General features: G+C 34.1%; 1 protein-coding gene across 1 annotated transcript; it reads left to right on the forward strand.

The window, feature by feature from the left end:
• Positions 1-3,251: 3,251 nt before the first annotated feature.
• Positions 3,252-34,672, forward strand: LOC110656881 (protein MOR1). The gene is made up of 54 exons (XM_021813860.2): positions 3,252-3,602; positions 3,784-3,889; positions 4,001-4,124; positions 7,531-7,610; positions 7,695-7,872; positions 7,955-8,019; positions 8,698-8,780; positions 8,895-8,980; positions 9,151-9,264; positions 10,721-10,840; positions 12,742-12,844; positions 13,298-13,434; positions 14,283-14,348; positions 14,444-14,561; positions 14,671-14,711; positions 15,733-15,804; positions 15,904-16,011; positions 16,119-16,224; positions 17,551-17,663; positions 17,758-17,845; positions 18,027-18,127; positions 19,620-19,727; positions 19,849-19,954; positions 20,040-20,119; positions 20,213-20,362; positions 20,490-20,565; positions 20,721-20,845; positions 20,935-21,045; positions 21,127-21,276; positions 21,639-21,713; positions 21,799-21,880; positions 21,966-22,081; positions 22,173-22,274; positions 22,361-22,435; positions 22,535-22,630; positions 22,716-22,817; positions 22,898-22,999; positions 23,216-23,398; positions 23,512-23,623; positions 23,889-23,965; positions 24,032-24,111; positions 24,377-24,439; positions 24,563-24,689; positions 26,262-26,384; positions 26,491-26,568; positions 26,794-26,952; positions 27,039-27,197; positions 27,440-27,537; positions 27,699-27,855; positions 28,907-29,023; positions 29,143-29,238; positions 33,123-33,194; positions 33,677-33,962; positions 34,045-34,672. Exons 1-54 carry the CDS (start codon positions 3,443-3,445, stop codon positions 34,314-34,316), a joined length of 6,084 nt encoding a protein of 2,027 aa, XP_021669552.2. The 5' UTR covers positions 3,252-3,442; the 3' UTR covers positions 34,317-34,672.
• Positions 34,673-72,089: the final 37,417 nt, after the last annotated feature.

Genomic DNA, 72,089 nt, shown 5'->3' on the forward strand with positions numbered 1-72,089 from the left:
AGCGCAGACACTGCGGCACATCAAGAGGTTAGTGTAATCGTTCTTGATTTAATCTAGGGTTCTAAAATTAATCTGATTAATTTTAAAATCTTAAATGGCAAATACAGATCCAAAAACATATTAAAAGAGTTTTAATATGTTGTTTATCATTGAAATCAAATAGATAAAAATAAATCTTGCATGGTGCTTGTGACCCTAGGTGAAAATTTTTGAATTCAATGGTATAATCTTGTGTTTTTCACGCTTCCGTTCCTTCAATAATATTAATAAAATATTTTGTAAAATCTTATAAGTATTTGATGTGATTTTCACCCTATCAATAGACTTCAGAGGACTTATACCAACCTAAGTCTTAGTATTAGTCAATGACCCAATGGGTTGAATTATGACAAAAATATAATTAAAATAGTAGCTTTATTCATCAAATAAAAAACAAATAAAATAATATTATGCAAAAAGAATAAAATCATTAAAAAAACATTCAGCTAGGGTATACACTAAGGTTTTGGACTCCGTCAAGAGTCGTAAGCCTTAAACTGATCGTAAAACTAAGCTAAGGGCATAAAAACACTTCAAAATACCTATTGGAAATTCATAAAAATACTCAAGAAGTTCATGAAATTTAAATAAATATGTAAAGTAAATCAACAACAACCAAAAGAAGTCAAAAGCAAACAACTCCTAAACCATAGAGATATGATCAACTGAAGTCATTTGACCACTTAAGATCAGGATCTCTCTCTATTAAAGAAATTTGGGATAAATTAGAAATAATTTTGGTATAAGAGCTCGATCCTTGCTTTAACATTTTGGTTGATCCCCAACGACAATTTTTTTGAGATAAGAATCTAAACCTCATTTTGACTTTATGGTTGATCATCTTAGGAATCTTTTTGGGATAAAATCTTGAACATTATTTTGACTTTTGTGGATAGTCAATGTGAAAATCTTCCTGGGATAAAAGCCTAAACCTAACTTTAATTCTTGTAGTAGGTGATTGAAACAACTTCTTGGGATAAGAACTTAAGCCTCACTTTGACTCTCATTGCCATTTTAGATAATCGGCTTGGTTTTAGATGTAAATCGACAATTAACCATAAGAATAATATCTTTCTCTTAAATGTAAGTCAACAATTAACCATAAGAATAATATCGTTCTCTTAGAGATATGCATCTGATTTTAGTGTAAATTAACAATCATCCATAGTTAAGGATTCTAATTTCACCTTGACCCTTGGCATTGATCTACGTGATTGACTCATATTATATACTTTTTAGTTCTTAATCATATATGAATCTTTTGGTTAAAGACTATATAATTAATAAATATTTTGGATGAAAATATAATATTCTTACTAAGGAATATATAATTTTTTTATATTAATATTATTATTTTAATGCTAGTATTAATATTTATATTTTGTTTTGATATTAGAAATTTAATGTTGTTGAATACATTAATGATGTAGTCTTATGTTTAAAAATCGATGTTCAAACTTAAATTAAAATTGAAATAAAACAGGAATTAGAAACGAAACCATATTGAAATTACTTAGAATTGAAACCGAATTGAAATTAAAGTTTGTTTCAAAGTCTAGTTCTTAAAAATCAAATGTAAAATAGAACATTCCTAGCAACAAGCACTTTAAGGGACTTGACTGACTACTTGCAATTGACTTGAGCTTACGCAAGTTGGGAATGGCCCTTGTGAGAAAGCTAATGTTTATGAACAAATATTTTTCCTTATTTTCTACTAAGTTCTCTCATACTACCTTCCTTGAGGCTAATCATAGAATTTCACTTTTTGTAATTCATTTGTCTGTGCCCTTAATTGGAAGGGTATCAATCAAGGAGTTGTATGTGCCTTACTTGGTATTGAGTCATCAAGGCCTAGAGTTGTCTCTACATCGAATCTTGCACTGTCTATATGTGGCAAATACATTTATAAAGGCTAAAAATTTTGTTTTTCTTCTAAATGGAGTGATAGGGAGTTGCATAGTCAATTTCACAATTCTTTAGTGGGTTGAGAATTATTATTATTATTATTTTACCTTAGCAATAAGCTTGTCAACTTACTAGTAGGAAGGAAATTACACTTATGTTTCCTAAATATAACACCAAGTAAAGTTGCAAATAAGTAGGTTTTAGGTAAATGTCACATACTTATTACAAGACGGAGGAGTTTATAATGAGGATGGAGGATTCCTTGTTAGTGAACTTTTGATGATTAAGTTAGTCAGTGACTAAAACGATTGAAGATGAAAGAGATGCTAAGGGAAGGGTTTTAGATGTCAAATTGTGGATCATTATCATTACTTGAATCTTTGTTTCTTATACCTATAACTAGCTTTGTATTGTATAGTGAGTGAGATAGGTGTCACTTTCTTGTGGATAGGCATTACTAGCCAAGTATATATAATGTGAATCCTTATTTATAGTAGAAGATACAAAAGCAATGCAATATTATACAACTTCACATCATATATATTAAATTATGATTTAAATTAAATTAAAATATCAGTATGCAGTTTGAAATTTTTATAATTAAAATATATTAAATTTAAATTATAATTAAAATTTAATAAATAATAAAGTGTTAATAAATATTTTTAAATAATTTTTTAATAGTAGTTTAAATAAAAATATTAAATAAATCGCAGTAATAATATTTTTTAAGCAGCCATAGAAATAATTTTTAAAAGAACTGTAGCAAAAAAATATGAAAACTGCTGGCTAAGTAACAAGGATTTAAATTTAAAAAATTAAAATACGAGTTGACTATAAAGTCTTTGATTAAAATAAAAAAAAGATCCCAACTCTTTTCAGGCGCGGCTAAAAGTTATTTCAATATCAACCGGCAGATCACCATCTTGATTCAAACCAGTTGATCCGAAATTTTTGATACCCAAATGATTGGATCCGACGGCTGTAAGATCGCAATGCTAAACCTTCCTGTAGTTTCTCTCACAGAGAACATTTAGATCTGCTTAACGGGTGCCAAGCTACTCTCCGCTCCCAGGTGGGGCCCACTTAGGGTCCTACAGAAATGACACTGCCCAACTACAGTCATGTGTAAACAAATTAGTGAACCCGCCGCAAAATCGGGTGATTCCACGCGCTGGTTTCATTGGTGAAAATGGCCTCGAATCTCTGGAGCTTGTTATACAAACCAAGCAAAACGCGCGGGGAATTCACTCATTCGAAACGTACAACCCAAAATACCACCCTCCTTTTCTCTCTCTTCTGGTTTTTTTGATTTTGAGTGGGATAAAACATATCGTCATCTCCTGGTTTTGTCATTTCCTCTCTAGCACCGCCCGCTCTCTATATCTCGCCGGCAATCGGCAGAGAAAAAAAAAAAAACAAAGGAAAGCAGAATAAAGGAAAGATAATCTGCATTACGGAGATCGATAAGGTGTAGGTGTAGATTGTGAGGGAAACAATGTCGGAAGAAGAGAAATTGTTAAAGGAGGCGAAGAAGTTGCCGTGGGAAGATCGATTATTGCACAAGAACTGGAAGGTGAGGAACGAGGCTAACATTGATTTGGCTAGTTTATGCGATTCAATCACCGATCCAAAGGACTCACGCCTTCGCGAATTAGGTGAGTTGTTTTTTTTTTAATATTTTTTCTCTTAGGGTTTTCATTTTCATTTTAATTTCTGTGGCTCAGATCTGATTTTTTTTGTTGAGTGATCGATCTGTTTGTATTTCAATTTTATGTGGGTAATGTACATTTATATGGACGTGGTTCTTAACTTTTCCTTTGTAATTTGGGGAATTAGGTCCCTTTTTTAAGAAGACCGTGGCAGATTCGAATGCGCCTGTGCAAGAGAAGGCTCTTGATGCGCTGATAGCTTACTTGCGAGCTGCGGATGCTGATGCTGGAAGGTGAAGAACCATTTTGATGTTTATCTTTACTATTCTTTCATTCATTTATTTGCTTTAGTGTTTTATTTTTGTACCATTATGGATTTGTAATTTAGGATAGTTAATGTGCAGGTATGCAAAAGAAGTTTGTGATGCTATTGTGGCAAAATGCTTAACTGGTCGACCAAAAACAGTGGAGAAGGCTCAGGCAGCATTCATGCTTTGGGTGGAGCTGGAGGCTGTTGAAGTTTTTTTGGTAGGCTCAGTAATGCTTTACATATGAACAAATAAAATGCTGATTTTGATTGACAATGTTGTAATTAACTAATTATCGCTTGACAATATATTTTTAAGACAAATACTTTTCTTGTGGGATGCATGCGTCAATTAACATATTGGAGCATTTTATTTCTTCAAAATGCTGGCTACATGTTATTTTGGTAATTCAACCTTTTCTTCTGTTCTGGATTCTAGTGTGTATCTGAGACGTCCATTATAGTTTTTAATTTGGTTGGTGCTTACTTCTCCTATCCAAGGGACATACTGCTTTGGAGGTTTTTGTTAATCACAGCAATGAAGGAGAACTTTGTTGGCTGTTTCACTCATCTGTAGTGGTCAGCAAAACCATCCATTATTAATATGATGACACTAGGAATTTTAGTAGTATAGGATTTTCATTTTAATCCTCTCTCTTCTATCCTTTTCTTAATCAGGTTTATTTGGCACTAACTTTTCAGTACAGCAGGTTCATTAATTACTGATAAATGTATTGAACTAACCTAAAATTGAAGCACACGACAAGATGTGCATTGAGAACTGGATAGAGAAATGTATTTTAATTCTTAAATGGTGGTGTTTCAGCTATACAAAAATTGAATAGATAACCTTACAGAAGTTGAATTTTGATTTTCTCGACATGAGTCTGAAAGCTAAAGGAGTTTAGAATTTGGGTTTAACAAGTTTAGGTTACATTGGCATTTTTTCTGGTCAAATTCGATGATCTTATAAAGATCTAATTTGCCCTTCTTTTTTCAAATAATGGAATGTTGCATTTCAGTTAGGGTATGTATTGTCACCTGTGAAGTTTTTTATGTATTCGTATCAATTGAATATTGTGCACCATATTAATTTTATGATTTGGCAGTTCCCTGTAGCTCCAAAGCCAAAATCATTCTCGTTAGATGCAGTGGTTAGAGGCCTAACACAGAATGCCAAGAGAAAATGGTTGCCTATTTGGATTAAATTGCAAATTTTTTAAGTATAATGTGAAATTACTTACAGGATAAATTTGCATAAAATGTAAGAGTAAAAATTTAAATGAGACAAAATTTGAAATATTAGAATTGTTCATTGCACAAAGCTTGAAGTTTCAAGTTCTAAATTGGAATAGTAAAAATTTAAATGAATCAAAAAATTTGAAATAGTAGAGGAGTTTGTTGCACAAAGCTTGAAGTTCCAAGTCCTAGTTGATTGTATTAAGTATTGGATCATTAGAGGTGAACTGTTGATTTGAGATTTTCATTGTGATTCTAGTTAAGGAGAAAAGCAGTAATTGAAAGGATAGGTTTCTGTAGATGAAAATATGAATGGGGGAACTTGTGGCTATCAAGTTAGTTACTTCATATTGATTTGCACTAGGCGGCTATGGGATTGGCTTGCTTAGCTTGTGCAGGCCGCAGGTCTTAGTAAGTTGGTAAGGAATAGTTAATAAATAACTTAAAAGGGTTTATAATCTGTTAAAGGGAGGAAAGCACTAATATTTTCATATCATCTACTGTTTCTTGGTTTGTTTGGAGGGAAAGCAATGGGGTGTGCCTTTCAAGTGAGATGATTCTTTTGCCGCTCCATTCTCAAGCATATTTGGACGAATACTGTTTACTACCGGCATAGTGGTTGCTGTTTTTTGATGGTGCAGGAAGTTTTCTATTTTGTTTAGTTCTCTTTATTTATAAAACAAAAAAGAGAAGAAAAAAATGGCAACATAAATATGTAATGAGTGTGAACAGCATGAATATATTCATTATTTGACAAATTAAGATTAGGCAGCTTGATCTTCGACTTGTCAATTCAAAAGCAAAATATTTAAGCAGTTCTTTACTTCAATGACTAATTATTGCCCAAACTGAGTCGTTATACTCTTGTGGGCCCATCATGGTTCTTGATGGTTTGGAAGGCCTTACCAGAAAAAAAGTTTATGGATATTTTAGGAGTGCAATAGCATGAACATATTTTGCAAAAGCTGTGCTTTTAGAAATGCTCAGAGTTTGCTCTTTCATGCATTAAGAATCGTTAGAGGCACAATGTGGAGTTTATTCTTTTTGCACTCATGAATGACAAGGGCAGACTTAGTGTATGTGGGCCAAAATGGTTAATTTACTGCCATACATAGGGGGCGTATGAGAATTGATTGGTAACTGAAACATCTCCACTTACTATTTCATGCGATTGAATACGTAAAGGCCATTGTGAGTTTATAATTTGGGTGGAAGGATAATGTGCAGAGGTGAATTATATGATATGATTCATGGTTAGGTTAAATTTGTCTCAAGAAATTTGAGAGTGGCTGTTGTTATGACCAGGTTTAATTGGAATTGTCTCTTATCTAGAGGTTGGAGAAATGGAAAGTGAAATACTCTTGAAGATAGTGAAAACTGATCGAGTATTATTTCATGTCTATGTTTTTGCTGGTTGAGTTTTCTTGTACTTACATGAGAGGGATAGGCTCCTAATGTATTCGAAAGGTCTGAAATTAATTCAGTTGAAGTTTGAATCAATGACTTTTGATACCGTAGGGATTCAATAAAATGCAATGGGAGTTATTGTTTCAACAGTTGAATACTATATTTGGTTCCTGATTAAATTACTGAGTAATGGCAAGTAGAGAGATTGAAGCTCATTGCAAATAGTATTAGATTTCACTGATACTATTAGGGGTCCTGTTCTAAGTTTTTTTATTGGGCACTTGGTGCTTCTTAAGGATGTTAGTGCCAAAGTTTTATACATATATTTTCTAAAATTTTGTGCATATGCTTTGATGTAAGTACCAAACAATGATATATAGATGGCTAATTCTCTTCCTCCTTTCCCTTTTACTTATTGTTTCTAAAGACTTTTATCTTCTCATTCCTTTCTTACCATATTCCTATTGTTGGAATTGATGAGATTTTCCCTTAATTTTCCTTAATTCATGGGATAAGTCTCATATTGAAGAATCTCATGATTGCGAGAAAATTATATATTTGATTAGCAAAATAATGGCTTAGAAGTGATTTATGGTTTTTTGATGTCATGCCATGTATATCCTTTATCTTCCACTATAAATATGGTCTCTCATGTATTATATAAAACATAAGTGAATAAAATGTAACTCTTTGAAGTTTTATGTCTCTGGATGTAGGCTGTCAATAGCCGAACCACGCCAATCCTTCATTTGTTATTTTCTCTAGTCTTTTCTATCATTGCAAATTTCAACACCTCTTTACTTTGGCTTCCACGTATTGTCATCCAGGGTTTCGTGGGTGCTGCCTATTATTGATTCTTTGATGGCTATTTTCTTGGAAATTTTTGGTTGTGTTGTAGCGGGCAATGTTGTTTCATTTATTTCAATTTTTTTTTTTAATTTTTAATTCTTTTATGAGATCATTGTTGCATGATGATTGTAGGATGCTATGGAGAAAGCAATTAAGAACAAAGTTGCAAAAGCTGTTGTGCCTGCAATTGATGTTATGTTTCAAGCGTTGAGGTTTGTGCATTAGATTTTATTTTGCATTGCATTGGATCTTTTATATGTTTGTTAAGTGTTGGTTGTCATTCTGTTTGAAATTAGTGAATTTGGAGCGAAAGTTGTTCCTCCAAAGAGGATTCTGAAGATGCTTCCAGAACTGTTTGACCATCAGGATCAGAATGTTCGTGCATCCTCTAAAGGACTAACACTAGAGCTTTGTCGTTGGATTGGGAAAGACCCAGTGAAATCATTATTGTTTGAGAAGATGAGGGATACAATGGTATGGCAAATGACTTTTTATTTCTATAACATTTCTTTTTGCCTCTACATTTTAATTAATCAATTGGTTTTCTGGTTTGAAGAAAAAAGAGCTGGAGGCTGAGCTTGTTAATGTTGTGGGGGCTGCTAAGCCATCTCGTAAGATCAGGTGAATGCTGTCAAAACGACATGTGCTTACTTTTGAAATATTTTCCTTTTTTGTTTTCTCCTCCTAGCAACCATTGGTGTGTTGTAAGTGTACAGCATCCTGGTTGATGGTCTGATCATTTCTTGTGCTCTTGGCTCATTTAAATTACTTCTTGTCTTTCTTTTTCTGATTATTCCAGTAGAATTAGGATGAACCTCAACTCTCTTTGTGCATCTGTAAGCTTTGGGCTGATGTTTTGCCATGTTTGCTTTGTTTTAACATGAAATTTCATACGCCCATGGTGACCCTCTAGTGTGCATGTTGGCTTTTGTACTGCCCTGCTCTGCTTTTTCTTTTCTTTGGAGGGGTTGTGTAGTTCCTCTGCACACTGTCCATTAAAATATTATGTTATTATTGTTTATTAGTAGTATGCTAACTATTTTAACTTTCTCAGTGCTTAACTTGTTATTCGGTTGTGTCTTTGTTCAGTTCTTGTGTTGATTTTTTTCAGTTTCAAGTAATAACTGCTAGAACTTAGCTTTCAAGTTTGGGGTTGCCAATTTCTGATGGCCATCCAGCATCCAGTTTTTCTTTTGGTTATTAGATGGTTAAAACTGAAACTATGTGCCTCCTGGAAGTTAGTTTTATTATCATTGCTTAAATTATCATTGCTTAAATTAATGTATATGTATTAATTAGATCTGAGCAAGACAAGGAGCCGGAGCCAGAAGCTGTATCTGAAGTCGTGGGTATTGGCCATTCAGAAGAAGCTGTAGCTGATGGTATGTGAATAACAACTTGCAATGCTGTATATATTCTCTCTCTCTCTCTCTCTCTGCATGTCACTTGTGACTAATCACTGATGTGTTAATGTTCCTGATTTTATTAATTGTCAGCTCCTCAGGAAATAGATGAGTATGAGCTTGTCGATCCTGTAGATATTTTGACTCCTTTGGAGAAATCTGGATTTTGGGATGGAGTGGTCAGTGCTCTCCTTTCTTCTGACATCATTTTATTCTGGATACAACTTTTGTCTAACATCTTATTTTATATATATATATATATATATATATATATATATATATATATATATATATATATATATGCACCTTTTGTTGTTTATTGTTGTTAATAATTGTGCTTGCCTTTTAGAAAGCTGCCAAGTGGTCAGAAAGAAAGGAGGCTGTTGCAGAGCTGACCAAGCTTGCTTCTACAAAAAGGATAGCCCCTGGTGATTTCTCGGAAGTTTGCCGGACACTGAAGAAGGTATTTTTACACGCTTTAGTTAAGCAACTATTTTTAATTTTTATTCTGCTGTTAAGAATTGTCATTAAAATTGTGTCATCATTCTGTTCTTTTCTGTTGTCTTATTTTTTAAATTATTATGTTGCTCTTTTTTTCCTGTCATGCAACACTTGTACTCAAATAATGTAGTGTCACATTATTGGATTCAATCTTAGCGTATGTTTGTGAATCTGCTATCTTGTTGTTTAACAACAAGGTTATGATATAGAGATTGATCATGCTTGTTGTACTTATTTCCTGGATAGTGTCTTACTTATTTCCTGCATGTGCCTTACTCAATTTGTAAGGGTTGCTTGATAAAGTTCTGTTGGTTTGTCCTCATGGAATGAGAAGGTGACAGTGTGGTATTGATTTCTACAACCCAAATAATCTTAGTGTTATAAAGTCTGGTTTCATTATAGAGTAAGGAACCAGAACCAGAATTAGAAAAGTGAACAGGAAATTGATGGGAAGGCACTAATGAATTTTGTTGATAATTTCTGAATTCGGTAAGTGAATTACAATAACTATTCAAAGAACCAAAACAAGAACAAAAATACTGATAGCAGATACAAATTCTACTGCCCCCCAAGCTGCAACAGCTGTAATACCCCATGATTATTCAAGCATGCCTTTCTCCCTATCTTCTGTGCTTATTTATAAGCTTCAGCTGCACCATCAGGTCCATGTGCTTAATCCTTCCCTGAGAATATAGCCAACAGATTGTTGCTTTGTTGGATAACTGCCCTCTCTTCTTCTAGAACTTTCTCTTCAGCTTCTAGAACCTTCTTAGGTCTTATAGAATAGACCATCCAGCCTTGAGCATTTCTTTTTATACTTCCTTCAGCCCATTTGCCCTGCACTATCCCTATCATTTAACTCTGCCATGTTGCTGATATTTCTATCACATTATCAGAATTGATGCCATTGTAATCACTTTGCTGTCAAGAATTTGTGGAAATATTCTAATGTGCTTTTGGTTCTATCCAAACATATAAATAAAAAGACAGGAAAAGAGAGGTGATTTTTGAGTTTTGATTAGGTGGGATGGTCTATTCACAACTCATGCTACCACCCCGCCGCTGCACACACCCCCAAGTCATGTTTACAAAATTAGTCTCAGAATTGCCTGAAATGGACTATAATGTCTTATATTTATGTGGATAACATATGTTTAGAAATAATTATATTCTGCACATTGCAGCTAACTGCTGAACTGAAGAGTTATTGTTCATATTTTCACATCTTTTTTGGATTTCACTTAATTCACAGACACCATATCAATCCTATGAAAGATTTCATCATTTTGCTCTGATTTCTATAAATCATTTGTTCATTTTTTAAAATTTGAACATTTTTTTTTTGGTTTTTGATTAGTTATTGCTGATGCAATTTGTCTGTAATATGATGAAAACCCTTTTTTCTCCCCTTCCTGCAGCTTGTTACAGATGTGAACATGGCTGTTGCGGTTGAAGCCATCCAAGCTGTAGGCAATCTTGCAAGGGGTCTAAGAGCCAATTTTTCTGGGAGTTCTCGCTTCTTATTGCCAGTTTTGCTTGTAAGTAGAATGTACATATAATTCCCATCTATCAGAATCCTCTCATACATGTAGAGGAGGAGATAGGGGTCCTTTTCTAGCACATGGTTTGAGCTTGAGATGGTTTAATTGATGGAATACAAAAACTTATCTAGAACGGCTGCTAGTAAGGTACAATGTGAACCAGTTAAACTAATATGTTATCATTTTACTGACATGGCAGCTTGTTAGGAGTATCTGTGGTTCTAAAATTTTTACTCCCTCTGTTCCACAAAGAGAGGCTTCTATTTTCACATAGTTTAAGAAAATATGGTTAATAAGCAAATAATTTTCCCTACTATACCCTCCACTCATATTGTTCCATTAAAAATTAAATAATTCATGTTACTAAATTAGAATTGAAATTAATGAATTTTATTTTTCAATGCATACTAAATAGGGGCGTATCAGTAAACTAATAAGTAAACTACTATTTTGAAATAAAAAGGGAAAGTAAGCCTACTGTATGTGACAGAGGGACTGAGGGAGTAAAATTTTTGATGGCTTAAACTTTGGATTAAATGGCATGAGACTATCCTATTACCATCAACCCATGGCCATGTTGCTGGCAAAATGTTACATTTATAAAGCTCATTACTTTATCTGGCATTTGATGCAACCTATATCGGCATAAAATAAGTAATACACTACATGTGCCTAGTATACTTTTATCACAATAAAAAATAATGTCTTGTTTTTATCCTTTAAAGCTTTATTGTAACATAAGTAAGGACCATCTGTCAGAGAAAAAGAATGAATTGATCTTGTATTCTCAAGAAATTCTTTGACTTCTTCTGGAAGCAAAATGATTATGCATCTCCTTATAATTTTGAAGTCCTTGCAAATGTTAAGAGTTTATGCGTAAAAAGTTGCTTCCAAAATAAAAATTGTTTAGATTGATTTTCTAAGGGAGGCATACTGCATATGTTACATTTTTTTAAAGAAATTTCTTTAAAAATTATAATATCTTAGATCATTATGAATTGTATACAATGTAAATAAGCATTCATAAATTAGAAAAATTATGGTATTATGTTATTTATATATTACATTGGGTTTATTTCAAGTATGATTGCAGCCGACTTTGGAATTGAATCTCTTTTAGGTTTAGTGACTGGTTTACTTTTCAGAAATTTGTGAACATATTTATATGTTGTGTGTGTGCCTGCATTTTTATATGTTACTTATGTTTTTGCTATGGGAATGTATGTAATAAGTATGGTTTTAGCCTATTATTTTCCTAGCTCTATTTGTGGATTCGTGTGCATTTGAAAATTTGTGTGTGCACACAAATCATTTGCATATTTTGTAGGGGTGTGTATAGGGGTCTCAAACTGAAGTGAACTATATGCAACCTTACATTTCATTCTTCTACATTTTCTTAATAATTTTAGTTATAAATACTTTAAATCACCCTGTAATTCTTAATTATAAGTGTATTAGTATATTATATAATATACTTAATTCTTAATTATATACGTTATAGTTAAAGACTATAAAATTAAGAAATGATGAAAAGGTGTATTACGTGATATATTATGTGTTAGCAACCAATGTTAAAACGTAAACTGTAATTCAGGTACGACTTTCCATGACAACAATTGCATAAAATTATCGCATGAACCAAAACCTGAACTAGATCAAACTGAACCATACCAAAAGTTTGCTTTAGTTCCAATTTCTAGGCAGACCTGCAACTAGAACCAAAACCACACATCCCCAAGGTTTTATATCCACTTGCTTTTTTCTTATTTTCCATTGTAATATTTGTTGGTGGGATTGGTGTTTATGGGGCACCTTTGACCCTGTAGGATTTTTTTTAGTTAAATATGCTGCTTATCTAACAAGGATGCTTTTCTTTATTTTTTTTTTTCTTGTGAAAGGAAAAACTGAAAGAGAAAAAACCTTCTCTGACTGAGTCACTTACACAAACTCTTCAAGCAATGCACAAGTCTGGTTGCTTAAATCTTGTTGATATTGTTGAAGGCAAGTTCTGTTTTCTTTCTTTAAACTATTCATATTTTGCATAGATCTTTTAGTTTCTTGTTTGCTTATATTGGTACTTTAGAAATCTCTCTCTCTTTTTTTTTTTTCTTGTCTATTCTCTTTCTATTGGTTCTTGTTTTTTTCTGCGTTTTGTTGGTTGTGTAGCAAAAAGTGTCATATGTTCTGCTAAAATTTATAACATATGCAGGAACATACCATTTAGGAATAGCCACATATATTTTCTCAATGGCAGTCAAAACCTTTTTTGGCTTCCTAATTATCTTATTTAATTTATTTTCCCAGTAAAGTTGGTTCTTGGAAATTCTTGATATTTATTACTTGCCTTGTTTTTTTTTTCCCCGTAATTTTGGATATGTAGTCGAAATTGTATGCTAGTTTGTACTTAGTACGGGATCCATCATTGAATGTTACAAGGGATGCTGTTTCTTGCAGATGTTAAGACAGCTACAAAAAATAAAGTTCCTCTTGTGCGCTCGTTAACTTTGAACTGGGTAACCTTTTGTATTGAAACCAGTAACAAGGCCACTATTCTAAAGTTGCACAAGGATTATGTCCCTGTTTGTATGGAGGTAGGGTATTCTTCCTTTGAGGCCTCTTTGATATAATGTTTATTTCAGTTGAGTAGTTTTGTCCTGAATGTTGCAATCCTTTCGTGCTTGGTTCTATTGTCTCCTTCAATATATGAGCCAGCACTAAATCCTTGTGAAAAAGGTGCTGGTTTCTCCTCAATTTTTAAACTATGATCTTTAACAGTGCTTTTACAGTTTAAGAACAGTAATTTAATGTGTTCACACAATTCTCTAATATACAAGGCGTCCTGGCTCCTGAAATTGTAAGGTGGGGCCTCTGGACCTTTGTTCCTGAAAGTTCATGGACTGATTTCTGTTGATTTTATGATCTGAATATGATTCTATAAGTTATAAATATGTAGTTATATGCTTAAGCTTGTCTTCTTGCTATTCTGTGTAAGTTGATTTCTGAATGTCCGAAGTCACCTAGAGCTCTTGCTTGGGGTTTTCAGTGATTTTGCTCATGTTCTGCCTATAACCTTTGTATAATATTCATTAAAAAATAAAAAGGAAAATGGAAAAATGTAAAAGAACCAAATACAGGAGGAAATCATTTAGAAGACTTTTTTCTGGAAAGTCTTGATTATCCACAAACTGCTGCCTCCTAAACTAAAATTCCAATGTATTAAACTACCTAACATAGATCCCAGCGGCAAATCTTGCACATAGAGGGCCATTCTAATCTTTTTCCCCTAAAATTTTAAAAATAGATCGAAAATCTTTTTTCTCATGTTATTTTTGGATGTATTGTTGTGGGTATGTAGACTTTGCTTATCTGCTGATGCTGTTCCAACATATTCTTGATTCTTCATGGAAATGTTTGACATTGAGTAAATTGGATCTTGTAGAGCCTTAATGATGGGACCCCCGAAGTGAGGGATTCAGCTTTTTCAGCTCTGGCAGCTGTTGCTAAGGTAGTTCCGTGTGTGTGGTATAAATGTTGAAATATTGCTTTGGATTTAGCTACTCCTGTTATAATTTTCCTGTATTTTACTTTCTGCCTTCTTAGTCGGTTGGCATGAGGCCTTTGGAGAGGTCACTGGAGAAACTTGATGATGTAAGAAGAAAGAAGCTGTCTGAAATGATTTCAGTTTCAGGAGGCAATGTGTCAGGTGGTGCAAGCTCAGGTTTGTCAAGATTTTGTTAATGCGTCTTGTAATTAACTAATTCATCACTATAGTTCTTACTTCCATTGTATTTATCTTTGCCCCTTGTGTTTTTGTAATGATGCACCAGCTACAGTTCAAGCTGCTTGTGGGAGCATGTCCTCTGGTGAGGTGGGTTTCTGCTTTCTTCTTAATTTACGTTATACTTTTTGAATTTGGTTGCTGTATTATCTTCGTTATCCATTGCACATTAACAAATTACTTAACAAATGCTAAACTCTTATTTGAACGTTTGTACGTCCTTTACAAATTGTGCTAATTGCACTAAATGGAAGCCAGTCAAAGCTAGGCTTGCTTGAAGTATGCCACTAGAGGATTATTTAGATTTTTAGTGGCAATATTTAGTCAATAATTACCTTTATTTAATTTTTATGGTATTATAGTCTGGTAGTTTAGTAGACCTAAACTGACTTGGAGGAGAGTAGTACAACATGATCTAGAAGCATTACACATTTCCGAGGATTTAACCCAAAATCGTTTAGAATGGAGAAAGAGAATCCATAGAGCCGACCCCAAATTCTTGTGATAAAGACTTAGTTGAGTTGAGTTGAGTTGTATGGTCCGGTAGTTTAATTCTTTTCCCCTTTATGATTTTATGACATTCTAAGTTTCCTTTTGGACTTTCTGCATTGAGGGTTGTGCTTTCATTCCAAATTTCTACCTCATGCACCTGAAAAGAATATGAGTAAATAAGAATGTGACATTTGGCTATTAAGAATGGAACTGTTCTTGCAAGTCCATGAAATCAGCTAGTGCAATATTCCTAGTGCATGGAGGGTTGTGTTGTCACTCCAAAACAATATGAGCAATAAGAATTTAATATTTGGCCAATGGCCATTAAGAATGATACTGTTCTTAAGTTTCCTCCAGTTACAACAAAGATTTTCAATTTGGTATTTACTGTCTGATTTATGCTGGTGCTATCTGATTGGGTGTCCATTTCATGTTTCGATGCATATTGATGTTTCTCCAATATTTGAGTAGTTTATTTTCTGTTCCTTGAATGTTGAATACTGTTGTTCAATGTTTTAGAATTACGTTACAACCAACTTCAAAATGTACATAAGGTTAGTTTTTCTGGTTTTTATTTATATCTCCCTTCATTAAATGTTATTGGTTGTAATTTTTGTAGACGTCAGAAAGCTCATTTGTTAGAAAGTCAGCTGCAAGCATGCTTACAGGGAAGAAGCCTGTTCCAGCTGCCGTGAGTCTCTTTTTCACTCTCCCTAGCTTTCTCTTCTTGTGGTGTAAATATCCACCATTGGTCTAACTGATTATTATATCATTCTCTTTAATTTATTAGCCTTCTAACAAAAAGGGAGGACCTCTTAAATCGGGTGCCAACAAGAAAGGAGATGGAGCTGGGCGGCCTGAAATCTCAAAAGCGATTGAAGCTCCTGAAGATGTTGAGGTAAGCCATCAGATTTGTTTGTAAAAGGTTATCTTTTTTTGTCATTTATACCATGAGTTTCTAGGATCTCAACATATTTATTGCATTGGTTGGTCTGATATTTGCAGCCAGCGGAAATGAGCCTTGAAGAGATTGAAAGTAGGTTAGGCTCTCTTATACGAGCAGAAACTGTTTCTCAATTGAAGAGTACTGTGTGGAAAGAGCGGCTTGAAGGTGGGTCATAATTTTCACTGATAGTATGTAAAATCTTTTGGTGGCTTTATGTGAATCTTGCAAATGGTCAGAAACTTGTTTCTTGAACTATTCTGATTTCTGAATTTTTTTTGACTTCTCATATTCAAAGTTAAAGGTCACTGTTTCTTTTTTTCCTCCCTCATCTTCCTATTTAAATCGTAGGATATCATGTGAGGACTTTTCTCATCTTATTGTTGATTCCTTATTTCAGTTTTGTAGGTATCGGGTGTATTTGGCTAGTACTTTTGCATGTGGATTTGCAGATTTTTCTTTCAGTAGTTCTGGAAAACATGTAAAAAGAGGGCTGTTAATTCATCTTGCATAGAAATTTGAATTTGCTTGATAAAAGATGATAATATGTGTTAAATTACTTTATTCCTTTCTTTGTGAGAATGTGGTTCAATATGTAATGATAGTTTCGATGAAAGAACTAATGTAACTATAATACAGACAGAAGGATCTGAACTTTCATTATCTTTTTTCTGTATTGGGAAGTGCACTCCTGTTTGCAAGCAAGGCCTTTGACTGCTTAATTTTGAATTTGTTATCTAGGTTTTATGGGATTTGGTCTTAATGTCATTTGAAGAATGGATAATGCTCATGTGCCTTTGTTTGTGCTGTAGTACATTTGTTAGCATACGGCCTTGTGTTAACTTCTCAAGTTGAGCAATGCTTTACTTTGATCTGTGTGATTTCTATAGATCTGAGTGACGGTGGCTTCAAGGTCACTGGTGGGTGTATATATCCTTGCAATTTAAGTGATAAGAGTTGTATGTCTAATTTATATGTACATGGGGAGCATTAGGGAATGCGAATCTGAAAGCTTTGCTTGGTCCAGCATGCCTGAAAAGTGAAGAAATTTTCTACTGTGTGCAGAACTAAAAATACTTGCTGGGTACTTTTGCTGGCTCTTGCTGGATAATTTAAGGACCAGATATATACATTTTATATATCTGGCAGGTCAATGCATGTTGTGGTATCATTTTGTCAATAATGAACTTCATTTTTTCAGATGTTTGAATATTTATTTCAAAACATCCATGAACAATGAGACAATATCTTCTTACTTTGCATCGGATTACTGATTTTTATTATGTGAATTTCACAAGTTAATGCCCATAGTCCCTACCCCTTTCGTAACCTCATTGCCATACATATAGGTGTCTATTTAATAGGTTAGTTTTTCTCTTGTTTGCGTTTTGCCTTTATAATTTATATATTGAAACAACGAAAGTGTTTTCATGCTATTATCAAATCAAATATGTAGTATATGCATATATTTATAACCTTAGTGTTTTGTTGCAGCTATAACCTCATTGAAACAACAAGTTGAAGGATTACAAGACCTTGATCGATCCGTGGAGATTTTGATACGTTTACTCTGTGCCATTCCTGGTTGGAGTGAGAAAAATGTTCAGGTAGTTGGAGTTCTGATGTTTATTGTATGAACATATTGTCAATTTATTTGCCTTTTGTAGTATTGGATGCCCACAAATTTATACAAAAATGCAGGTTCAGCAACAGATGATTGAAGTTATTACTTACCTAGCTTCAACTGCTTCAAAATTCCCAAAGAAATGTGTAGTGCTTTGCCTTCTGGGTGGGTATTGATGCTTATTATTCATTTGTTTTGATTATTTGGAATGAACTGAAGAGTTGGATTTTTATGAAAGATTAGTATCTCTGATATTCAGCTTTTTGTTTAATTGAGTTTTCTACCATGCTTTTGAGACTCGAGTGATTTCATCTTGGCTACTGGATTTATAATGCATGTTTGGCAGGTATAAGTGAACGAGTAGCAGATATTAAAACCAGAGCTCACGCCATGAAGTGCCTTACCACTTTTTCTGAAGCAGTAGGCCCTGCATTTATTTTTGAGAGAGTAAGTATCCTTACAGCTTATTAGATTTTGTCTGTCTGGATCATGGTTTTAAATTGCGATCACGGCCGCATTTGTGGGTAATGGAAGCAGTCCTGTAATGGCCGTAACATTATGGTAAGGGCCTGTTGCAGTGCAAATTTTTTGAAAAGATTGCGAAGTTCAGGAAATGAATAGATATTTAATGATATAATTAAAACTATGATACCCAACTAAATAATAAGCATAAAAATATCAAATAAAGATATTAAATCCATTTGATGATCTAAGCTCAAGAACTCAAGTTCAAGAAATGAATAGAATAGATTTAAAGATATAAATATAATTAAAACTAAGATATGCAATTAAGTGTTGATTTGCTCTCCTTTGCTTCAAATAAACCTTGTCTATTTGATGATCTAAGCTCAAGAACTTAAGAATGCATAAAGAAAGGAAGTTTCACTTGAGAAAATTGAGAGAAAATTGCTAAAGTGTAGAAAACTGAATGAATAATGCCAACACTCTCTGTCCAACAAGTGAAAAAGGCCTCCAGCTGCTGCTTCGTGTGAAGTCTACTAAAAAAAAGCCTCCAGTTGTTGCCTCATGAGAGTAGCGGCCATTAAGTAATGGTCATAATGACCGTAACCGGCTGTGACACGCCAAATTTTAAAAGGCCTTCATTCAAGGGTATAATGTCAACGGTGTGCTAAAATACGTGTAAATAATGGCCATTATGAAACATAACTGCCGTTTTTTAAAACCATGGAACTCTGGATAGTGGCAGGTGCATGCATGCATGCACATTGTTGTCTTATCTGGTATTGTCTGTTGGGGTGGTAACCCGGGCACTAAACCTAACTGTGTTTTTAATTGAAGCAGATGAGGAATAAACGTAGTAAAATCCATTTCACCTAGCTAGGTTTTCTTGATCCATGCAGCCTGGTAAACCGGCCTGGGCTTATTTTTATTTCTCAAAAACCTTAATTTTGATTGATTTCTTCAACTCTTCCTCAAATTTCATTTTCAAATGGCTCTTCTATTGAAGAAAAGTTATATAAAAGCAATACGTGTGTGTGCGCATGTTCTCATGTATTGTCTTTTCATCTCTTCTTCAGTTCTTGAATTTATACAAAACTTAATTTAATTACTTTATAAAATTTTGTAAGTAATAGTTGAAATTTTTTAATAACTTGTGTATATACGCACACACACACACACACGCACAAGTTTAAAGAGAATTTTGAAGGACTTGTAGCACCAATTTATTAGCCTATCTTAGCTTTTTATGCTTTTGATATTCTCTCAACCAATTTGTTGAACAGGTGAGCTATTGACCTAGTCCCTTGACTTGCTCAATGTTTGGGCTGGGTTTCATAACTATGATTAGGCATCTAACTTTTCTATAGGCAAGCATATGATGAATTGACATAAGCAGATTTTGGAAATACTCCACTTGCATTTTCTTATTTGGTAATGGTTAATGTGTAAGTTTGTACCGTTTGCTTTATTTTTGTAGCTTTACAAGATCATGAAGGAGCACAAGAATCCTAAGGTTCTCAGTGAGGGAATATTGTGGATGGTTTCAGCAGTTGAGGACTTTGGTATATCACATTTGAAGCTTAAGGTGTTTCCAGTTCTTCCTCAAATAGCTTATCTTGATTGTTGTACTCTTTACTTCTGTAACAAGTTGCCAGTTTTCATCTAAATATTTGTGATATTCAAATGTGTACGTTGCTATTTTGCAGGATCTAATTGATTTCTGTAAAGATATTGGATTGCAGTCCAGTGTGGCTGCTAGCAGAAATGCCACTATTAAACTTTTGGGTGCTTTGCATAAATTTGTTGGTCCAGGCAAGCATTAATTTTATTTGCAAATTTCTTCATTTCTCATATTCATCATAAATTTTTCTAATTTTTAGTTTTTTTCTTCCTGCAGACATCAAAGGGTTTCTTGCTGATGTTAAACCTGCTCTGCTTAGTGCTCTAGATGCTGAGTATGAAAAAAATCCTTTTGAGGTAATCCCAAGCTAATGGCCATATTTTCTTCTTTATTTAGTTGCTTATTATTGATATACGAGTTATTTTTCACCTTTGTTATTTGGCCTTCAGGGTGCTTCTGCTGTTCCCAAAAAAACAGTTAAGTCGTCCGAATCTGTGACTTCTGTGTCTGGTGGTGGGTTGGACAGCCTGCCACGTGAAGACATTAGTGGGAAAGTTACACCTGTCCTGCTGAAGAGCATGGAAAGTCCTGATTGGAAGGTATTTTCATCAGCATATGTGGAACAAGCTTTAAATTTTGTTACTTTTGCTTTTTCTTTGGATAGTGTGGTTGATGCCTTAAAATTTGACTTACACAATCATTCACTGTTACTTTTCCACCTTTCAGGTTCGTTTGGAATCAATTGAAGCTGTCAATAAAATTTTGGAAGAGGCTAATAAACGCATTCAACCAACTGGAACTGGTATGGCTTCCATTGTATGTTTTAATATTATTTATGCTTCATTTCAAGGTGGTTGGGAATTAGTTGATTGTCATATTAAGACATAAAGGCCATTGTGGTGTTACGACTTTTTTCCCCTTTGTTGTGTCGATAATCTACTATGATTTGATTACCAGGTGAATTATTCGGTGCTCTTAGAGGGCGTTTGTATGACAGCAATAAAAATTTAGTTATGGCTACTTTAACCACCATTGGGGGTGTTGCATCTGCGATGGGGCCTGTTGTTGAGAAGTCAAGCAAGGTTTATGAACTAATAATAATTTTTAGAACTACATTTTTCTTTATTGCCCAACAGAAAGCTGAAGTTCAGCAAAAGTTGCGTTTTTGCAGGGCATTCTGTCAGACATTTTGAAGTGTCTTGGTGATAATAAGAAACATATGAGAGAGTGTGCTTTGACTACTATAGATTCTTGGGCAGCTGCTGTTCATCTAGATAAAATGGTAATTGATTGTCCTATATTAATATTGAATGAATCCAACATCTTTGTGTCAGTTGATTACAATGATGGTTCCATTTTGTAGATCCCTTATCTTGCAGCAGCATTGATGGACACTAAGCTTGGTGCTGAAGGGCGTAAGGATCTATTTGATTGGTTGTCAAGACAACTTTCCGGGTTAAGTGATTTTTCTGATGCTGTACATCTGCTGAAACCAGCTGGCTCTGCTATGGTGGTAATTTTTATTTTAATTGTCCCCGAATTTTCCAAATTAATATGCTTGCACAAGGGTAGTACTGAGATGGGTGCTTCTTGGGAAGAAGTCTTGCACTCATTTTCTCACTGAGGGTGAGCCTTGGTGCAATAGTAATGTTAATTTAAACGTGACATGGTAGTTATGCATTCAAAATACAGAAACAACCTCCTTCAAATGCAAGGAGAATATTGTGTCATTTGAGTTGGCAATATTTGGAACCTACAATATGGGAGGCTTGTCCATTGGAACTACCTTTTTCCTGGACTTTTGTCGACTTGGCAATTTGCATGTGTACTATCATTCACTTTTGACTTGTGCCTTTGCTCTGTAATCTTCTTTAGGATAAATCTTCAGATGTTCGAAAAGCGGCAGAAGCATGCATCGCTGAGGTTTTGAGGGTTTCTGGACAAGAAATAGTATGTATACTAGAACCATTTCTCATTCAGTTGAGATAAATTAATGCCTACCTATGTTTAACATACATGAATATCATCTTTGAAGATTGAGAAGAATCTAAAAGATCTTCATGGGCCTGCTTTAACTCTTGTTCTTGAACGACTGAAACCTTATGGGGCTTTCCAAGGTGTGCTCTTCAGTAATTTGGATGCCTTTTCCTGTGTGTATGTGTGCCTTAATCAGTCTTTATGCAACTTTAATGTGTTTATCAGAATCGTTTGAATCTGCAAAATCAATTTCAATGGCGTCAACTTTGAAGACAAGCTCAAAGGTTGGAAAACCTGCTTCCAATGGTGTCCCAAAACACACTAATAGAACCATGTCTTCGGTATGTATCTTCCATTTGATTACATCTGTTTTAAAACTTAATGAGGAGACTGATGATATACTCCATGGTTTCCAAACTTATGAATGATAAGAGAGTCATTCCAACTAAAGGCTCAAGGCCAGAGCCAATAATGTCCATTCAGGATAGAGCTGTTCAGTCTCAAGCTTTGCTGAATGTCAAAGACTCAAACAAGGTATACTTGGCATTGAACACTGCAACTTTCATTAGGATTTAGAATCATCAATTAATCAACTGTCATTTCCATGTGCTAATTCTCAGGAGGACAGAGAAAAAATGGTAGTCCGTAGGTTTAAATTTGAGGAGTTACGGATAGAACAGATTCAAGATCTTGAGGTTTGTATTTATAGCGTGCTTACAGTAATTTTGATAATTTTTTTTAATATATAATTTTACTGTTTTCTGAGTGATCTCGTCAATGTGCCTCAAATGCAGAATGACATGATGAAATTTTTCAGAGAGGATCTACACAGGCGGCTGTTAAGTGCTGATTTTAAGAAACAAGTTGAGGGGCTTGAGATGCTACAGAAGGTGTTCAGCTCTCTTCTTGGCTACTTGAATATTTCTTTTAACTATAAATGTCTTGTCATATTTGATATTTTTTTTTCTTCAACAGGCACTTCCGTCAATTGTAAAGGAAACAATTGAAGTTTTGGATATCCTTCTGAGGTGGTTTGTTTTGCAATTTTGTAAATCTAACACGACATGCCTTTTGAAGGTATGGTTATCCATTCATTGCTTAATCTGGTTATCGAGTTTGATGCTTTGAAAACAAGAATTTCTGTTTCAAATGGACAGGTGCTGGAATTCCTTCCCGAACTTTTTGTCATGCTTAGGGATGAAGGCTACACATTGACTGAATCAGAAGCTGCTATATTTCTTCCTTGCTTGATAGAAAAGGTTGTATGTAAAACCTTGATAGCATGGATTTTGATTCATATATAGGTTTCATTATTTCACATGTCATCAGATGTTTTATGCTAAATTATATAGATTTAGTTTTTTGCCCTATATTGAAGTAGTTTAGCAAGTTATTTAAAATTTATTGCTTGTATGCTCTTTCCATCTGCTGATGAGAAATTTTCCCATCTTGTACTGGCCTTTGCTGTGCTGCAGTTGGGGCATAATATTGAGAAAGTGCGAGAAAAGATGCGTGAGCTTACCAAACAAATTGTTCATGCATATTCTGCGGCAAAAACATTTCCTCATATTTTGGAGGGTTTGCGGTCTAAAAACAACCGCACGCGGATAGAGTGTGCAGATCTTGTTGGATTCTTGATTGATCATCACGGGGCTGAGGTATAAATAGATGCTGTAATCCTCACTGCCTTCTTTTTTTTTATTATTTTTTTTATACCGTCCTTTTTCTTCCTCCTTAGTTACATATCTCTGCAATCTGTTTTGGCCCACAGATTAGTGGACAGTTAAAATACTTGCAAGTTGTTGCAAGCTTGACAGCCGAACGAGATGGTGAAATTAGGAAAGCTGCTTTAAATACACTTGCTACTGGTTATAAGATTCTTGGTATGTAATGATGTTATTAGAGTACCATTAAGGCCTAATGAACAATTGGGTTGCTAAAATTATCTCTTGTGCCTCGTAGATGTTTCTTGTGTTCATCTACTGCTTTTGGGTATTTCTTTGTCTCTTACCTGTATTGGTTTCTGTTTCAAAAGTAAGGTCCCTCCGTGCTTTTTACTGAAGGTGGCCTGGGGATAATATTGGAAGTAATTATTTATCACCAATTTTGCATAACTGCTGCTGTGCTTTTTTCACCCTTTCTCCCTAGGTGAGGACATATGGCGATACGTCGGAAAGCTCACAGATGCTCAGAAAAGCATGTTAGATGATAGATTTAAGTGGAAGGTCAGTATAAATTTGCCCTCTGATGACTTTTCTGTTTCTATATATTCATAATAATTCTTTTGGTAGGTCCGGGAGATGGAAAAGAGAAAGGAAGGCCGGCCAGGTGATGCAAGGGCTGCTTTAAGACGTTCTATTAGGGAAAATGGGTATGTATCCTCTCATGATTCTTGCAATGTATATGCATTTGGTTTTATTGTGGAGAATTTTTTTTTTTTTTTTGGATTTTATATTTTGTTCTATGGTTGTTTAAGTTAAATATGTAAATTGGAGATATCAATAATAGTAACAATCATTGCAATAAAAATAAGATACTTGAATTTACCACGAATCAATAAGAAAAAAGTTATTGTTAATTTATTCGAGTTTTTGTTTGTTATTGAATGCTAAATGATGTCTTCTTTTATGCCTCAGATCTGATTTAGCGGAACAAAGTGGGGAAGTTTCGCAGTCTATTTCAGGCCCAGCATTCTCTAGGTCCCATTTTTATTCCAAGTCTTTAGCTTTGCTTGTTTTATATTTGTTGTACTTACGCTATGATATAATTTCAGTTCTAAGTTCCTAACTGTTCTTATAATTGACATTGTTATTCATTGCCAGGAAAAACTACAGTCCTCATGAGCTTAATATGGAAAGACAGATAATGCCTCGTGCAGTTAGTAGTGTCAATGGACCCACAGACTGGAATGAAGCTTTGGATATCATTTCGTTTGGCTCCCCAGATCAGGTTTTTATCTTGTCCAATTCTTTTATCCTTTCTAGTCTTGCTACTGTACTTGAATGAAATTGATTTTGCTGGCTATGCATATCTAAGATTGCCTGGTTAGAATGCCAACTGAAATGAACATACTGTTAACCTAGATATGAGAAAGCCTTAGTAGTGATCCATGCATATATGCGTAATTTTTACTCAAATTACATTGTAGTTTATCGCATTTCAAACTGTGTGTTCAGCCCTGCAGCTTTTGTGTTCATAAAGCTGAGCACTGGGGATACTAGTCTTGTGGCTTTTCTCTATTCTTGGTTTTACTTTTCTTCTTGTGATATTTATAATATAGATGGTAATAAAGTGGGTGTCTTTTTTTTTTTTGATTTATTCTGACATTTCCACATTTTATGCTGGAATCTGGACTTGGACATCCATATATTTTGTCGATGACTGGGCCTTAACCTTCTGGTTAGATTGGTTGGGTGGATTGCCATGTCTGTAAAATCTCAATATTCTCTGAAAAACAACTTTTGTATCTTGAAATATGTTACAGTTGTAATATTCTTTATTTTCCCTATGATTACAATGATCATATTTTAAGCTGTTCAATTTTATCTTAAATATATTACCAATTAGTAACATGTCTTTTTCAGAAGGCCTAATTCCCTCTCCCCCCCAAAAAAAAAAAAAACACACTACAGTTTTGCACTTGCGATTTTATCACATTGTTTTAATTTTTGCAAATAAATGACTGAACTTTAAATTTTTTTTTTGGATGATATCACAGTTACACATTCTGGCCAAATTAGTTGCCTTATAGCTGACATGAGATGATATGGCATGCCTAGATGGCACTAACCACATTAAAAAACTATTTTAATTTTAATAAATGATGAGAGAAAGAGTGAGAGAAGGGGTAAATTTTAATTTTTCTTTCACTTTTCTTTTTCTTTTTACCTTGCTGATTTCACTGGAAATAGGCTGTGATAAAATTGAAAAATAAAATAATAAAGTTCTTTTTTTTTTGTATAAATTGAAAGAATGTGATAAAATTGAAAAAGCACCAATGTATAGGGTGTGTTTTTTTTTTTTTTTTTTTTTTTTGGCAATTAGGCCTTTCTTGAATCATTCTTTTGGTTAGCATGTCCTGTGATTGAGCATCATTAGTTAGATTCTTTTGCTTTTGCGCCTTTTTTTTTTTTTTGGGGAGAGGATTTCACTTGCTGATTGCACTGGAAATAGGCTGTGATAAAATTGAAAAATAAAATAATAAAGTTCTTTTTTTTTTGTATAAATTGAAAGAATGTGATAAAATTGAAAAAGCACCAATGTATAGGGTGTGTTTTTTTTTTTTTTTTTTTTTGGCAATTAGGCCTTTCTTGAATCATTCTTTTGGTTAGCATGTCCTGTGATTGAGCATCATTAGTTAGATTCTTTTGCTTTTGCGCCTTTTTTTTTTTTGGGGGGGGGGGAGGGGGGAGAGGAGGTTTGGTTTGGTCGGCACATGCACATTTCTTTTGCTTTTGTGTATTACATTTTTATTTTTGATGAAGTGGGTGTTTTTAATTATCATAATATTTTCACTTGCAGTCAGTTGAAGGAATGAAAGTTGTGTGCCATGAGTTGGCACAGGCCACTAGTGATCCGGAAGGGAATGCAATGGATGAACTTGTGAAAGATGCTGATAGACTTGTTTCATGCTTGGCAAGCAAGGCAATAACTCTTGCATGATAACAAATTCCCCATGTTTGTCTTTACCAATATGTTCTTTTGGATACTCTCATGTGTTTCCTAATCCTTATGTTTCTTGAATGGACAGGTAGCCAAGACTTTTGATTTCAGTTTGACTGGAGCTTCATCAAGGTCTTGTAAATATGTCCTTAACACGCTCATGCAGGTTAAATTACTGCCTTGCTATTTTGCCTTGTGCTGCTTTTGTTTTCTCAATATTTTGTGGAATACCATATTCGAGTCTGAAGAAAAAGAGAGGGGAATCGAGTCTTAAGATTTGAAATTGTATGGCAAAATGGATATTTTCTCCTCTTGCTCCTTTTTGATGAACAGACACTGCACTAGGAATGTATTTTTTGTCCGACTATTAACCATATTGGATTTGCTGCAGACATTTCAAAATAAAAGTCTTGCTCATGCTGTCAAAGAAAGCACTCTTGACAGTCTGATAACAGAGCTTCTACTTTGGCTATTGGATGAAAGGGTTCCCCATATGGATGATGGCAGCCAACTACTGAAAGCATTGAACGTGTTGATGCTTAAGATTTTGGTGATGATTTATGTGAAATTGCTAATGTTTCCAATAAGCTCTAAGGCATTTTTTACATTTTTGTTGACTAGTGGTTGTATATACAGGATAATGCGGATAGAACTTCATCCTTTGTTGTCCTGATCAATCTCCTACGTCCATTAGATCCCTCAAGGTGGCCTTCACCTGCATTGAGTGAGACTGTTGCCGTCAGAAATCAGAAGTTCTCTGATCTTGTTGTCAAATGCCTAATTAAACTTACAAAGGTAATTTTCGGGCCTCTTCTCTTTTACTGGTGTTTTAGGCTAGTAGTGTTTCAATTTGGCCGGGGAAGGAGATTTCAGCCTGACCCCAACCTTTGTGATGCCTAACTGTAATATATGACCTTGAGAAGTATCTGTAGATCTGTTTTCCACCGCTCTTGGCACTGCTATTATGTATTTCTTTTTTTAATTCTTTATTTTTGTTTACTTTTATTTGGTGTTATATATCAATTTTTGTAGTGCAGGTTCTTCAAAGCACTATATATGATGTTGATCTTGACCGCATCCTTCAAGGCATCCATATATACCTGCAAGATTTGGGAATGGAAGAAATTAGAAGAAGGTATGCATTAATCCTTGGGCTTGTAGCTCTCTCCTTACCTGTATCTGAATGCCAGAACTTTGTCAATTTGCTCAGTTGACGCTTCTGTTTCATTGTTCTTTCTTTTGATCTCTTTACTCAAGTGAATAAACTATTGCATTTTCCCTTTCTGTGTTGTAAAGAGCTGGAGCGGATGACAAGCCATTGCGCATGGTGAAAACTGTTCTACATGAACTTGTCAAGCTTCGTGGGGCTGCAATAAAGGGTCACCTTTCAATGGTTCCTATAGATATGAAACCCCAGCCAATTATCCTTGCCTACATTGATCTTAACCTTGAGGTAATGGATATTTTAATTTCCTGCACTTATTAAATTTTGACAGACTACTATTGTGCGCACAGTGGGAGGGGACACAAGGGATTTTCCGATTTCAATTGGATTACACCAAGGATCAGCCATAAGCCCTTACCTTTTTACATTAGTTTTAGATGAACTGACGAAACATATACAAGAGAGTATTCCTTGGTGCATGATGTTTGCGGATGATATTGTTCTGATAGATGAGACACGAGGAGTCAATAGGAAGCTAGAACTTTGGAGAAGTACTCTAGAGTCAAAGGGTTTTAAGTTAAGTAGAACGAAGACAGAATACATGCATTGCAAGTTCAGTGAAGGCCAAACTGGTGATAGGGAAGGAGTTAGTTTGAATGGAGTTGTACTGTTCCAAAGTAATCACTTTAAATATCTAGGCTCAGTCCTTCAAGTAGATGGGGGATGTGAGGAGGATGTTAGTCATAGGATTAAAGCCGGATGGTTGAAGTGGAGACGTGCCACCGGAGTTTTATGTAATCGTAAGATTCCCAATAAATTAAAAGGAAAATTTTACCGTATAGCCATACGACCGACTATGTTATATGGTAGTGAGTGTTGGGCACTGAAAGAGTCGTATGCATCTAAGTTAAGAGTTGCAGAGATGAGAATGTTATGGTGGATGAGTGACCATACTAGACTAGATAAAGTCCGTAATGAAAGTATTAGAGAAAAGGTAGGAGTGGTGCCAATTGAAGATAAGTTGAGAGAAGGGAGATTAAGGTGGCTTGGTCACGTGAAGCGTAGACATACGGAGGCTCCAGTTAGACAAGTAGAGCACATTAGGTTAGAGGATAGAAAGAAAAAAAGAGGTAGACCTAAATTGACTTGGAGGAGAGTAGTACAACATGACTTAGAAGTATTACACATTTCTGAGGATTTAACCCAAAATCGTTCAGAGTGGAAAAAGCGAATCCATATAGCCGGCCCCAAATTTTTGGGATAAAGGCTTAGTTGAGTTGAGTTGAGTATTAAATTTTGACAGAGAATTACACTCTGCTTATTTGTTTTTCCTTGGCAGACTTTAGCTGCTGCAAGAATGTTAACCTCAACAGGGCCAGCAGGCCAAACCCATTGGGGTGATTCTGCAGCCAACAATTCATCATCTGCCACACATTCTGCTGATTCCCAGTTGAAGGTATTTGATGCTATTATCATTTTGCATAAATTGTCATTGATAGTTTAGCTGTTCCATCCTTGAATTCTTGTTTCTTCTTTTTGACGACTAAAAAATGTTCCACTTCATACTACCTACAGCAAGAACTTGCTGCCATATTCAAGAAAATTGGGGACAAGCAAACATGTACGATTGGCCTATATGAACTTTATCGCATTACACAATTATACCCCAAGGTGAGTAGATTCTGCCATGCCTCTTTGGTAGATGTTGCAAATGTTTTTGTTAACTAGATATTATTAGATTCTTGCTATTGGAATGATAAAGGAATGAAAAATAATGTCAGGAAGATGGAATGAGGAAATTTGTATTAATTTCTTAAACAAGATTTGTAATCACCAACCAAATTCCTCAATAATCTTTCAGGAACATGAACAAACAACAAGAAATAAGGAAGCAAAGAAATTAATGATTTAAAATTTGTATTTTATGTTGGGCTCTTCGTAAGTTAAATTGTATTCGCTGCAAGATTTCATCTTTACCTGCTAGTTCTTGGGCTACCTCCTCTACTCTTGTTTCTCCTACTAAATATTGGTGGATGGTGGGAGGTTGTCTGCCATACATTCCAGCAGCTGTATGATAACTGGTATTATACCAGAATTCATCCCAAGGTAACCATTTATGCCACTGCTTTGGTTTTGTTGCAATCATTGCAAGTATGTTTCTAGAGCTCTATTGAGAACTTCGGTCTGCACATCCGTTTCCAGATGATAAGCTGTGCTCATCTTAACCTTTGTGCCTTGTAACAAAATAATTCAGTCCAGAACTTAGAATGAAACAGAGGATCCTTATCATTGACAATGAATTTGGACATGCCTTGCAGCTTTACTATGTTGCGAACGAATAATTCTGCAACTGATTTAGCAGGGTATGCATACTTCAGTCTTAAAAAAATGGCCATATTTGGATAACCTATCCATCACAACGTGGATGCAATCCATTCCTTGAGACAGGGAAAGCCCTGTGATAAAATCCATTGATGTATTTTCCCAAATTACCATCAATATCAGCAACACTTGGTTTTAACAAACCCGTAGGTGAGAGAGTTTAATATTTATTTTTTGGGCATAGTAAACATGCAGCTATGAATTTCTGGATTGATTTCATTATCGCCCTCAAATATAGATTTGATTCAAACAACGAAAGTTCTATAAGCATCAGAGTATCAACCTACTGGTGTAGAAACTCGGAGATCAGCTCTGGAACCCATTGGGAGTGCTTGGTAACTACTAACCTTCCCTTGTATTATAAGCAATTCTTAATGAGGGATAACTGGCCGTGGGAAGAAGGATCATTTTGTAAATCAAGATGTATTACTGCCAATGAGGATCTTGTTGAATTGCTTCATCAATTTCATCCAAATACCGTCAATTTGGTTGAGAAATAGCATGACATCCGCCACCGTTGTATTGCAAAGAACCCAACTTCATCATCTCCTTGCTAAAGTAAGCAATTGGCCTTATATCATGCATGACCATTGCACCAACTGCTGTTCCAGTTGCATCACATTCCAAAACAAAGTGTTTATTGAAATCAGGCATGGTAAGGACAAGGGAGGAAGCCAAAGAAGTTTTTATGTTGTCAAAGGATTGCTGGGCTTGAGGGTTGCAAGCCGATATGCCTTCAGCCTTTTTCTTGAGTAATCGAGTCAATGGTTGGGCCAAGGAACCATACCCTTTAATGAATTTGTGTAGCCCATGAGACCGAGAAATCTATGGATTGCCTTTATGGACTTGAGCTGACAACATTGGACTTTTGAGCTAATTATAGTTGGATCCAGTTCAATACTACAGGCGCAGATGATATGGCCCAGACGGTCTACAGTTGTATGGACCAGAGAGCTTCCACTCCCAGATGCTTCAAATTGTGGTCCCAAGTCTCGCTATATTACTAGTTTATCGTCGAAAGAGATGAGAACAATCGGCAAAGATAAGGCCGGAATAAGTCATTCATCGTGGCCTGAATGTTGCGAAGGCGTTGGATAAGCCAAATGGCATAACCAGGAACTCAATGCCCAAAGTGCATCCTAAAAGCCGTTTTTGGAATGTCTGCATCTGAGAATTGAATTTGATGATAGCCAGACTTCAAATCTAGTATAGAAAAATAAGTGGCACCAAAGAGCTCATCTAAAATTTCTTGAATTACTAGAATGGCATATTTGTTCAGAATATTTGCTTTATTCAGTGCTTTGTAGTCGACAAAATCTGCAGCTGCCATATTTTTTTGAACTAAGAGGGGATAGGCCTTGAAAATGGTCTAGCACTTGGTTGAATGAATCCTGCAGCTAGCATTTCAGCTACCAAGCATCCATTCTCATCTTTCTGTCAATGCCAGTAATGGCAGGGATGTACACTCACAAGAGAGGTGCATGGGTTCAATGGAATGATATGATCTGTTGCACAATGGGAGGGAAGAGTAGTGGATTCCCTTAAGACCGGTGGCATATTGTTCAAGGAGATGGAGTTTGGTTGTGGATAAGCCCTGGTACATAGTTCATATCCACTTGGCTTTTGAGGTATTCCCATAAAAATGATCAGGACTTGATATCTGTTAATTTATGCAGGGTAAAGACAAAAACCATTGCTTAAGGAAGGATCTCCTTCTAATTTAATGAGTACCTTGATTCTGTAATGTCATCGCCATAGTAACCCAATTGCTGCGAACCTTACCCAAGATTTCAAGCCATGCAACTCCTAGTATTATATGAACACCACCCAATGGAAATAGATAGCAGTCTGTATTTACTTTGAAAGATTGCAATTCTAGGAGTATGCTTCTGCAAATCCCTTTAGATGTAGCTTGGTGGTCATCCCCTAACTGCACTATGAAGGTCGGTACGTGTTCCATCATTAAATTCAAGTGATGCCTTGTTTGATGAGGCAAACTGCAACTCCCTTTCAATTTCTTGAGCTAGGGTCATGGTGTGAAAAATATCAGTTGAATTATCCAACAATCCATTGAGAAAATAGCCTAAGTATTTTTTATCGGAAAGACATGAAACTTGTGCAGATTAAGCCACAAATGTATCAATAAATTCATCAACGGAGCCCTCTTGTTGAGCAATAGCTTATCACTCATAAGGATTGGCCATCGTATCTCCTCCATAGTGACGCATATCAACTCCACAGATAATTATTCCCTAGTCATGATAGGAGAGGGTTGACACAACCAATGCATCCAGTGCAATGCCTTACCTTCCATGCAAACCATAGCTATGAATACTTAGGCATCGTCATGAGTTTGTTGATTGATGAAATACTGGTCTGATCTAGCCAACCAACCAATGGGTTCCTGGCCATCAAAACTAGGTAACTTGATGCGGTTTGCAGCCAAGGGAAGATCATCTCCTGGCACGGTCTGTGGTGGTTGACGATGGACAAAGGATTCACCTTGTAGAGTGTTAAGTAATCCCTTAATGGCATTAAACTTTTCCAAATGTTTTCTTGCCTGTGTCATTTCTTCCCATAACCAATTGACTTGTTCATTAAGCTCTCTGCCTCCCTGTAGTTGGAGAAGTGTTTCCTTCAAAGCAGCAAATTCCTCTCTATCAGTTCTACTCGGGATTCCATCCAAAATGTTGGCATTCATGATGTGGATAAATGGCGTGTTGGATCAATTTGACAGGGTAATGAATGAAAAATAATGACAGGAACAAGCAGGAAGAATTACGTAAAGAAAGAGATTAATGGCTAAAACTTCATGAATTCCAGAACCATTCCCTAGCAGGATCAACATCTGCTCCCAAGCCCAATTGCTAACTAATAGAAAAGAACACACATAATCTCCTTCTCTCCCCCAGGGCTTTTTGTAGGCTCGCTAGCATTCCGATTTTAAGTTAGAATCTCCAGGTGGCATTCTATCGGTAATTTTCCCCAAGGGAAAGAGCTTTTCTATATGCATGCTTCTTCAATCTTCGTCAGCCATTCTTTCTGTTGCTGAGTTGCTGGATTCCCCCAATCCCTTATTTCTTCTTCTCTAGTAAACCCTGAGCTATCCTGGGCCATGGGTTTGGACTTTTCATTTTTATTATAATTTTTCAAAAATTTACTTTTCATTGCAGGTTGATATATTTGCTCAGCTCCAAAATGCTAGTGAGGCATTCCGGACTTACATTAGAGATGGTTTAGCACAGGTTTGTGTTTGGAGTTTATACTTTTGTTTGTGGAAGACCATGTACTAGGGCAGCATTTGGTTATAGCCATAAAAGGGTTTTTTTTTTTTTTTTTTTTTTTTTTTTTTTTTTTTTTTTGGTGTGGTTAACATAAAAGGTAACAGTTAAAAAAGAACTGTTTGTAAATTGAAAATTAATTTTTACAATTTTTTTTATGGGAAAAAAAAGCTGCTTTTTATAGATAAAAAAAATCCCAAGTTGCAAGATAAAGTTGGTACCACCACCTTACCATTATTGCTATTTCCACCACTAATTTACACATCAATTGGGTAAATGAGTGGGTTATGGTTGATTTGTTTTGTACCTACAATACACACACACAGGAGTTTACCCAACATTTTTTTTATTGTTGCTTTGTTCTGTATTAATAAATAAAATTATTGGAAAAAAGTTTCTATGAAGCAAAAAGTTGAATCAACCAAACGAATTTGCATATGTTGCAGATGGAGAAAAATGCTGCTGCTGGAAGGACGCCTTCTAGTTTGCCAATGTCAACCCCCCCACCATCAGCTCTAACAGTTTCGTCCCCAGAATTCGCCCCACTGTCTCCAGTTCATACAAACTCTTTAAATGATGCAAAATCATTGAATGTGAAATCTGAACCAACAAACTTTCATCTACCGCCCTCTTACACTGAAGACAACAGAACTGGTAATACCATTATGTCAAGAGGTCTCATGTCTGAGAATTCTTTTGGGGACCAAAGAAATGAGAAGTTTATTAGTGGAGGTAATGTTGGTATCTTTGACTTGGCCTTTTTATTTGATGTTTTGCTTTATTAATGGTTGAAACTCTTGTTTGGACACTGCAGTAACCAGTGGAACGCTAGATGCAATTAGAGAAAGGATGAAGAGTATGCAGTTAGCTGCCTCTGCAGGAAATCCAGATTCTGGAAGTAGGCCATTGACAAGTCTGAATGACAACTTCAACAATGGATTCTCTGGTCAGGCTCCCCGTGGGTCAGACTCTGTTGGCATGGAAAATCCTGTACAGGGAGGGGTTCTTCCTATGGATGAGAAGGCATTATCAGGGCTTCAAGCCCGAATGGAGAGACTTAAAAGTGGTTCTATTGATCCTCTGTAGATTGAAGGAGTGAGCTGCCATCTATTTGCAACTCTTACATGAGCATCTCATGAGATGTTCATTTAAAACAGAAGGCAAGTGTCATTGCAGTTAAATTGGATACCCGATCAACATAGATGTCAAAGGATACCTAAATTCAACGATGGTTGAGTACTGGATTCATTTTACCCCTCGAGATACCGAGTTTTGGAGAAGGTGCATGTGTATTAGGTTTTTGCTTGTAGGCGATTGTATATTATAGGCAGGTTTTGGCAGATACCGATTCCTTTAATTTAGTACAACTGTATACAGTTATTAGGAAATTTGTTTGCAAATGGGCTGGTGGATAAAAATATTATTGCCGCATTTCAACATTAGATTTCATTCCCAATTTTGCCTGAGTTGTGATAGGCTCCAATGTTGTCAAATCACGTAGAGGTTTGAGTTTGGTGGAGCACATGGAAAATTACGAAAGCCCATCGTACCTTTCACTCTATTTCGTTGACCCCACCAAAAGTAAGCCATCGTAAGTTTTGATGTCCTAGCATAAAGACGTCAAAAAGAAAACACGACATTGCATGGGAGAGGATTGTTTGATTAACTGCTTACTGCTTTTGATAATAATTTCTCCTAACCACTAGCTGATCCAATATTTCAAAAAGAAGATGGTCATGTGAAGATGTTTTAAAGGAAACAATAAAATATTACAAATGAGCATTTATAAAGTGAACAAAGAGGGTGATAAAACAAAAGAAATAAATAAATTCAAAGATTAAAAGTAAAAATTGAATCGTCTCTTAAGAAGTACTAATTTAATGTCATTAGCTTGATCTTTTTGCTTATTATGGTGGTTGGAATATGGAGAAATAGACCCCACACTTGATAGGTGTTTTAATGTATTTGAATTTCATCTTCTTTGCATCAATTGTGAAAACACCTTTTAGAACTTTAAGAGCAACTTTGGAAGCCCTGGATGAGTTGGAACCTTTGCACTTAAGTTGAGCAGACTTAAGATTCACCTTTGAAGCTTTACTCTTATCATAAGGAGGTGGTAAAGCTGAGTTTTGCACCAATTCATCATATTTTACACTAGTTATAGTTTCTTTGTTGTCTTCTATAACATCCATTTAAGACAAGAATTCATTGTAGCTGGTTATTTAAAGGCATCAAATAGATTGAATTCTATCTCCTCTTCTCCCACCTTCAATGTCAACCTTTCATTTTTCCCATCAATATTAGCTCTAATAGTAGCCAAGAATGGCCTTCCTAATATTGGGATTCTCACATCCTGGGCCATATCAAGCACCATAAAATCAATCAGGATAATGGCTTTCAAATTTGACAATTGGTGAATTTTGATGAGAAAGAACTATAATTCAAAATTATTTTAAAGAGGACCTTAGAGGTATTTTGCAAAAAAAAAATGAAATTAGGCTAAAAAAAATGTTCTATTAAAAAGAATAGCAAATAAGAGGCATTTTTTAAGTTTAGTATAATTTCAATCAGATTAAGGTCTTTGTTTGAAGCTTAGGGCAACCCCACTAATGGGTCAACTCTTTATACATTAATTAATATATATTTTTTTAATTAGGGTACTGATTAAAATGAAAAGAAATCTCAATCCAAGTTAATTCAATGTATTGATTATAATACTTAAATTTAATAAAAATCAAAATTTCATTTTTTTATTGTTCTAAGATGGCTTTCACTTTTGACATCTTCAAAATTTATCTCTTTTAATTTTAAGCAAAACTTAATTTTTGACTAGCAAATGGCTCAATGTCCACTTTTTTTTTTTTGGCGCATATTTTAAATTTTAGCAAATCTAATTTTCAGCACAAGATTCTAGGTCTTCAAAAATTTAAATAGTAAAAGTACATATGGATAGAAGGACCTCACCAAAAATTAAACTAATTCTTGTAAAAGCTATTCGATTGGATGACTTGAAGAAATACTTCAAGGTTACTAAAAATTGAAAATGAATAAGTGATTTTTTATAAAAGAATTCAATTTAGAAAAAGTTTGGTACCCCCTAGTTAAAGAGTTTAATGGGTACACCTTCGGCTTCTAAAAACCAATATTTTTATAGAAAAATTTTATATGATTTAAATAATTTAATAAATTACGAAGCTAGTTTAAATGAAACAAGCAAGTCCTCACCTAAACCAAGATGTAGCAAAAAATCTGAACTTGGGAGAATGATTGGGGCATTGATTCTCATAAGAAGAGTGTTGGTGTGTCAAACGGGTCTGCTAGTGAATGGCTTCCTAAGGAACCAATTGGTGGTGTTGAGTATAAGTTTCTTGAAGTACTGATGGCTTGAGCCAATAGGCATAAAGGAAGCTGGCTTTTGGGTCTGTCATTGCCGAATGAAAGGGAATCGCTCAGAATCAGTGAAGAGGAGTTGGGTGAAATTGAATTGATTGAAAATAAAGGAAGAACTGAAATACAGTGATGCAGCAAAGTGGTGTTGGTGAATCGAAGAAAATCAGTAGCAGTTGTCCATGGGTGTTGTGTGAATGCCATCAAGTAAGAGAGAATGGGTATCCGACGCCATTCAGACAAAGCTTGAGGAAGGTATTGGTGCTGCTTTGTTCAATACAAAAAAAAAAAAAAAAAAAAAAAAAAGATTTGTTGGATGGGTTTGCTTTGCTTGATAACACTATTAGTAAAGAGATGGGACTAGGTTTTGGGCTTGATTTGTGAGAGGAAGGTGGGTGTGTGTATATCGGTAAAAAAAGAGAGGGGAGAATGCAATTAGGTACTGTTGAGGGTTGCGATAGGAGAAAGGCAGAGGTTTACCTTAAGGGCTAGAGCGGTGTCATTTTAGAGTTTCTTTGAGAGTTATTTATTTTTAATTTTTTTTAATTATCTTCCCTCCTAACTAGAGAAATAGCATGGTATTTATAGGGAAAAATAAAACCTAAAATAAAAGGTCTAGGATTTAAGAAACCAAAATGAAGGGATGGAATTCAAAAGTACCAAATTTTATTTTTTATTTTTATTATTATTTTCTTATCCTAAATCTAATGGTAAAAAATTAAAGAGATAAAAAATCAAAGATTTAGATTAAATTAGGACTATTTTGTTTTATTTATTTTGATCCTATGGTCAAGAATTGTTCCTTACAAATTAAATTAATGGTTAACATCATATTGTAACAATTTCTCTTTATTTTTACTTTAACTAATTCTTGATCTAATGGTGAAAATTAAATCTCTAAAAAAAAAAATTGAGGGCTATGATTGATTTAGTACATTTTATTTTTATTAACTTTTTAATCCTAAGGTCTAGATTTACCCTTACAAAAATAAAGGGATAAGATTAAAAGGGACAAAATGCTAATTTCTAATCCGATGGTCTAAAATTAAACCTTAAGGGAATGGATGGCTTGGATTAAATTGTGCAAATTTTGTCATCTTTACTTTTTGATTCAAAGGTCTAAATTTGTTCTCACAAAAAGAAATGGATGGCTTGAATTAAATATACAAAATCACTTTAATTAATTTTAATCCAATGGTGAAATTAAATCCTAAGAAAAATTAAAGGTTAGGATTAAAAAGTATCAAATTTGTTTTATTTTCCAAAATGTAATGGCTAAGAAACAAAATTAAAAAGAAAATAAAGGGTAAGGGTTAATTGAAGCAAGCAATTTTACTCTTTTCTTCAATTTCCTAAAATAAAAATTCTGAATCTACGTGGAGATTAAATCTTAATGTCAAAAGGTCAAGATTAAAGTTTTCATTTTTCTTTTTATTTCTTATTTTAACTAAGACAAAATTAAAATTAGCCTCCGTTTGTTTCATGGAAAATATTTTTTTGCATTTTCTGGTATCTGGGACACTAAGGAAAATTGGTCAACAAAAAATATTTTCCTGATCAAAGGGAAAACTAAGTCATTTTTAAAGAAAATGACTTCCATTTTTCAAAAGAGATATTATTAATTTAACATTGTAATCAACACAACGAAAATATTTTTCATGGAAAATATTTTTTATATACAAGTTATTTTTCGTGAAACAAATGGAGTCTTAAAGTTGAAATGAAAAGGGAATCAAAATTAACATCCAATTAAAAAAAGACTAAATAATGTAGAAAATTAAAGTTAAAATTAGAATAAAGAAGGAAAATAACAACTCAATCAAAGGGAATCAAAATTAACATCCAATTAAAAAAAGACTAAATAATGTAGAAAATTAAAGTTAAAATTAAAATAAAGAAGGAAAATAACAACTCAATCAATTAAATTACATTTTTTACACAATTATATTTTTTAATTATTTTTTTTAAATTATTGGCCCAGACAAAATATGATGTCTATAGCTACCTATTTTTACATATATTTCATTAGAAGAAAGGAGAAAAGAAATTTTGAATTTCTCCAAATAGGAAACATGTAAAGACATAGACTCATATTGTAATGCTCTCACTTTAGATAATCCGTACATTCTACTGTTTCGATGATCAATGTCTGTCCGGATAGCTAGAATATCTGGAACTATATTTAAAATAGAGTGAGGAGTCATAAATCACCTAAACAATGACAAGAAAAATAAAAGAAAAATTTAAGAGATGAAATGCAATAAGGTTAAATGAGCCGAAGTTACGGCGATAGGTAACCCTAACGGGAAACAGCTGTGAAGGCAGTTGTGTACTCTAGACCTGTGAGAAACCCTATAAAATAATTTTTGGGATTCTAGTGAAGAATTATTGAGGCTTAGATGATAAACGATTGCTAAGAAAATACAAGAAAAATTTTGTAAATTAGTACAGACAATTTTAGCTCATTAAGCACAACAAGGGACATTTTGATCATTTCACCTTCAGAGATGATTTTTGACCAACTTGTCCATTTAAGTAAGTGAGATCCATGTCCTAAAATATGACTAAATGTTGTTAAAAATTTAATTAAAAATGATAAAAGAAAGAAGAAAAAGAAATAAAAAAAAAACAAAATGAAATTTATTAGAATTTTTACATAGGCATGATGTAAATATGATGTAATTAAAAACCACCATCCAATCAAAATTTGACAAACATGACTAATGGATATAAAAGAGATTAAAATAGATGAAGTTTTATTCATCTTCTTCTTCCTCTAGCAAGTGGCCGAACCTCTTTGGAAAAAAAAACCTACATTGATGCTCTTGCAATCTTTCTTTTTCCCTCAATTTCCTCTATAATTTCCCTACTTTCAAATACAAAAATTTAATCTTTGACCTTGGATAAGTGATTGGCTGCCAAGAAGTGGAAAGAAAGTGAAGTTGGGAAAACCTTGGAAGAGACACAACAAAGGTTAGTGCCAATTCTTACATATCTCTCTACCTATGCATGCTTAGGACTTTAAATTAAGCTAGAAATTATGGAAATTGAACAAAAATATACATGTTAGGACACCCCTAAATTTTCAGCAGCGATGAACAATGCTAGGGTTTTGATGACTTTTAGTTAAATTAAAGATTGTTGGTAATGGCCTTGATGTGAATTTAATGATCTAAACTTTAATTTGTATGAGTAGTGTAAAATTGGTGACTTTGGAGATTAGAGTTTGAGCCAAATTTAGGGTTTTGCTAAATTGATGGTGAATTGGTATTCTAATGGTTAATTAGTGACCATTTGAGGTGAATTGGCCTTAATTTGGAGTGAATTGTGGCATTAAATGGTGAAATGATAAAGCTACCCTATGTGCTAGAAATTCTGGACTTGAGTCCAGTGAGTTTGGGCAGCAATAAGTTGACTTGTGTAGTTTCAATTGGTATAAGACCAATTTGAGGTGAAACCAGGGACACAATGCCACATTTCTCATGAAGAGACCCTGCCCAGAAAATCAACTTAGAGTGACCTAAAATTTGCCTAAATTAGGATAACCAAAATCTGGACTTGGATAAATGACCAAATGAACAGTGTTTGTTCAAATTGCCATAACTTTGTGTAGAGAGGTCCAAATGATCTAATTCTTGAACCCATGGAAATTTTAGACATATTAGAACAACTTTTATGAAGAACAGGAACCCAAATTCTGACCATAACCTATTCAAATTGTTAACCAAAATTAGCTCACCAAAACTGCCAGAACCAAAATCTGCCCATAAAATCTGGGAATGGACCAATCCGGCAAGTTATGGTAAAAATGTCATAACTTGAGCTACAAAACTCCAAATAGAGTAATTCAAAAAGAAATTAAAGTAGACACATTAAGAAATAACTTTTATGGAGAAAGTTTAGTCAAATTTCTATTGTAGATTGATTCAATGGAACAGTAAACATAAGTGATAAAATCTGAAAATTTGAAATAACTTCTAATGAGCCTTGGATTGAAATTAGTAACCAATACCAACAAATGTAAAATCCAAAATGTGGTATCATAATATAATTAGAACTTGTATACCTATTAATTATGAAAAAGTGAACATTTTTGCATGAATAGTAATGTGAATAGTAACCACTATAATATCAAATCCAAATAACCAAAACTTAACTTTGTTAATATGCCATAGTATGCCTAGTATGATTGGTTTCAATAGGTTGGCATGCCAATAGGGTTTCGATTGCAGTACTGCCTATAGCTTTATGCCACTTCGTGATTCATGGTTTTAGTGCCATTTTATGATATTATGGCCTATGGCCATTTTGCTATTCTTAACATAGTTGGCTTTATGCCAGATGATTATTATGGCTTGTTAGCCGTTCTGTTGCACATCTGGCAGACACTATGTGACCGATGGTATAACGGCCCGAGATACTTGATACTCAGTATCAATTTACCCGTTTATCTAGTCCAGTCAGTTTGTATAGGTTACTTGGGCAACTAAAATAATTCTTAAAAAATTTCAACTAAATAATAAACATAAAAATTATAAAATTTAGGATATCACACATAATTATCAAAATTTCAGTGTGCATTAATTAATAGCAAAATTTCTGTATATTTAATTAGTTAGTTTATTTTTATATTATATTGACACCACTAAGCTGTATGCTTAGCGCGTCACTTTTTGCCACGCATAGGTACTGGAGACCAAGAGCGAGAACCCAGTAGACTATAAACTGGGAGTAGAGATTTTTGATCTGCATCAGTGTTAGATTGTGTCACCTCCTTCGTGCAGTGTATTTTGGTAGGGCTCCTTAGGCCATGTTAGATTTTTTTTTTTTTGTGTGTATTGTAATATTCATTTTGTATTGTACATCATAAACCCATGTAATTATTGTAAATTATGTAAATTAATTGAAATTGAGTATTTTGTTTATGAATGAATATCAGTTTATTTATTTATATATGAATGAAAATTGTGAATTTGCAACATTGAAATGAAGTACTGGAATTAAATGTGAAGAAGAATTTACATTATTGTAATTATATTATTGAGACTTTTAAAAGGTGGGAAAATGTCAAATATTAATAAATTTAGGGGAAACTCCGTCAGTTTCTTCGGTTAATAAATTGACCATAAATTAAATGAATTAAATGTGATTATTAGAAATGAAATAAGATAAGTTAAGGCGCTCCGGCACTGAGTGTAACATGCTTTGCTCGGTTACACTGTAGATGGGCAAGGGGTGTCACACATATTTTGAATGAGATGAATTTCGCTTAAAATTAAAAGAGATGAATTTAATTGCCAAAAGTGAAAGCCATTTGAGAACAATAAAAAAATGAAATTTTGATTTTTATTAAATTTAAGTATTATAACCAATATATTGAATTAACTTGGATTGAGATTTCTATTTATTTTAATCAGTAACCTGATTAAAAATAACGTGTCAATTAATGCTTACAAAAATTTGACTCATTAGCAAATACCCCACTTAACAAAATCAAAGTCTCATCATCAGTATTAATTTAACTACAGTCTTAATCTTCATTAATTCAATTAAACTAAAAAAAAGTCAATTTTATTATCGATAATTTAAATATAATTTAATAATTATAGAAAAGAAGTTGAATTAATATAAATCAAGACTTCTATTCTTTTTAACCAGTACCCCGATTAAAATGAATGTGTCAATTAATATGTAAAGAGTTTGACCTATTAGTGGGTACCCCACTAAACAAAATCAAAATATCATCATCGCAACTAATTAACCACAATATTAACCTTTATTAATTTAATTAAAAAAAAAGCCATTTTATTATTTACAAATTTTGCTAAACATAATTATAAAAAATAAATTGCAAACTTTTGTTAGTTTGATTATAGAGCAACCATACACTTTATTTTCCACAAACTAAACATCTTTTAGCGATTATAAAAATGAAATTAAATTAATACAGGCTAAAACTTTCATCATTTTTAACCAGTATCCCGATTAAAAGAATGTGTAAATTAATGTCTAAAAAGTTTGATCCACAATATTAACCTTTATTAAATGAATTAAAAAAAACATATATACTCATTTCATTATTCATAATTAAACATAATTCTAACAAAAGATTTAATATATACCAAATTAAATATATCATGACTTACAAATTTACCAAAAATTTGATAGAATTTCCCCCAAAAACTGGACATTTCCCAAATTTTCAGTAGAACACAACTTGTACAAAATTGTCATCCTAACCTACACATTTATTCACACATCTTCTCAACATGAACATCGCATAAAAATGATAAATGAAATTGGGTTCATCTTGGGGTTGTCTTGAGCTTCAAACAAGACCTTAATTGGATTGAAATTATGCTAAACCTAAAAAATGCTCTTATTTGCTATTCTTTTTAACCAACCAAAATTTAAATAGTAAAAGCATAATGAATAGAAGAACCTCACCAAAAATAAAACTAATTCTTATAAAAGCCATTTTATTAGATGACTTGAAGAAAAACTTTAAGGTTACTAAAATAAAAATGAATTAAGTGATTTTTTTATAAAAGAATTCAATTTAGAAAAAAGTTCAAGGGTACCCCTATTTAAGCAGTTTAAGGAGCATCCCCTTTAGGTACTAAAAACAAAAATATTTATAGAAAAATTTTATTTGATTTAAATAATTTAATTAATAAATAATAATTTAATGGGTATCCCCCTTATTTAAGTAATCAAGGAGTACCCCTTTGAACCACTAAAAAGATATGTTTTTATAGAAAAATTTTTATTTCACTCAAATAATTTTCATAAAGTAGAAAAAAAAATAAGGGGTATCCCCTTATTTAATTAGTTTAAGGGGTACTCCTTTTAACCACTAAAGATTGTTATTTTATAAAAAATAAAAAAATTATTTGATTTAAATAATTTTAATAAATTAACAATAATATAAGGGGGATCCTCCAATTTAAGTAGCTTAAGGGGTTACCTCTTTAACCACTAAAAAGATAGTTTATAGAAAATTTTATTTGATTTAATTAATATTAATGATATAGAAAATTTAAGGGGCTTCCCCCTATTTAAGTAGTTAAGGGATGCCCCTTAACTTAAAAAAAAAATTTATAAATATAAAAAAAGATTTTTATTCAACCAAAAAAAATTATGAAGTACCTTCCAAGAACCAAACTCTTAACCAATGTCTTCCATATCAGTTTTTAATTAAATACAAACATGTTAGCAATGCTAAGTTACTTAGCGTTGATTTTTATAGAAGCCTCGTCCACATATCATCCTAAATACAGTGACCTAAAACTCAAAGATAAAAATGTAATACCCATTTGATACTAATGATTTTCTATTGCAAGCCTAACACAATATATTGAACACAAAGGCTTTCATTTGCTTGTACACAAGGCGTGAGGTAACAAATACTTTAATATTCATTTGACAAGCTAATGCATTTCATCCAAAAAAAAAAACAATTTCATGAACTTTTATATTATAGCTACTTGTGTTTTGATATGACATATTAATGACCAATTCCAACTTAGATTGAACAAGACTAAACATAAATATTGGGCATCACCAAGAGCAAGACTCTATTGGGCCAAAACCATATTAACCAAAAAAAAATGACAGCAATAAAAATTTTTAAAAAAATCCCAAAAGAATGAGCTGCACAGCTTTAAACCATATCATATAATCAATTTTAGATTCATCACCATATATCTGTGTGTGTGTGTGTATATATATATATATATTCATTTTTGTTGGAAATTACATGAACCAAGGGAAGAACAAAAATCACTTAAGGAGAAGTAAGATGTGCAGTTAATACAATGAACCCAAAATGTTTAAGCATATCAATCTGGTTTAACATCCACAATACCCCTTTCAAACAATAAATCAAATAGTCAAGAATTAGAAACTAGTTTACAAAGCTAGTTTAAATGAAACAAGCAAATCCTCACCTAAACCAAGTTGTAGCAAATAATCTAAACTAGGGAGAATGATTGGAGAATTGATTCTCATAAGAAAAGTGTCAGTGTGTCAAATGGGTCTGCCAGTGAATGGCCTCCTAAGGAACCGATTGGTGGCGTTGAGCAGAAGTTTCTTCAAGTGCTAATGGCTTGAGCAAATAGACGTAAAGGAAGCTGGCTTTCAGGTCTAGCACTACCAAGTGAAAGGAAATTGCTCAGAAACAGCGAAGAGGAGCTAGGTGATGTTGAATTGATTGAAAATGAAGGAAATGAACTGAAACCCGGTGATGTAGCAAATTGGTGTTGGTGAATCGAAGAAAATCAATAGGAGTCATATATGGGTGTTATGTGAATGCCGTCGAGTAAGAGAGAATGGGTATCCAATGCAATTCAGATGAAGCTTGATGAAGGTACTGGTGCTACTTTGTTCAATACAGAAAAAAAAAAAAAAAAGATTTGCTAGATGGGTTTGCTTTGCATGATAACACCAACAGTAAAGAGATGGGACTGGGTTTTGGGTTTGATTTGCTAAAGGAAGGTGGGTGTGTGTATATGGGTAACAAAACAAAGGTGAGAATGCAACAAGGTACTGTTGAGGGTCACGATGGGAGAAAGGCAGAGGTTTAGCTCGAGGGCAAGAGTGTTGTCATTTTAGAGTTTCTTTGACACCAACCCCAACTACAGAGATAACATGGTATTTGTAAGGAAAAATAAAACCCTAAAATAAAGGGTCAGATTTAAGAAACTAAAATGAAGGGATGGGATTTAAAAGTACAAATTTTTTTTTATTATTATTTTTATCTTAAATCTAATGGTAAAAAATTAAAGAGATAAAAGATCAAAAATTTATATTAAATCAGAACTATTTTGTTTTTATTAATTTTAATCAAGGGTCAAGAATTCTTCCTTGCAAATTAAATTAATAGTTAGGATCATATTGTACTAATTTGTCTTTATTTTACTTTAACTAATTATTGATTAATGGTACAAATTAAATCTCTAAAAAAAATTAAGGGTTATGATTGATTTAGGATTTTTTTTTATTACTTTTTAATCTTAAAGTCTAGATTTATCCTTACAAAGATAAAGGATCAAGATCAAAAGGTACAAAATGTTTTAACTAATTTCTAATGCAATGGTCTAAATTTAAACCTTAAGGAAATTGATGGCTTGGATTAAATTGTACAAATTTTGTCATCTTTACTTTTGGATCCAAATTAAGGCCTAAATTTGTTGTTACAAAAAGAAATAGATGGTTTGGATTAAATACACAAAAGTCACTTTAACTGAAATCACGTTAACTAATTTTAATCCAAGGGTGAAATTAAATCATAAGAAAAATTAAAGGTTAGGATTAAAAAGTACCAAATTTGTTTTATTTTCTAAAATTTGATGGCTAAGAAACAAAATTAAAAAGAAAATCAAGGGTGAGGATTAATTGAAATAGTTTTATTCTTTTCTTCAATTTTCTAAAATAAAAATTCTAAATCTAATGGTTGAAATTAACCACTAACATTAAAAGGTCAAGATTAAAGATTTCATTTTTCTTTTTATTTCTTATTTTAACTAAGACTAAATTAAAATTAAAGTTGAAATGAAAAGGGAATCAAAATTAAGATCCAAGTAAAAAACAAGACTATGCAAAGTAGAAAATTAAAGTTAAAATTAAAATAAAAATATGAAATAAAATTGAAAATTAAATTAAAATTAAAGTAAAGAAGGAAAATAACAACTCAATTTAATTGCATTTTTTTGCACATATATTTTTTAATTATTTTTTTAAAAAAATTATTAGCTAGGACAAAATATGGTGTCTACAGCTTTTTTTTTCCCTTTTTTATGGCTTTTAAAGTTCTATCTATTTCTGGACCCAATTCAAGCAATTATTCTTTTGGTTTAGCTCTGGTCATAAACTAAATAGAATGTCTTGAAAAGTAATAAAACAAAGCAAAATAAAGTATATGAATAAAAACTAAACAAAATAAAAGTCTAAATTGATTAAATTGCGTATTGTTCAACATCAAAACATGGGTATCTAGCAATGGTGCCAAAAACTTATTGTGCAAAATCTTGCTAGTGAATGGATTATTAACAAGTAATAAAGTAATGAGTGAATATCGTTCCCACAAGAACTATGTTGAGTACCAAACCACACAACAATTATAATTATATAAACGATCAAATTGTAGAGAAGTAGTGATTAAATCTAATTTAAATGAAATAAAATCTAAAGTAATTAACTAAACTTAAATATCAATTAATAAGAGCATTCTAGCGTTAGGGGTTTATACTTCAATCAATTATAGATCTAATCCAATTGATTCAATAAATGGGAAATTATTACTTTGAAGGAAATTAATCCTAAGTTACGTTAAGTCCTCTCTTAAAGCATTCAAGCTATATTTTAATTAATGCAAACCCTACTTTCGTGGCCATTAAATTATTAAAACCCATTATATTTCTTGATTAATTGTTAAATCCCCATAGAATTCTAGCATATCTCTAGATCAAAAATCCTAAGTTTAAAATCCTATTTATTCCAATATTAATCTTTACATTTTAGTCCTTCAATTAATATCTAAAATCAATACTAAGTGGAGCTTAACACATAGCATGCATTAAGAATACAAGAGATTGAATCAAAAAAACAAAATATCCAATTTATTAAATATGATCAAATTAAATCCATAACTGAATTGAAAGTGATATATCTCTAACCCTAAAATAAAGAAACTACTCACACATGATGAGTTTTACAATCAAGTTTATAAAATAATAAAGAAAAGACATGAGAAGAAATAGAATGAAAGAATCTAGATGGAGAATTGCAGCCTTGAACTTTTGGAACTTTAATTGGAAATTCCTTTGAAAATATTATAGATCCGTTTCGCCTCTCGCCTCTCGCCTCTCTCAAAGGTGATATGCTCTTTTGAAAGTAAAAAGGTTCAATCCCCCTTGAAACCCTGACTTATTTTATTTTATCTGATGTAAAACCCTTTTTTTTAGAGTCCAAATAGGCTTAGAAAACCTCCAGGAATGGCCAAGAATTGTGGGAGGGAAAATCTATAATTCTGTCACCGAAAACAATACAAGTCATATAATCCTTTGAGTTTGCACAACCCAACCCTATGTAAGTCTCTGGATCTTCAATTTTTAGCTTTTCTGGGGTGCTGGAGATAACATGGGCCATGATTTTTTTACACGAGTCGTGATATTTCACTCTTCCAAAAACATGGCCTGTGTTGTTAATAACATTGGGTGTGTTATCTTGTTATTCTATAACACGGGTTGTGTTGTTTAAAATGGCTTTCAAACTCCATTTTTAAGGCTCCGACACTTCTCCAATTGTCTCCATACCATCTCAAGCCATCAATACACACCTAATAAAGGCCAAAAATCGTGGGACCAAACCAAATTAAAAGAAAACTAAAAAAACTTAAAAATAAACATAAAAGTAACAAAATACTAACAAAATATAATAAATATTAACCCTAAATGCCTATATGATTTGACTATATCACTTACTACGGGAGCATTGTTCTCCTTTCCTTTGATTTACTTTCATATTGAGGACAATATATGATCTAAGTTTGGGGGAGGGAGAAGTAGATTTATATGCATGAATGCATGATGATATGTGCTGAAAATTTTTGATAAATTTTTCATATTTTGTATGCTCTTGGTTAAGATTCAAAATTTGGGTAATACTTTGATGCTCATGGAACATTGGTACAAACCTCATTCCTATATGGTGCTTAACTTGGAATTAGCATTGATCTTTCTACTAAAAAAAAATTCTTTGAGAAGAAGAAGAAGAAGGAGAGAGAGAAAAGAGATCATAATTAATAACCTACTCCAATGTTTTGAGTTACTTATTACTTGAAATATTCATGAGCTCCATGTTTACTTTTATGTCAATTGATAACTTGAGATATGAATATGCAAAGCACTTTAAGTTAATAACTAATTGAGTAGCCAGGTGCTTTCATCACAAATATTATTATTCGTGTAAAAGGCAAGTGATTTCTTGAGGAAGAAAAATAGTGAGTGTGTGTGTCAAAGAAAGAAGATCATAATCATCTACTCCTACGTTTTGAGTTGCTTAGTACTTCAAGTATTCATGAGCTCCATGTTAACTTTTATGTCAATTTGTGACTTGAGATATGGGTATGCAAAGCAGTTTAAGTTGATGACTTGTTGAGTAGTCGGGTGCTTTCATCACAAATGTTAGTATTTGTGTAAAAGGCAAGTGATTTCTCAAAGAAGAAAAGCAGTATATATGTATAAAAAAAAAAGAAAAGAAAATAAGAAGAAAGAAAATATGATCATTTACTTTTTATTAGATCTTGCTACATTCCAGGTTGAATAAATAAGTTGGAGTGATATTTATGCTTAAGAGGCTTGAGCATTGTACTGTCATTTTTGCCATTGAATATCTATTTTGCTCGAGGACAAGCAAGAATTCAAGCTTGGGGGAATTTGATAAGTAAATAAAATATATAAGTTATGGGTTTAATTTGCTTAGCCGCAACTGCAAAGGGTTTCTTACTTCACCTCCTGATATAGATAGAAAAGGAGAGCACTATCACAGAGGACTTCCTTCACTTGTTCGTACACACTGCCGAAACAAGAATATCACTGGTGAACAAGAATATCAAGCAGAGAGAAATCTAGTCAGAAGATTGAAGACACTAACGTTTACTCAAGTCAAAAGGGATTCTTTTAACTCTGATTTTATTTCCCTTGTACTAAATTTTATGACTTCTAGATGATAAATTTGGGATTTACGATAATGGGAATTTTATTTTATTCTTGTTCAATGAGTGTCTAAATTTCTTGTTCTAGAATTTAGATATAGTCTTTTGATTCTCCTATGGCTAATTAATTTGGACGGATTGACTGAGTGTTGTTAAATTAATATATTATTTTAAGGCTTAATGCTTGTGAATACTTGATCACTGTTTACATGTTTTAAGATGATATGCGATGGACTGAAAGATGAAGCGTGTCATTAGTTCATTAAAACAACAGACCTAGGAATTGTTTTTTAGAAAAAAAAACACTTTCTTTGGGACATCGTATGACTCGTGCATGCCTAAACCGTTACATGACCGAATGCATGGTTTACCACTGAGTTTAATGGGTTTATATTAATTCTTGTGATCATGAAAGTAGACATAAGGTTAATGTATGCACGGTTGTGTATCTCGAAAGGGAGCATAATTTACATCAGAGAATCTAGTGTTTAATTTAACAACTCAAGTTTACTCATCCATGAAAATTGCCATATGAAGTTGATGAAATCTAAATTCTAAAATTGCATCCTTTATTAATTAATTGTCAAATAGCTTTTATTTTAGAATTTAATTAGCTAAATATTAATTAAATCAAACTTGGTTCTCTAAATAATATAAAAAGCTCTAATTTTGATACTTGATACCACTTCCTTGTGGGAACAATATTTGATTTGCTTTATACTAACAAATTCATGAACCGTACACTTGCAAATATAGAGTACAACAATACTCCTCTCCTTAAGCTAGTTTTTGAGGTTGAGTTTAATTTGATCTATTTTCTTTGCAATGTGATATGAATTTTGAAACTATTAATTATGCCTTGATGACATGTAATTTTATAGATCAAGTTTGATATTATGGCCCTTTGCGAGTTGTAGTCTTAAGTGGCCCACCTCCTACATACAAATGTTGGTTCTTGAACCTTCTTGTTCACTATGACATTCTTTATGCAGAGAAAGCAATCATGATTTTTTAGGGGAGTATGGTTTGCTAGAAATCAATGGAAGTTCCATTCAATAGAGAGTTCTCTATGGAATGCATCTTAGCCATAATCAATGATTTTCATTGTAGATTCTAAGAAACTCACTCTAGCCAATCTCATTTCAGAGGTTTGCGCGTTACCTTTCAGGTGGTCACCCCATCAACATTGTTGTGCACCGTGAAAGCGTGTAAACTGCAAAGAAACAAAGCAAACACATAAAATACCAATATTTACGTGGTTCACCCTCTAAACATAGGGCTACATCTATGGACATGTCATCTTCCACTATCAACAATAAATAAATCATCATTATAAGCTCATAGCTATACTACCCATCAACCCAATTACACCCAAGAGAACCCATGTAACACCCTTACATGCATAATCCTATACATTCTACTGTTCCGGTGACCAGTGTCTATCCGGACAGTTAGGATATCTAGAACTATGTCTGTACCACCTAGAAAAGTTCAAAATAAAAATTAATAGTAATTACTTGAAAGTAAAATACAAATAAGAAAAACAAAGCATAAAAGGTTAAATGAGCCAAGGTCACAGCGATGGGTGACCGTAACGGAAAGTGACTGCGAGGTTAGTCAAAACCCTAATTTCGTATGAGATATTATAACACTGCAGTCCTAGGAATTATCGCAAAGCTAAGGGAAAAGTGAAAACCACATAAAAGAGTGGAGAACAAGGTCAAATAATTGAATCAGGGTTCGAGAAGCAATTTGGTATTATTGGAAAATCGGATCAGGCCGGTAAGGGGCAAATTGGTCAATTCACCCTTAGAGGTGACTTTTTGCCTAAATGTCCACTAAGATATAGGAAATTAATATTTTGAAAAATTGATTAAAAGAGGAAAGGTGTATGAAAGGAAAAGAAAAGAAAATAAAGAAAAACATTATGACATCATCATGCTTACTTAAGCATGATATAATTAATAATTTTAATTCTAATTTTTTTTGGGATAATTACTTATAAGAGACAAATAAAAAAAATAAAAAGAAAAAAAAACTAAAGTCTTCTTCTTCCCATTCAAAACTGTTCCCTCTCTCTCTTGCTTCCTCTCTCTCATCCACCATTAACACACAAAAAATCAAGCTTCCAAACACTTGATTTCCCACCATAAACCCTAGCAAAAACCCTTAGAAACCTTATAATTTCCATTAGAAGAGAATAATTGAAAAGAGAATTTGGAGAAATTAGAAAGGAAATTGAAGATTTAAGAGCACCAAATGGTTAGTGATGATTCCTCCAATTTTCTCTCTCTCTTTATAATTAGATGAAAAATTTAACAAAAGTGGCATGCTAAGAAACCTAGGGAAAATTCGGCCAACCTATGGGGACTTAAGTTTAATAGTTATTGATGGGATTAAATATGTAAACAAGTTAGAATGAGTATGTAGAAGTGAATTATACACCATAATTTCATGAATTGAACTAATTGAGGAATTAGGGTTCTTGACCCTTAGGGTTTTGGGGGAAAACTTAGAGAATTTGAGTAATTGATGCCAATTGACCAAATTGATGTTTAAATTGGTCAATTGGTATGTTTGGGAGTTGATTGAATGCATGGAAATTTAAGTGGGATTGAAGGTGATGCTGCCCCAATCTGGACAGCCTGACCATGGTCCACTCAAATGCCGTAATTGCAATTCTGTTGCTCCAATTGATGTGAGGTCAATTGGAGATGAAAATTAATACCCAAAGCTACAATTTTCGTGTTGAAACCTTACCCTAAAATTGACCATAAGTGGGTGTAAAATTAGGTTAAATTCGGATTACACACACTGCCCTATACAGAATTGACCATATGAATAGTACTTATTCAAATGGTCATAACTTGGAGTAGAAAGGTCCAAATGACCTTATTTTTAGACCATTGGAAAGCTATGACATAGTACTACAACTTTCATGAAGAACACAAGCCCAAATTCTGCCCATAACCAAGTCAAATTGTCAACCAAAGTTGGTTGCTCAAAATTGCCAGAACTAAAATGGTATGGGTATCAGAATTCTGGGTTTGAACCAATCTGGCCAGCCACTTTAGAAATAGCATAACTTGAGCTAAAAAACTATAAATTGAGTGATTCAAAAAGGGAATTAAAGCTAAGACATTAAGGAACAACTTTGATGAAGGGAAGTCAGCCAAATTCCCACTATAGGGGGTCCAATGGAACAGTAGAAGTAAGTGACCCTAAACTAAAAATTTCTCAATTCTTCTGGGAAACCTTGAATTGAGTTTGGCAATCAATACCAATAAAAATGTGACCCAAAATATGGTATGTAGGAGTAATTAGAATTAACAAACCTATTTAGTATGAAAAAGTCAATATTTTGACCAATTGGTCGAATGAATAGTAACCACCATAGTAAAAAAACACAAAGAATTCAATTTATGGGACCTTAGAAGTAAAATAAAGTAGAGTGAAAAATTCAATTATTAAAATTTCTATTAGAAATAATTTGGATAGGTATTGAAACACTGTGATTTTGTGTTTCAGTAGAAAAGAGACTGGAAAGGACATGGAATGAGTGAGTCAAGGCAAGGAGGCGACTCACTAGAGGTTTGTACACAACTAATTTTATTCAATGGATTTTAATATTGTAAATTGTTTTGAATGAATTGTGAGTTTGAATGTGTTAGTGACAATTGTGATTTTCTCTTTGAACTTTATGAATTGTGTGTTGCCAACCTTATAAGGGTAAATTCTTGAATGATTTGTGTTAAGTGAATTAAAATGCAATTATTTGAATGGAAATTTTATGAATTAGTTTTTAAACCACAGTTAGCATGACAGTCCCGTTCGAAAATCCCCTGTAATAACGGCTATTTGGGGTTTGGCAATTAAAAATTGCTTATGTCTCCCATTAATAACGGTTAGTGGGGCAAGACTATATGAGTACTCATTAGCTAGCTAGCCCTTCCCTCATTAATAATGGTTAGTGAGGTAATTTGCTTTATCGTGGTGTACAATACGACATTGATCATGAAATTTTATGTCATGGTCTAGACGGTATATTCTTAGCAATACCTTTATTTTGTGATTTGTGAAAAATGGTTTGAAATAAATAGCTCATGTTAACTAGAGATTTTGGAAAAAACCTCATGTGATTATGAAAATTTTAATTTGTCATATTTTGGTTTATCATGCTTTGTAGTGAGTTGAATTTACTTAGTTGTGTACCACTGAGTATCAATACTCAGCGATAGCTTGTTCTGCTGTCGTAGATAAGGAAAAGGACAAGGCAGCGGAGTAAACTGCTTGGAGCTGAACTTGAAGCTATTTTGAGCTTGGAGCTGAACTTGAAGCTATTTTGGACTTTCTCCGGGTATATTAATTATACCCTTTGTAAATATTTCTTTTGATGTAAATTAATAATATGTATCCATATGTACACATTGAGCAGTTATATAGTAAAGCTTGTAATAATGTTATTTCTTATTTTCTTTTTGAAATTTGGGACTATGGTATGTAAATTGAATTAAATGCAATGATGATAAGGTTTATTGAAATGTGTTGACTTGTGTTGAATTGAGTATTATTTGGAGTTAGGTTGGTGAAAAATCTATTGGAAGTGCTTTCTTTTCAGGTTTTGAAGAACTGTTTTCTCAAAATATAGCTGGCACTCTGTCGAAATTTTTACAAAAATTGTGAAGATTTTATATAAACCAATAGTTTAATTTTGATATAAATTCCAATTAAAGGATTTTTAATAATTAAGAAATATGACCCACCATTTTAAATTGAAAGGTAAAGGGTTTAAAATCCCTATAAGTATGTTTAATGAGTTATAGGTAGGCGAAGTACAGTAATTCATTAGATATACTACGGGATCATGTTATGCCTTATGGAGGGATAAGGTGTGACATGTTTTAGTGGTATCAGAGAAACATTTTGAATGAGTTTTGAACTATGTATTTGATTTATTTTATTGATTAGTACAACTGCTCAATGTCATTTATTGATACATATGATGCATTTACATTGTGAATATGAACTAATGGAGATAATCCTCCTTGTGTTTGTTATCAGGGAGTAGATAATCTCTTTGAATCGGAATGGAAGAAGGAGATCATTCTGTCGAGCAATCTATTGAGGCTAGGGAACTGGGGGAAGCCCTAGCTCTCTAGAATGTGAGTGGGTCAGCCACTCTAGCTCCTCTGATGCCGCAGTTTCCTGCTCAGTTTGCTCAGCAGATGGCTACACTGTTTCAACAAATGGCTAGAAACTTGCCAACACAAGCTCAAACCCAGGCACTAATAGTGCAATCACAACCTCCAGCTAGACAATATGATAAATTGATGAAATTTGGGGCTACTGAATTCAAGGGAATAGTGGATCCACTAGAAGCTGAACAGTGAATTGAAAGAATGGAGAGAGTATTTAAGAAGCTACATTGTATATAAGAGCTTAAGTCTGAATACTCTGTTTCCTTGCTGCAAGGGGATGCATATGAATGGTGGAAGACCATCCTCCACAGTTTAGTAGAGCCCCCAGTTCTCACCTGATTAGATTTTCTAAGGGAATTCAGACAGAAATGGGTCCCTGATGCCTATGTTGACATGAAATTGTAAGAGTTTTTGAGCTTGAAGTAAGGGAATAAATCCATGGCCGAGTATGAGAGAGACTTCTCTAGATTAAGTCACTATGCAGGGAACTTGCTTACTACGACTAGAGATCGATGTAAGCAGTTTGAGGCTAGTTTGAAGCCTAGTTTGAGGATGCAAGTAGTGGGGTTCAGACATGAAAACTTCTCTAAACTGATATCTCAAGCATTGGAACTAGAAAGAATTGAATTGGAAGAGGGACCTAAAAAGGGTTCGAAAGAGAAAGAGAAAACTGGAAAGAGTACTAATCAAGCCCCTGATAGTGGATCAGGAAAGAGAAAGCACTTTGGAGGATCTAGGTCATGCAAGTCCAGTAGAGGTAGATCTTTAGGACAGAGGCCACCCCGACCTAGCCAGCAGACATCCAGAGGAATAGCTCCAGTTCGTACTTGTGAAACCTGTGGAAGAGTACACAGAGGGGTTTGTTATAAAGCCATCGGAGCCTGTTATAACTATGGTGGGACTAGACATTTTGCCAGGGACTGCACTAGTGCCCGCAGATCTGGGCCACCTATTATAGCTAAAGGTTTAGTTCAGAGTTCTGCCTCTAGAGGTTCACAGACAGTTAGCAGAGGCCAAGGTAGAGGCAGAGGTAGTACTTTCGGCAGTTAGGCCACAGTTAATCAGCCTGAGCAGAGTAGTGCACCGGCTAGGGTATACACCATGAGGCAGCGAGAAGAGGCTGAAACTTCTGATATAGTTGCCAGTACATTTTCTATTCTTGATCAAGATGTGTTTGTGTTGTTTGATCCGAGTTCCACCCACTCTTATGTTAGTGCTAGCATCATTGGTTATCTTACTGTCCCTTGTGTGAAACTGGATTTTGAGGCACTAGTAACTAGTCCTCTAGGATAAGAGGTCAAGGTTAACAGAATGTTTAAGGATTGTCCTTTGATTATCCAAGGACACACATTCCTATCCGACTTGATTGAAATGCCCTTTAGAGATTATGATATTATCTTGGGCATGGATTGGTTAGCTAGGCATCATGCAATGATCGACTATAGACTGAAGACAGTCACTTTTGGTCTCCCTTAGTATGTTGATGTGGTTATATATGGGGAGAGGCATTTATTGCCATCAATTCTCATTTTAGCTGCACTAGCTAGAAAAATGATCAGAAAGGGGTGTGAAGCATATTTGGCTCATGTGATAAACACCCAGGTAGAAAGTCCCGCAGTGAGGGATATTATTACAGTATGCGACTTTCCAGATGTGTTTCCTGAAGAATTATCCGGGTTACCTCCAGAAAGAGAGGTGCAGTTTGAAATAGAGGTTATGCGTGGCGTGGACCCAATCTTTATTACACCTTATAAAATGGCACCTGCCGAGTTGAAGGAGTTAAAGGTGCAGTTGCAATAATTGCTTGACAAGGGTTTCATATGCCCTAGTGTGTCACCTTGGGGAGCACCAGTGTTGTTTGTTAAGAAGAAAGATGGTACTCTCTGTCTGTGTATCGACTACAGGCAGTTGAATAAGGTGACAATAAAGAACAGATATCCATTGCCCCGCTGTAATACCCTCCCTGTAGCTATTCCGTACATTCTACTGTACCGGTGATCGGTGTCAGTTCGGATAGCTAGAATGTCTAGAAAATATTTAAACTAAAGTGAGGAACCACAATCAACTCAAATATTAACAAGAAAAATTTAGGAAAAATTTTAGAAATAAAAAACAACCAAGTTAAATGAGCCGGTGCCCTAGCAATGGGTAACCCAATGGGAAGTTGCGGTTCTCGCAACTAGGAGCCCTAGACCCTAGGGAAAATTCATAAAATAATTTTTGGGACTCCGGAGAAGGGTCATTGAGGTTTCTATGGCATTAGAATGCCAAGAAAATGCTTAGAAAAATTTTTCAATTGGTACAGACAATTTTGGTTTGTTAAGCCAAACAGAAGGCATTTTGGTCATTTCGCCTTCAGAGGTGATTTTTGGCTGACTTGTCCAGTTAATTAAATAATTATTATAACATAAAATGTAAATAAATATTACTAAAAATTAAATTGAAAATGAGTAGAGAAGAAAAGGAAAGAAAATGAGATTAAATGACAATTTTGACATCACATGATGTCATCAACCCTTTCTCCACCAATCAAATTAAATCACCACTTAAATTAACTAATAAAAGAGGATAAATGACACAAAGAAAAGAAAAATCAATTTGTTCCTTCTCCCTCAAAACCAACCAAACTCCATGGACACACCACCATAGTTCAAGCTTCAAAGCTTGGAAACATTGCTTATCTTGCACCAAAAGCCCTAGATCCCTTCAATAAAAATTACCCCCACACCTTGTAAGAGTGTTTGGCAGCCAAGAAAAGCTAAAAAAGTGAAGTTTAAACTTGGGAGAATTCTGCTCAAAAAAGGTTAGTGTCCAATTCTTGTTCCTTTTGTTTTAATTCATGTTCAATGGCATGAATTATGTAGGAAATATAAGAAATTAAAACAAACAAGTGTGTGTGTGGACCTTATAAATTTTGGCATCTAGGGTTAACTAGGGTTTGATGATTTTGCTTGGTAGAAAATGGTTATGAGTAGCCTTTGGTAGTGGATGAGGGATTGAACATAATTAAGTAAATGAAATGCAAGAATTGTGCATGTATGAAATAAAAAAAATTGGACACTTGAACAATTCTAGGGTTTGCTCATGTGATGGTTTATTAACCTTCTAATGGTCAATTAGTGACCATTTGAATGTGTGTGAGGAGGAAAGGAAGTGAATTGAGGCTTGGTATTTGAGTTTGGGTGAGCTGCCTTGGCTAACCTGCAGGACTGAGTGTGAGTCTAGCAGGTTTAGGTAGCTATAAATGGAGTTGTAGAGGTTCAATTGGTACAAGGCCAATTGGACATGAAACTAGACACATAATGACACAACTTTGATGAAGAAACCCTGCCCAGAAAACCAAACCAAGTTGACCTAAAAATTGCCCTAATTCGGGTGACTTGCATTCTGCCTGGGCAAAATGACCAAATGAACAGTGTTAATTCATTTGGTCATAACTCAGTGTAGAAAGTCCAATTGACCTGAAATTTTACCAGCAGAAAACTGAGACATAGACCTACAACTTTCATGAAGAACACAAATCCAAATTCTGAACATAACCTAGTCAAATTGCTAACCAAACTTAGGTTACCAAATCTGGCAGAACTAGTTTTGCCCAGAATTTTGGATTCTGTTCAATCTGGCCAATTATGGTATTTAGGCCATAACTTGAGTTACAAAACTCCAAATGGAGTGATTCAAAAAATGAAATGTAACTAGACACAATAAGGAACAACTTTCATGAAGACAATTTTGCCAAATTCCTACTTTACAAATTACCAATGGAATAGTAAACTTAGTACTTGAATTCTGAAAATTGTGAATAACCAACACTAAGCTTAGAAATGGTATTGGCAACCAATACCAATTATTTTAGAATGCAAAATAAGGTATGTTGGGAATATTAGAACCAATGTACCTATTATCTATACAAAAGTCAACATTTTAGATGACTAATGAAATGAATAGTAACACTTAAACTTCAATTCAAGAATTGTGAAATTTAAAAGTGTAACATGCCCTAGTACACCTAGTAAGATTGGTTTGGATAGGTTGGCGTGACAATAGGGTTCAGTTAGCAGTACTGCACATGGCATTATGCCATTCTGTGATTTCATGGCTTTTAGCCATTCTAATATTGTGTTGAGATTTAGCCTTGTGCCTAATATTATTACAGCTTATTAGCTGTTCTGTTGCACACCGGGAGATACTTATGTGACTGATGGTGTGATGGCCCAAGGTATTTGATACCCAGTGCAAGTTTACCTATTTATCCAGTCCAGTCATCCAGTATAAGTTACTTGGACAACCAAAAATGAAAGTGGATAAATTTAATGAAATAATGAATATAACAAGTACAAAACAAATAAGACTACAAATAATTATAAAAAAATGGACTACATAAGACATCAGAACATTCACTGCATATTTATTTTCTGTTATTTCTTTTATTTCTATTATTGGCACCACTAAGCACTATTGCTTAGCGCGTTGCTTTTTTCCACGAGTAGGTTCTAGAGAGACCGATAGAGAGCCCAGTAGACTACAGACTGGGTGAGACCATCTACAGCTCTGCATAGTGTCTGTGTCACCACACCGACGTCAGTGCATTGGTAGGACACTAGGTTTCATTTTGGGTATTTTGTAATTAACTTTTATTTTATCATATGTAATTGAAACTTATGTAATGTAGAAGGTATTAATGTAAATAATGGAAATTATGTTTATGAATGAAAATTTGAATATTTATTTATGACTTTTACATGAATATCATATGAGATGAATGATTGAGAAATGGAAATGTTGTTGAAAAATATTGAGATTTTATTGAGGAAATGGAGTTTGGGATTGATTGGAAATTTTGGAAGTGTCTTTCACAGGTTCCGAAGAACTGTTTCTCCATTTTTAGCCGGTACTCTACCGGATTTTCTATAAAATTTGTGGAACCTCAAATAAATTGATGTTTTCCATAAATGACTCAAATAAATTATACTTCACTAATTGTACTTCATAACTATAAAAAAAATAAATAAGGGAGGATAAAAATAATTGAAATAAAATATGGTGTTCCGGTACACTGTGTGGCATATCTTGCTCGGCTACACTGTAGACGGGTAAGGGGTGTCACACTTGCATAGATGATTTGTTTGATCAGTTGAAGGGTGCAGTTGTGTTCTCCAAAATTGACTTGAAATCAAGATATTATCAGTTGAGGGTGCAAGAGCAGAGCATTCCAAAACTACTTTTAGAACTCAATATGGGCATTATGAATTTCTAGTTATGCCATTTGGGTTAACCAATGCTCTGGCTGCATTTATGGACCTGATGAACACTATCTTCAAGCCCTACCTTGATCAATTTGTGGTTGTGTTTATTGATGACATCTTGGTGTATTCGAAGGATGCAGAGGAACGTGATAGGCACCTGAGAATTGTGCTACAGACTTTAAGGGAGAAACAACTATATGCTAAATTATCAAAATGTGAATTTTGGTTGAAGGAAATTTCTTTCTTGGGGCATATTGTGTTAGCTCAAGGCATTAAGGTGGATCCCAGTAAGAGTGAAGCTATCTTTAATTGGAAGCCACCCAGAAATGTTACAGAAGTTCACAGTTTTCTAGGTTTAGCTAGTTACTATCGCCGTTTTGTGAAGGAATTTTCTATGTTGGCATATCCACTGACCAAACTGCTTCGGAAAGATATGAAATTTCAGTGGACTGATAAATGTCAACAGAGTTTTGATGAATTGAAAAAATGTTTGACTGATACTCCAGTCCTTACGTCACCTACACCGGGTAAAAAATACACCGTCTACAGTGATGCTTCTCACAATGGGCTAGGCTGTGTACTGATGCAAGATCGAAATGTCATTGCTTATGCATCACGCCAGCTAAAACCCCATGAGAGAAATTATCCTACACATTACTTGGAGCTAGCAGCTATTGTATTTGTTCTGAAGATCTGGAGACATTATCTGTATGGGGAAAAGTGTTACATCTACACAGATCACAAGAGCCTGAAGTATCTGGGTACCCAAAAGGAGTTGAATTTGAGACAGAGGAGATGGTTAGAGCTAATAAAGGACTATGATTGTTTGATAGACTATCAGCCAGGGAAGGCAAATGTGGTAGCTGATGCTTTGAGTCATAAAACCATGACGAGTTTAATAGTTTCTCCTTTGTCTATGGTATATGAGTTGAAAGCACTGCATGCTAGTTTAGAGATTGATGATGAAGGACAGATGGTAATTGCATGGCATGTACAACCAGTGTTGATTGATCAAATAAAGATGGCTGCATTGAATGATGAAAAATATCAAAAATTGATGGAGGAAACTCGGGATGGCAAGAAGCCTGAATTTTCAATAAATGATGATGGCCTACTGCTACACCAGGGCATAATATGCATTCCTAATGATGTAGAATTGTGACAACTCATTATGAAGGAAGCACGTGACTCTCTTTTTGCTATGCACCCTGGTGGCACTAAGATGTATAGAGGGGTGAAAGAACATTATTGGTGGAATGGGATGAAGAAGGACATAGCTAAGTACGTATCTAAATGCCTAACTGGTCAGCAAGTGAAGGCAGAGTATCAAGTGCCAGCTAGTTTGCTACATCCAGTACCTGAGTGGAAATGGGAAAGAACAACAATGGACTTTGTGATGGGACTTCTAAGAACACAGAAGAATCATGATGCAATATGAGTTATTGTGGACAGATTGACCAAGTCTGCTCACTTTTTGCCAATAAGGATGGACTACAATCTGGATAGATTGGCTAAACTATACATCGATGAGATTGTGAGACTTCATGGGGTACCGGTATCGATTGTGTCAGACAGAGATCCAAGGTTTACTTCTAGATTCTGGGATAGTTTGTAAAGAGCCCTAGGAACTAGATTGAATTTCAGTATGACATTCCATCCACAGAAAGATGGCTAGTCTGAGAGAGTGATTCAGATATTGGAGGATATGCTACGGGCTTATGTGATTGAATTTGAAGGAGGTTGGGATACACACTTGCCTCTGATTGAGTTTACTTATAATAACAGCTACCAATCAAGCATTGGGATGCCTCCATATGAAGCCTTGTATGGTAGAAAGTGTATAACTCCTCTATGTTGAGATGAAGTGGGTGAAAGAAAACTGATTGGCCTAGAAATTATTCAGCAAATAGAGGAGAATATCAGACTTATCAGAGATTGAATCAAGACTGCATCAGACCGTCAGAAGTCCTACAACAATTTAAAGAGGAGAGATATTGAGTACACAGTGGGTGACAAGGTATTCCTCAAGGTTTCCCCTTGGAAGAAAATTATGAGATTTGTTAGAAAGGGGAAACTGAGTCCTCACTTTATTGGGTCGTATGAGGTTCTGAAAAGAGTGGGTCCTTTGGCATATAGATTAGCATTACCTCCGGAGCTAGAGAAGATACATAATGTCTTCCATGTGTCCATGTTGAGGAGGTATATATAAGATCCATCTCATGTTCTACCAGTAGAAGAGATTGAAGTAATCCCAGACCTCACATATGAGGAAGCACCCATAGAGATTCTGGCATATGAGGTGAAGCAGCTGAGGAATAAGCAGATATCATTGGTTAAAGTGCTGTGCAACCATCATTCACGCCAAGAAGCTACTTGGGAACGTGAGGAGGACATGAGGAGGCAGCACCCACAGCTATTCAGATACTAAGATTAGGTAAAACTTCGAGACGAAATTTATTTAAGGGGGGGAGAATTGTAACACCCTTACATGCATAGTCCTATACATTCTACTATTTTGGTAACCAGTGTCTGTCCAGACAATTAGGATGTCTAGAACTATGTTTGTACCACCTAGAAAAGTCCAGAATAAAAATTAATAGTAATTTCCTGAAAGTAAAATACAAATAAGAAAAATAAAGCATAAAAGGTTAAATGAGCCAAGGTCACAATGATGGGTGACCGTACCGGGAAGTGATTGCGAGGTCAGTCAAAACCCTAATTTCGTATGAGACATTGTGACACTGCAGTCCTAGGAATTATTGTGAAGCTAGGGGAAAAGTGAAAACCATAGAAAAGAGTGGAGAACAAGGTCAAATAATTGAATCAGGGTTTGGGAAGCAATCTGGTATTATTGGAAAATCGGATCAGGTCAGTAAGGGACAAATTGGTCAATTCACTCTTAGAGGTGACTTTTGGCCTAAATGTCCACTAAGATATAGGAAATTAATATTTTTAAAAATTGATTGAAAGAGGAAAGGTGTATGAGAGGCAAAGAAAAGAAAAAAAAGAAAAATATTATGACATCATCATGCTTACTTAAGCATGACACAATTAATTATTTTAATTCTAATTTTTTTGGGATAATTACTTATAAGAGACAAATAAAAAAAATAAAAAGAAAAAAAAAATAACTAAAGTATTCTTCTTCCCATCCAAAACCGTCCCCTCTCTCTCTTGCTTCCTCTCTCTCATCCACCATTAACACACACAAAATCAAGCTTCTAAACACTTGATTTCCCACCATAAATCCTAGCAAAAACCCCTATAAACTTTCTAATTGCCATTAGAAAAGAAGAATTGAAAAGAGAATTTGGAGAAATTAGAAAGGAAATTGAAGATTTAAGAGCACCAAAAGGTTAGTGATGATTCCTCTAATTTTCTCTCTCTCATTATAATTAGATACTTGAATTAAGTTGGAAATTGATGAAAAATTTAACAAAAGTGACATGCTAAGAAACCTAGGGAAAATTTGGCCAACCTATGGGGACTTAAGGTTGATAGTTATTGATGGGATTAAATATGTAAACAAGTTAGAATGAGTATGTAGAAGTGAATTATACACCACAATTTCATGAATTGAACCAATTGAGGAATTAGGGTCCTTGACCCTTAGGTTTTTGGGGGAAAAATTGGAGAATTTGAGTAATTGATGCCAATTGACCAAATTGATGTTTAAATTGGTCAATTGGTATGTTTGGGAGTTTATTGAATGCATGGAATTTTAAGTGGGATTGAAGATGATGCTGCCCCAATCTGGATAGCCTGACCATAGTCCATTCAAATGGCCATAATTGTAATTCTGTTGCTCCAATTAATGTGAGGTCAATTGGAGATGAAGCTACAATTTTCATGCAGAAACCTTGCCCTAAAATTGACCATAAGTGGGTGTAAAATCAGGTTAAATCTGAATTTCACACACTGCCCTGTACAGAATTGACTATATGAACAGTACTTGTTCAAATGGTCATAACTTGGTGTAGAAAGGTCAAAATAACCTTATTTTTAACCATTGGAAAGCTATGACATAGTATTACAACATTCATGAAGAACACAAGCCCAAATTCTACCCATAACCAAGTCAAATTGTCAACCAAAGTTGGTTGCTTAAAACTGCCAGAACCAAAATAGTACCTAAGAATTCTAGGTTTGAACCAATCCGGCCAACCACTTTAGAAATAGCATAACTTGAGCTAAAAAAACTCCAAATGAAGTGATTCAAAAAGGGAATTAAAGGTAAGACATTAAGGAACAACTTTTATGATTTAAAGTCAGCCAAATTCCCATTATAGGGGGTCCAATGGAACAGTAGAAGTAAGTGACCCAAAACTGAAAATTTCCCAATTCTCCTAGGAAACCTTGAATTGAGTTTGGCAATCAATACCAATAAAAATGTGACCCAAAATGTGGTATGTGGGAGTAATTAGAATTAACAAACCTATTTAGTATGAAAAAGTCAACATTTTGACCAATTAGTTTAATGAATAATAACCACCATAATAAAAAACACAAAAAATTCAATTTATGGGACCTTAGAAGTAAAATAAAGTAAAGTGAAAAATTCAATTATGGAAATTTCTATTAGAAATAATTTGGATAGGTATTGAAACATAGTGATTTTGTGTTTCAGTAGAAAAAGAGACCGGAAAGGACAAAGAAAGAGTGAGTCAAGGCAAGGAGGCGACTCACTAGAGATTTGTACACGACTAATTTTATTCAATTGATTTTAATATTGTAAATTGTTTTGAATGAATTATGAGTTTGAACGTGTTGGTGACAATTGTGATTTTCTCTTTGAACTTTATGAATTGTGTGTTGCCAACCCTAAAAGGGTAAATTCTTGAATGATTTGTGTTAAGTGAATTGAAATGCAATTATTTGAATGGAAATTTTATGAATTAGTTTTTAAACCACAGTTAGCATGACAATCCCGTTCAGAAATCCCTAGTAGTAACGGCCATTTGGGTTTTGGCAATTAAAAATTGCTTATGTTTCCCATTAATAATAGTTAGTGGGCTAAAGCTATATGAGTACTATAGGCAGTTTTGGGAAGCATGGTTAGGGCCTTAGAAGTCGGATTTCAAAAATTTTATAGGATTTCATGCAAACATATAAGTGTATTATGATCCTAGTAAACAATTAATGCCCTAAAGCATGTCAAAACACTCTTTTAATATGCATTTGATATTCATTTGCCATCAAGGATTGTTGATTAACTATTAATCAAATCAAACCCTAGCTTTAATAGGGATTGAAAAAGACTAACCTCAAAGGCGCTGAATCACACTTCTTATTCCTCAGGTAGTCTCCAAGAGCTCCACTTGTAGCTCCTCTAGCTTGTCCACCACAAGCTACCACCAAGGTCACCTTAGGCAGCCCAAGTCCTCTTTTTGATGATTGCCAACCACTAACTTTTAGGGTATTTGCTTTAGGTGATTTCTATGGATGTATTAGGCTAGAAACTCTTTCTAGTGTCTTTGATTCAAGAAAGAAACAAGCTTTCTTTCTTTCATCAATGGAGGAAAAACAAGAAGGAGAGAGAAAGAGAGGTTGTCATCCAAGGTCTCAAGGAAGAAGAAGAAGAAGTCAACTTACTTGGTCCTCTTCTTATCTTGTATTTATATACAAGAGACAAAATAGTTAATAGTGTGCCACATGTTAAGATCCTATTTTATCTTGCTTTTAATGTTTCTTAATTTCATTAATCCACTTGTCAAGACAAGATTAAATCATCTAAATGTCATGTCCATCACATGGAAGACAAATGGCACACATCAATGGGTGCTACATGTTACCATCTTATGGTGCCACGTGTCACCATATAAAATTACCATTTTGTCCTTTTATTGAATTTTGAGTTCTCAATCCAAAATTGTAATTTCTCCCTCAAATTAATTTATATCATATATAAATTAATTAATTAATTAATCTCCATTAATTAATTAATTAATTAATTAATCTCCATTAATTAATCTTACTATTGAATTCATATTTAAACTCTTTAAATATAAATTCAACTTATATAATACATCCAATATGCAAGATTTGGTTTCAAGTCATGCTAGGGACTTTGTAATCTTATTGCAAACCAAATCTATTTAATTAATTAAGTAAACTCTTTAATTAATCAATTAAATCATAATTTACTTAGTGTGTGACTTACTAGGCTCATTACTAATTGGCAATGAGAAATGATATTAACTCTTAATATCATTGGAACTCTTTCAGACTGCAAATGATTTCCCCAAATCATTTTAGGCATCTCATAGACCATGGTTGATACCTAGCATAGCATGTCATGGCCACCCAATTAGCAATAAGGTTTACCTTAAAACGAATCCTCAATCATACGTTACCATGCACTAAAATCCATTCGTATTATGTCCCAATTCCATTTAGGGTCATGGTTGAGTCAAACCCCTTTTATGGAATCTTATGCACTCATTTGAAATCTGATTCTTGACATATAAGACTTTACCATCAGGAAACACCTTTCCTGATAAAGTCATCCATCCTAGCTAGGAACTTAATCTTGTCAAGAATAGCTCAAATCCGCATAGGACTTTTAATCCTGTTTACTCAAGGCTATGAATCCCCTTTTGACTGAACACCTGTCCCAACATATGACTAATCTGAGCCAACACACACCGAAGTATCCATACACTGTACAGATATGTAAGTGGTATCAAACTCAAACCACCCATATAAGAGACAATCGTGTCATCTCAGGTCTAAGAGTTATATGCACTAGTATGACACAGATAACATTTTATTAACTCGAGTAAACGCCATGTTCATGTTATCTGAACGTCACAAGTTTGACCTACTTATTTCATAAGTGTCCACTGTATTTATCTCGATATCTCATACCAGATGGCATGAGGCTCACCATTCCATATTCATCAGTATCTCATATTGATCAATGGAGATAAAGAGAGGTGATAGCTCTTTGGATATAATGTGCCCACCAAAATATCCTTTAGCCACGAACTCTGATTTATAACAAATGTCCCATGTATTCTGCCACTTATATTCTTATTTCATAAGAATAGAACACATAACATATTGCTAACAGACAATTTCAAATAAATATGGTATTAAACACACATAACATTTAAATGAAATGTTCATTGCCATTATAATATTTACAATGTTATTTACAAGTTACAAGATCAGTGCATGCTGTAGGGCATACATAACTAACAATCTCCCACTTGGCCTAGAGCCATTCACTACAGTATTTAAGACCCATCTTCTCAAGAGGTTTGTTTAACTGTTGCTGTGTCATGGCCTTGGTTAGTGGATCAGCTGGGTTGTCAGTCGAAGCTACTTTTTGCATGGTCATATCACCTCTTCCAACTATCTCTCTGATAATATGAAATCGCTGCTCTATGTGTTTGGATTGCTGGTGAGACCTAGGCTCCTTTGCCTGAGCAATGGCTCCATTGTTGTCACAGTAGAGAGGAAATACTGACTCAATGAAAGGAACCACTTGTAGTTCTGAAATGAACTTTTTGATCCAAACAGCCTCTTTTGCAGCATCACATGTAGCAACATACTCAGCTTCAGTCGTGGAGTCTACTGTAGTTGTTTGTTTGGAACTCTTCCAATAGACATCTCCTCCATTACACAAAAATACAAACCCTGAGATAGACTTTCTATCATCAATATCTGATTGGAAATCAGAATCTGTAAATCCTTCTAGTTGAAGTTCACCTCCTCCATATATCAAGAATAAATCCTTAGTCCTTCTCAAGTACTTAATGATATTCTTGACAGCTATCCAGTGTTCCAAACCTAGATTTGATTGAAATCTGCTAGTCACACTAACAGTGTAGGCAATATCAGGCCTAGTACACAACATAGCATACATTAGGCTTCATATAGCTGAAGCATAAGGAACCTTGGCCATCTTTTCCCTTTCTTCAGGAGTCTTAGGAGACTGTTCCTTAGAAAGGTGAATCCCATGCCTAATCGGTAACAATCCCCTCTTGGAATCAAGCATGTTGAACCTCTTCAACACCTTTTCTAAGTAAAGCCTTTGGGATAAGCCTATTATTCTTTTCGGTCTATCTCTATAGATCCGAATTCCCAGAATATAGGTAGCTTCCCCAAGGTCTTTCATATAGAAAGTACTTGACAACCATGTTTTTACAGATGTTAGCATACCAATATAAATGCCTATTAATAATATGTTATCCACATATAACACTAGAAAGGTACTCATACTCCCATTAGTCTTCTTATACACACACGGTTCACCAACGTTTTGAATAAAACCAAAAGCTTTAATAGCTTCATCAAAACGTTTATTCCAGCTTCTAGAAGCTTGCTTAAGACCATAAATGGATCTCTTAAGCTTGCACACTTTGGAACCTTCTTTGGATTCAAAACCCTTGGGTTGTTCCATGTATATGTTTTCCTCAATAACATCGTTGAGAAAAGCGATTTTAACATCCATTTGCCAAACCTCATAATCATGGTGTGCTGCAATGGCTAGAAGAATTCTTATGGATTTAAGCATGGCTATAGGAGAGAATGTTTCTTCATAATCTATTCCTTCCCTTTAGCGAAACCCTTTCACTAAAAGCCTAGCTTTGAAGGTCTCTACCTTTCCATCAGGACCAATCTTTCTCTTGAAAATCCATTTACATCCTATGGGTACAATACCCTCAGGTGTGTCTACAAGATCCCAAACTTGGTTCTTATGCATGGAATCCATTTCAGATTTCATAGTTTCTAGCCATTTTGAAGAATCTATATATGATATAGCTTTTTCATAACTAGTAGGATCATCTCCATGATCAACTTCTTCATGAATAAACAACTCTTGTTCATTCTCATGAAGAAATCCATATCTCTCTAGTGGATGAGATATTCTACTAGATTTATGAAGAACTAGTGCTGTGGATGTATTATCTATAGGTAAAGGCTCTCCCATTGGATCAACATCCATGGGTGTAGGTTGTTGGTTATTTGTGGAATTCTCTAATTCCAATTCTATCTTCCTTCCTTTGCCACTTTCTTGAAGAAACTCTTTTTCCAAGAAAATTGCATCTCTACTTATCACAACTCTTTGTGATTGTGGAAGATAGAAATAATATCCAAAACTATCTTTTGGATATCCAACAAATCTACCTTTTTTGAATCTTGTTTCCAATTTATTAGTTTTCAACTTTTTGATAAAAGCAAGACAACCCCATACCTTAACATGTTTAAGGGATGGTTGTCTTCCATGCCATATCTCATAAGGAGTGGAAGAAACTGATTTAATTGGAATCCTGTTAAGAATATATAGTGCAGTTTCTAATGCATATCCCCATAAGGAAATAGGCAAATCAGTGAAGCTCATCATACTGCGTACCATGTCCAACAAAGTACGGTTTCTTCTTTCCGACACACCATTCAATTGTGGTGTACCGGGAGGGGTCAATTGTGAAATTATGCCCTGTTCCCAAAGGAACTCATCAAACTCTGTACTCAAGTATTCACCACCTCGATCAGATCGAAGGACTTTAATACTTTTTCTTGTTTGATTTTCTACTTCAACCTTGAATTCTTTAAACTTTTCAAAGGATTCAGACTTGTATTTCATTAAATATAAAAACCTAAATCGAGATTTATCATCAGTGAAGGTAATGAAGTAGTAATATCCACCTCTAGCCATTTCTTTAAATGGCCCACACACATCACTATGTATGAGTTCCAAAATATTTTTAGCTCTTTGCCCTTATCCCACAAAGGGAGATCTGGTCATTTTGCCCTGAAGGCAGGACTCACAAGTTAGTGATGGTTCATTTCCCAAAGTGGACAAAATCCCCATCCTTTCCAACTTGGTGATCCTATCTTCTGCTACATTACCTAATCTCAAGTGCCAAAGTTGTTTTAGATTAAGGTTGATATTTTCTTTTGTATTAATTTCATATTCGGTGCTTGGAGCTGTTTTGCATTCATTATCAACATAATAAAGTCCATTTTGCAAATAACCCAAACATACAGTTTTATTACCAAAGTAAACTGTACATACATCATTTATGAATCTAAATTCATAATCGTCTCTAGTCAAACTAGATACAGAAATGATGTTTTTATACATGTTGGGTACATAAAAAACATCCTTTAAATACAAAACATTATCATCAAAATGATTATGTACAATAAGAGAAGTAGATCCAATGGCTTTGGCATCAACACTTGATCCATCTCCAATCTTCAACCTCACTTCTCCATGATCCAAGCTCCCAAGATTTACTAGTTCCTACACATCAGAAATTATATGTGAATTAGAACCAGTATCAATGAGCCAATCAGAATTAGTATGATAAGCAATACCAGAATCTAAGAAACAAGAAACAGCTATACCTTCAAAAGGTTTTGCCTTCTTGCTCTTTACCAACTCCAGGTATTCTGGGCAATTTCTCCTCCAATGCCCATCCTTTTGAGAATGGAAACACTTTTCCTTGTCAGCAGGAGCTGCCTCTGCCTTCTTCTTAATAGTTTGGCTCTTTTTGCCCACTCTACCAGAAGGGCCAGGGACAGAAGACGTGTAACACCCCTCACCCGACTACAGTGTAGCCGAGCAAGGCATGCTACAATCGGTGCCGGAGCACCCTAACTTATCTTACTTTATTTTTTTGATAATAATTTTGAATTCATTTAAATTAATATCAATTATTTTTCGATGGAGAAACCAGCGGAGTTTCCCCTATTTTATTATCGTTTGGCGTATTTCAATATTCACCTGTTTGAAATTCAATAATAATTTCAAAATAAAATCTAATCCATGCTAATCATAATTATCTCATATTTCAAATCTCATCCATACATTTCAATTTCATAATCATTTCCATACATTTCCATTCATACTCAATTTACATAAGCAAAATTTTCGAATTTGCATTAATTTACATCATTTGCAATAATTAAATAAATCCTTAATTTACATGATATACAAATGAATTACAATTTGCTAATTTATATTACAATATAAGAAATAAATAATATACACAAAATACATGACATGCTTAATGTGAGCCCTATCTACATGCATTGCTGAGGAGGTGACAACCTGGAACGCTCTGCAGATCAGAACTCCAAAATCTCTGTTTAATATTTGGTTCTAACGAAACAATTCCATCGCGCTAAGCATTGCTGCTTAGTGGTGCAATAATATAACAAGGAAATAATGTACAAATAAAAATGATCTAAAAATAATAAATATATTCTTTTATGATCATGTAAGTCACATTTGCAATATTTATGTGTGTTATAATTTTCTTTGCTAATCTTTTAGCATTTTCTCAATACTTTCTAGGTTGTCTCAGATTATTTCATAATAAGTAAATTTTGATATCGGTCTAGTTCATTTCGATTCTTTCTGATAAATAACTATTCTAATTTATTTTAGGTCATCTTACTCATTTCTTTTATTTAATATCTAATATTTTTAATTGCTAATATTCTTAACTTATTTCAATAAATTTCACTGCCCAAGTAACCTCGACTAAATCGATAACGGGTCGTTGCCTCGGGCCGTCATACCATGGGACGCAGAACGTCAACCACGTATGCAGTCAGTATGGCTAAAGAGCCATGATAACACATAGTCGGGCGTAGAAGCCATGAATGTTGGCATAATGCCATGAATGTGGGCATAAAGCCATGAATACGGGCATAAAGCCATGAATACAGGCATAAAGCCATGAATACAGGCATAAAGCCATGAATACAGTATGGCTAAAGAGCCATGATAACACATAGTCGGGCGTAGAAGCCATGAATGTTGGCATAATGCCATGAATGTGGGCATAAAGCCATGAATACGGGCATAAAGCCATGAATACAGGCATAAAGCCATGAATACAGGCATAAAAGCCTTTCGCAGTACTGCTAAAACAATACCCTATTGGCATGCCAAACTATCCAATCTGACACACATGTCTAGGCAATACAAGGGCACATAATATCATTAAACATTAATATATTGTGTTTTATGACTTCATTATTTCATAATAAATTTCAATTATAATTCATACATTCATTTGATCATTTATATGATCACAATTCACATCAATTATCCTTTTTATACCATTGTACTCAAAATACTTCTCCTTTCTACAATAATGAGAACTAATGTCTCATTCATACATTAATATGGTTCATTTATTCATTCTTTATGTTATTCATATTAATCACAATTATAAACAATGGTTCACAGGTACCATTGTATTCAAAACATTTTTCCTTTTCTCATTTATACATTCAAGAATCTACTTATGTAATTGCAAATTTTATATTTCAAGTTGAGTTATTAATA

The sequence above is a fragment of the Hevea brasiliensis genome, chromosome 11 (assembly GCF_030052815.1).
Source record: "Hevea brasiliensis isolate MT/VB/25A 57/8 chromosome 11, ASM3005281v1, whole genome shotgun sequence".
In the NCBI taxonomy this organism is placed as follows: domain Eukaryota; kingdom Viridiplantae; phylum Streptophyta; class Magnoliopsida; order Malpighiales; family Euphorbiaceae; genus Hevea; species Hevea brasiliensis.

What these genes read in the sequence shown, in the direction of transcription:
- LOC110656881 (XM_021813860.2), top strand. Translation starts at nt 3,443, where the DNA reads ATGTCGGAAGAAGAGAAATTGTTAAAGGAGGCGAAGAAGTTGCCGTGG. An exon ending in CTGGATTTTGGGATGGAGTG is followed by an intron (nt 8,981 to 9,150) that starts GTCAGTGCTCTC and finishes CTTGCCTTTTAG; the next exon opens with AAAGCTGCCAAGTGGTCAGA. An exon ending in TCCTTAACACGCTCATGCAG is followed by an intron (nt 26,569 to 26,793) that starts GTTAAATTACTG and finishes GATTTGCTGCAG; the next exon opens with ACATTTCAAAATAAAAGTCT.